Genomic DNA, 55,634 nt, shown 5'->3' on the forward strand with positions numbered 1-55,634 from the left:
TATGTAGCGTGTGTATGTAATAGCAGGCAGTAAGCAAAGCACAGTTCTCATTCAATGGGTTTCCCGTTTCCTCCACTCCCGTTCCCTTTCCCGTTTCCATCGCAAGACAAATGAATACCTTGAAAGGAGGCCAAACGCCGGGAAGCCACTGTCGTGCGTTTCTTTTGTGATTGATCGGTGGCAGAATGCCTATGACAAATATCCCTCTTCTTGCATGAAGCTCAAATAGTACACTGGTTAAGATGTCGGTCTTGCAAGACCAAATGATTGGTGATTAGAATTCGATTCTCCCTACGGGCGCTGTGGTTTATATTTTTATTTTCTTGTTTCTGGGATGAATTATCCAACAGGAACGAAATCCCATTAAATGTTTTTCTTGTTTTGCTTGAATGTAGTGGTCATGCATCATTTTAGTTGGGAGCCGAGTCCTTATGCCAGTTACGGTTTTTCAAACATATCATCTTCGGCACAGTGCACATTTCAGCGCATTATCGGCACAGAGATGTGCTAAATAGGCATTGGATTTTTGCAACCTCTTCTATGGGTGTATCTATCTGACGTCTCAATCGAATCATACACCAACATCCAACCTAGAATCTTATTAGGAATGGATAACATCCGATTAGAATATCCTTTGGATTCCAGGGAAGGACCCGAAAACCAACCAACCGCGGTACTTACACGTTTGGGTTGGGTAGTCTATGGTCCTTGTAACTTATCTAATGGAACTACGATTATGAGAGAGAAAAAAGCCTTTAACTACCACATTTGTCAGTGTGAATCATTGAATTCTGTTTTTTTTTATTTACAAATAGTTTTATTAAGGCATTTCACTCATAAAGATTTGTTTTGCCGAGTATTCACTTCACTTGTGTTGTATTAGTAAGAATGGGAGCCGTAATCGTACCGGCGACTCAACTGTTAGAGTTTGTTTGACTTGAGGAAAGGGAAAAGGATTGTGTAGGGTCGCTCTCGAGAACAGATTTCCGTCTTTGGTCGGTGGTGGCTTCCTGTAGCGTGGTCACGTATGCTACCGCAGGTATTGTCTTCCTGGCAAGCCTTCTTTCCGGTGTTATCGAACCGGTCGGACGAGAGGTTGTTCTAATGAATAGACGAAAAGAGCATTAGATAGAGTAAAGACAGAGGGGAAGAGGACTAAACGACCGAGTCAGACATTTTAAGATATTTGTATATAGGGTACAAATATTCAAGATCTAAGTTTGCCAAGATGTTTCGAATTGGAACACCAGGTAGTTTACTTCGGGCCCTAAGGGTATCCAGTAGCCAAGCCCTCGATCGATCAAACCGTTCACACGTCCACACAACATGATCAATGTCGTGGTAGCCATCCCCACAAACACAAACATTGGTTGTAACTAGTTGTATACGAAACAAATGCGCGTCAAGCCGGCAGTGATTTGACATGAGCCGAGAAACCACGCGAATGAAGTCGCGACTCATGTTAAAATGCTTAAAACATGCCTTCGTCGGAACCTTAGGGATAATCGTATGGAGCCAACGTCCCTTTGTGCCATTATCCCAGCTAGACTGCAAAGCGTTAATCGCTAAAGTGCGAGGTATTGAAAAATATTCATTGTAAGTTATTATCTTCTCAAACATTTCACCTTGTAACGCGCCCACCTTAGCCAATGAGTCCGCATTCTCATTGCCTTGAATAAGACAATGATACGGGATCCAAGCTAAGGTAATCCTGTACGAATTTTCGATCAAAGCGCCCAATATCCCTGAAATTTCCAGCAAAAAATGGGAAGAGCGCTTCATCAGTTTCATCGATCGAATCGCCTCAACGGAGCTGAGACTATCCGAATAGATGAAATAGTGGTCTACGGGCAGTGTGCGAATGTGTTCCAAGCTACAATAAATTGCGGCTAATTGCTTTCTTTAAAATTTTGTGAAATGATCGACTTGATCGACAAGGTGGGGGTGTAGCTATTGTCATCAATAGTCGTCTCACATTTAGACTTGTCTTAGAAACAATTGGAATTGAATTAGAAACTTCTATGGGGAAAATTATAATCGTTTCCGCATATTTGCCTTTCCAATAAAAACATTTTTTGAAGGGAGCTTTACAAAAACTCACCAGAATAAGTCTATTTTTTTTATTGTTGGTGACTTTAATGCAAAACACCGATCTTGGAATAATATTTCATCAAATTCTAATGGGAATATTTTATTTAATGACTGCTCTGCAGGGTATTATAGTGTTGAATATCCTGATGGCCATACTTGTTTGTCTTCAATTAGAACAATTGATTTGGTTCTAACGGATTAAGCGAGCATTGTAGTCAAATAGTTATTCATGCGGACCTCGATTCAGACCACCTTCCAGTAACTTTTTATTTATCCCAAAATTCCATTGAAAACCCTTTAAAATCAACATTTAACTTTCAAAAAGCTGACTGAGAGCGATGTAGATGTAAACGTTCCACTGAATTCAATAGAAGATATTGATTTGGATGTAGAAAATTTGACAACTTCAACAGTCAATGCTAAAGCCGCTTAAATACCTAAAGTTAAACAAAAATTTAACCAACCTCTTATCGATGATGATCTTCAGTTTTTGATACGACTGAAAAACATTCGTCGACATCAATATCAACGGACTAGGGATTGATTCGTGAAGAAAATTTTGCAAAAGCAGTAGAGGACATAAAACCTTACTCAAAGCCATTTTGGAAATTAATTAAAATACTGAAAAAGCCCCAGAAACCAATTCCTACTTTGAAAGATGGAGATAAACTTCTATTAACTGACGCAGAAAAAGCTCAAAAATTAGCTCAACAATTTGAGTCTGCTCATGATTTAAATTTAAACATTGTAAGTCCAATTGATGCTCAAATTTCCCTTGAATTTGATTATATTCTTTCTAAGCAAAATGTATTTGAAAGTTCATGTGAAACAAAATTGATGAACTTAAATTGATTTTTAAAAAATTTCAAAATATGAAAGCTCCGGAGGAGGATGGGATTTTCTATATTCATATTAAAAAGTTGCCTAAAAGCACTTTAAATTTTTTAGTTAAAATCTTCAATAAATGTTTTCACTTGGCTTATTTCCCAATAAATGGAAAAGTGCCAAAGTAACTCCAATTTTGAAACCTGGAAAAAGTGCTTCCGAGCCTTCAAGTTATCGATCAATTAGTTTGCTTCCTTCTTTAAGTAAACAATTTAAGAGAGATATTTTGAATAGAATGATGATTCACATTCATCAGATTTCTATTTTCCCTGATGAACACTTTGGTTTTCGTCATGGACATTCTACTACACATCAACTTTTGAGTGTAACTAATATGATTAACGCTAACAAATCTGAAGGTTTTTCAACTGGTGTTGCTCTTCTTGATATTGAAAAAGCTTTTGATAGTGTTTGGCACAAAGGTTTAGTAGCTAAATTAGCTCGATTTGATTTTCCTGTATATCTCACCAAATTTATTCAAAGTTACTTGACTAGCCGAACCTTACTACAAGTAAGCTTTCAAAATTCATACTATGTAAGGACACCCATTAGAGCTGGTGTCCCTCGGGGTAGTATAATTGGGCCAATTTTATACAATATTTAAACTTCTGATCTTCCTGATGTACCAGAGGGAAAGGGTAGAAGATTATTTGCTGACGACACTTTGCTTTCAGCCAAAGGTCGAAATTTACGGGTGGTACGCAGTAGATTGCAACAAAATTTAAATTCCTTTTTGAATTACTTGAAATTATGGAAAATTTCTCCTAATGCAGCTAGAACTCAATTTATTTTATTTCCCCATAAGCCAAGAGCTGAATTTTTAAGACCTGATGAAAATTCTTCCATAACTTTCAAAAGTGTTTCATTAGAATGGTCTAAAATACTTGGGACTCACATTTGATCGGAATCTTACTTCTAAATATCACATTGAAGATATTCAATCTGAATGTAATAAATAATGATTTTTAAAGGCACCCATTCCAATTATGACAAGTTTTATACCAACCTTAAATGATATGTTTTTGGAAAAACCATTCCAAAAAATTAAATATCAACTTATATAAAACTAAAAAAAAATACAATTTATAATACAATTTATGAAAATGTTTCATTCTGAATAAAATAAATTATGGCAAATGGTGCATTCTGGGGATTGATCATTATGGGATTTGATTTTGGGCATTTGTCATCCTGGGAAAATGTTTTCCGGTAAATGTGATTGAACAAATTTGTAATTTTTCGTTGACAACCAATGACAATAACAATACTTCCAGTTTGCGGTTAGACTTTAGCATGCTCTCTATCATCCAGAGTTAAAGTGGATGACCCCAATGAGATTATCTCTACTAATACTAATACAGTCAATAACCATCTAGATGCGATTGGCTCCACCAGCCAGATTCGACAACGACGACGGCGACGTCAACCCAAATGAAACCGTTGGATGGCCGATCTGATCGATAGTTGGTGACGATCGCTTCTGCCGATTGTGCGCCTGTGAATTCTGGCTGGTGAGTTTGAGTGTTCTTGTGTTTTATTTCATCTGCAACAACGAGAGAGAAGAAGATTACAAACTATTCTGGCGACAAGTTTGACCGGTTTGGTTGTTCCGGACAAGATCAACGACTGGTAGGTTTTTCTGCGTGTGATTTTGATACTACCTCTGGAGAATAATAAAAATATGCTTATCGTAAAGATGACAATAATTTAGTGTGCCAAATATGGCCGAAGGTAAACTTGTATGCCAATGAAGAACCCAATTTTCATAAGAAAAAAAAATGATTACGGTAAACTTTGCACTCATAAAATGTTGGCTAATGGGTGCATTTCGACATGATTTTTTATCGTTATTAGAAATACAAAATAGCTATGAGAATTTAGTTAAAGTATAGAAAATCCGTTTTATATTGAAAACTTTCATTGTGATTGAATTATGTACGAATAAAATATGAGTACAACTCTGGGAGTAACAGTTCATTTCTGATTATAAAAGTGAACCCTGTAGAAACTGTAAATCATGATTCTTAACTGGAAATTTAAAGCATCCCATCGTTTTCCTAAATCTAAATTCTGATTTTTAACTTGGAATTTGAACTTTGATCTTGGCTCTAAATTTGGATTCTGAATCTGCACTCTATATCTGAATCTGAATTGGAGCTAAAATTTATTTCATCAAATGTTTTTTAGACCCATTAATCAATCGTTTAGTATTTTGTCATTAATTTTTTGTGAACTAACGGATTAATAAATTGATGGAGAACAGCATATAATTAGCGATTACCGTTTATTGACACGCACAAGAATTTTGTGTGCTCGAGAATATTGTCTTTAGCGTCGTTTCTATTTTGTGTCATTTCGAGTCTGTTTTTGTATTTGATTTTGAATTTTATCAAATTTTTATTCATTTTTGTTATATTGAATATTTTATGCATTTTTTATTATTTTTGTTGTTATTAATATATTTCATCAACATAAAAATATGAAAAAAATACATGTTGTTTGTCTAAATTGGTCCTGGAAAAAAACAGAAAGCGCTAGGAAACGTTATTTCAAAACACCGTTCGACTTTGGCACATGTGCCAAAATCAAGCGAAGTGTGTATTTGCTGTCAGTTCGTCAATGAAGATTCGAGATCATAGCCCATACAGGAAACTCAATTCAATTCATTTTTTTTGCGGCTTCTCGATGAACGAACGAGTATAGTATCATCAAAATGTTGAAATTTTATGCTGCAGCTTGTTCACAGAACCTAAATTTGTGTAGGTTGAGCGACATAAATAGTTATTTGTCTGTTATTCAGATTTAATTGGAAAAAAATCCGTTGATAATACTAGTTTTCAAAATTTAAAAAAAAAATCATGAACTTTGTTGATCGATCCATAATCTTAATCCGAAAATGAAATTAAAACAATCGAAGTAAAACAGTTTTCAAGTTTTGCTCGGATTACGAAACTTTGGAAAAAAAAGTACTTGTACCTAAATTCCAATAATTCGGACAGCATATCATAAATTTTAGGGGAGAATGAGGATACTTGATCCCTGGGGATACTTGATTCCTTAGCTATATCTCGAAACTGGAATGTCTTACAAAGATCAAATGTTCTAGAAAAATGTGCCAAAATGAGCAAAATAACAATGCCTGTAGTTTAAAAAATTTTAACAAAATAATTGTTTGAGTAATTGAACTTTGTTTGAAAATTTTCACAAAATGTAACTTAAAGATCTTTTTTCATCACTTTATAATGTTCCTTACATGGGAAAATTATGAAAAAAATATTTGTTCCAATATATCAATCGTTCGAGCGTAAAATGAACTTCATAATGCCATATTTTCAAAGCAATGGAAAACTCTCAACTTTTTTCAGAAAAAGTTTTCTAAAATGTTGATTATGGGTACAATTGATCCCCCTTCCAAACGGCATATTCTTCTTCTAAATTGATCGTTATGATTGCTGATTACGAAATTACTAATATTTAACCAAAAACTAATATTTATCAAACAATTGTCTGAAGAAAAGAGCAAAAATAATTAATTTTCTCTTAATTATAAAAAAGCGCCTTTAAGTATGCAATGGTATTGGCGTTGAGACAAATTTATAGAATTTTCTTCTTATGTCTGCTATAAATTGTGAAATGAGAACAAACATGACCAACATGGTCAATTAACATTCTATCTTGGGGTTTTGTTTGATTTTTATACAAGGATTAGGGCTTCCTGAATAAAAGATCAAGTCTCCTTCAATAGGGGATCAAGTCTCCCCTAACTTCAGAAAAATCGCAATTTTTTATCTCTCTCGAAAATGCTTCTAGTTCATCAACGGGTTCAAGTATCGTTCTAGTTTTTGGAGCATAGAAACTTGAAGTTACAAGCTGTCAGAAAATGTCAAAGACGGCGAGTTGCTCTTTGTAGGGTCTAACACTTTCAAAAAATCTATTTTTTTATTTAATTTTCTTATTGTAAAACATTTCAAGAATGTTGTGTCAAATTTTCAAGCCAATTGAAGCAAAACTGTAGAAATTATAGGCCTTTATCTCCTCCTATCTAATACTGCAAGAAAGCAAGAGCAGAAACTTCAAATGCGTTTTTCTCGAAAGCACATTTTTAAAGTCCGTGGACATCGTCATTTGAAAACTACTTATCCGATTCTTTTCAAATTTGGAACAAATTTTCTACATATAGAATACCAGACCCCAACGTTTTTCCTTTTTTTTAATTTTTTACTTTGGGGAGATTTTACAGATAAAAAATGGCGGATTTTTTCGTGAAAAATCGTAATTTTAACTTCAAACAGTCACAAAAATTTCATAAAAATTTTTTTAAGTTAAATAAAAACGTTGGGGTCCAGAAAAACATCTATTAAAAATATTTTGCTCTGATTTTTTGACTTCAGATGATTCTGTGCTGAGATACAGTGTCCACCGCAAATCCTGTTTTCTAAAAGGCATCCTCGAAAGTGCTCCGTCACCGGTTCGTTTTTCAATATTTTTATACGAAAAAATTACTAAATGTTCTTTTAACAATGCTTTGTATAATGCAAAAAATTTGAATACATTTGTTTGAACGATAGCTTTAGAAAAAAATCGTGAAAATGGTGTTTTTTGTTACCCGTTAGACCCTACCCCCCCCCGCCCCCCCTAACATCAAAGTTGCTGAAATTACAGAAAAATCTGTATTATCACAGAATTTAGAACAAAATTTTGTCATAGAATCTGTGTCGCAAATTACAGTTTTTTTTTAATTTCACAAAATTCACAGATTTTCTAAATTTTTATTAAAAATTTCAAAAAATTATCAATTTATATGTAATTTTTAAATTTTAATATCTGACTCTAATTCATGAACATATAAAAATCAAGACAAATCGATTAGACTTAAATGAAAAATGGATAATTGTGATGCGGTCTTCGGGTGTATCATTTGCCTTGATTTGGGTTTCTAGAAAATATTTCATAAATATACCACCGTCATGCAACAGCAGGGTTAGATGCAACATTTATATACCGCAATACTCATTAAATTTTTTTCAATATAATGTTATGAAATCATCATATAATGTTAACAAAATGATGATGACATAGTTTCTCACATCATGAGATAGTTTTTCAAAGTTTTTGGTTCTAGCAAAAGATGTAGAAATTTTATATTTTTCGATTTCGTAAAACACTTTACCCAGTTTAGCGGATTGGCTCAATCATATCACCTACAAACTTAATACTGCTTTTATTATCCAGGTTTAAAAATATTTTTCGAAACAATCACATAATTTTTTTTAAATAAATTGATGGATCTGCGACTGGTGAATGTAGTCTAATTTAGGACGTTTCGGCTTCTCAGTCAGTTGAAATATTATTAAAAACAGCACGTCATTTAGTCAATGTGCCGACTGAGAAGCCGAAACGTAATAAATTTTTAAATAAATATTTTTATAATTCAGTTATCAATCTGGGCTAATTTGCATAAAAATTTCAAATCTCGTTTCTATCTGCTAAAATATGATTGTTTTGCATCACGCGTTTTTATATTTCAAAATTTCATCCATCCAAAAATATTTTTTTATAATTTCAGCTAGTAAAATTTTCTCTAGTATTTTTACCCCTAAATGTATGCGGCACCCTTATACTTATGCTTGGAAGTGTTCCTAAATGCCCATAATAAATAATATGCACATTAGACCGCTGCAAAAAAAAACTTTTTGCTCCCATATGTTTTTTCGATGCTTTTTGGGTTACCAAGCATCAGTGTAAAATTTGAGATGATTTGGTTGATTCCTGAATTAGCGCAACGTGTTTCAATTTTGTATGGAAATTTGTACGGAAGAAGAAATTTTCGCACATTCAATCATCCGGAAAACTCAAATGAGTTTGAAATTAAGTTGGTCTTTGATTTTTGGTTTTGGCTATTTTAAAGCTTCAATTTTTGCTAACATGACAAGCAGCTAAGCATTTCATGAAAAAAGTTATAACCATTTCAAAATAAAAAAAATCTGAATCCATTGAAAAGTATATTAAAATGGCAGACTTACCTTGCTAGAATTTTTGATAATTTGATTTTTTGCGAAGGTTATATAAATCTATAAATTTCCTGGCTATGCAAAGCAGTTTTTTGTGATTTTTTATTCTCATCCTACGGTTACTCAGCTTTCAAATAAGCAGTCAAAAACGCTAAAATCAAAAAAAAATATTTTGAAACAAATTTTTGTGTTTAACTTTGAATATCTTTTATGGATTACACGTTAGGTTTGTGATTTGTTTTCCCATACAAATTTCCATACAAAATTTAAACTCGTTGCGCTAATTCAAGGCTGGATGGATCGCTTAAAATATTTTTATTGCTATTTATAGCATCAAAACCAACCAAAAAAAAGTTATGGGAGTTGACAAAATTTAAAAATTTGAAATTTTTATACAAAGCTTTCAGCAGTCTTATGTGCATACAGCCTATTGGCGAAATGGCTGATAGATCAACATATATAATCAATGCAGTTTGAAAGTAATCCGCTTTTGACACATATCATGAACAAATTTTATTGATATACAAAGTCATTTTTTTTTAAATTCAAGCAAGATTTTGAAAGGTTTTGTTAAAATTGATTGAACTTCAATACTTGTGCGTACCTAATTTGTATTCAGAAATATTGATGGCTATTCTTTCAGATTCATCTGGAAATCAGAAATTCAACAAATTAAAGCTTTCAGCAAACTTACAAATTATAAAATGTTAGAATAAGAGACAAGTTTTAAATACCCAGATCAGGCAGGATAAATGCCTCTAACTAGAAAAAATAGATTTGACTTATAATTTTTTTAGTTTGTATCATTGAAACATCAATTTTAATTACAATCTTACAATGAAAATAGAAGGGCTTAATACTGATCTGATAAAATATGATATGAACAAAATATTGTTTGTTTATTTCCATCAACAGATCACATATTGATCCAAATGATAGGTTAAAAATTAAATACAAACTTCTACGGAATTTACCCTATACTATACTTAAAGCACTAAAAATTATTCTTCGGAATACTTTCCTCGAGACTTCAAAATCAAAATGATTGGAGAAGCGGTTAAACGTCCTTATTGCACCAATCAGTGCTGTATTAGCTCCGTAGTTATCCTGTCGAAGAGGAGCAAAGAGCTGAAGATCACGACTCCTAAAGCCTCGAGATCGTACAATGAGTTGAAGTGCTTCTAGCAGTGCGGGGTAGTCGGTTCTCGATGAAAGCAGATCGACGACAATAGAGGCCCGTGTTGCGGTCCGGCGGGCCTGCAACGTGTCGATATCAATAAGGCGGCAGCGACATTCGTAGCTGGGAAGTCAGAACGGGGAAAAACGCCTCTGGATGGTCTCGATACGCTCCGAGCCATTTTGGTAGTAGGGGCACCATACAGCCGAGGTATATTCGAGGGACAATCGAAACAAGCTGCAGTAAAGACTCTTGAGACAGTAAATATTCTTAAAGTCTTTTGTCATGCGGAATAAAAGACCCAGGCAACTGGAAGCTTTATCGACGATGTAGTTTGTGTGGATCTCGAAATCCAGCCGTTTGTCCAAGACCATACCAAGGTCTTTCACATGCTCAACTCGTGCAACTGCCTGATGTCCAAGAAAATAATCAGCCGATTGCGGGAGCCGCTTGCGTGAAAACGAAATTACCATACATTTGTTGCGATTCAAGGTAAGGCAATTGACATCACACCAGGCGGCGAAGATATTAAACTGGCTCTGCAAGACGTTGACATCTTCGGGGCTGTTGATGGGTTGAACCAATTTCAAGTCGTCGGTATACGCCAGTTTTGGTTCATCGAGAAGCAGCAGCACGTCGTTGAAGTAGATCAGTAATATTATGGGTCCTAGGTGGCTCCCCTGATGTACTCCAGAAGAGACAGGGAATTGATTGGAAAATGATTCACCTGGTCGTACAATAAGTTTCCGTCCTACCAGGTAGCTATGGGACCATTCCAGTAAAGAGCCGCATATGCCGATACGATCAAGTTTGGCATGGCTATTTTTTGGTTTACCTTGTCGAAAGCTGCGGTCAGGTCGGTGTAGATTACGTCGGTTTGAGATCCTCTGGCAAAGCTGTCTTGCACGGAAGATGTGAATGTCAAAAAGTTTGTTGTCGTAGAGCGCTTAGACATGAATCCATTTTGTTCGTTGGAGAAATAAACTAGCAATACGAGAAAAATGGATCTAATACAACCAGCTCAAACAGTTTGGCGATCGCGCATAGGGCAGAAACACCGCGATAATTGAAAACGTTCTTCCTGACACTTTTTTTTTAACCGGATACATGTAAGCCTCTTTCCAAATGGAAGGGAACGTGGATTGGAGCGATGCTTGGAAGATTCGTTTAATAGGAGTCAGCATATGTGATATACATATATATCGTTTTAGGAAAGTCGCTGGAATGCCATCCGGACCTGCAGAAACACTGGATTTCAGCTTAGCAGTCGCCTTCAAGATGGTATCGTCACCGATTACGATGTGATGGAAGGAAGTGCTCTGACGTGGGACGTTACTAGCCGCAATAGTCAACTGTTCCGTGGATATTGAACCAGAATCAAAAGTACTACGGAATTTGTCAGCGAAGAGGTAACAACTATCAAGGTCCGAAGTTGCCGACTTGTCTTCCAAAAACATGTAGGACGGTATGCCCGATTCTTTCCGTTGGTCCTTAATGTACTGCCAAAACGATTTGGGTCTAGTTTTAAAACCACGCTGAATCCGGATAAGGTAGCCCTGGTAACAACGCGTGCATACTTTTTTATAAGCTGCCTTAAGTTTGCGGTATTGGTTTTTGGCGTGGAGAGACTTGTGCCTCATGTAGTAGCGGAGGGCTTTATTCTTGAGTGCTTTCATTTTTCGCAACTCTTTCGTGACCCAGGGAGCATGTAGGTCAGTGGCTGCTGAGCGTTTTGTTACGTGACGATCGATGATGTATGTATGTAGTTGATGATACGGGAGAACTTTTTAGCAGTGGTGTTTGGATCGAAATATTCTAGTTCAGAATTCCAGTTGATGGCGTCCAGCGTTTGTGAAATAGCGAAAAAATCGGCGTTCTTGAAATCGAGAAAAAAAGATGCCGGCTTCTGGATAGGAGTCACAACTTCAGAGATTTCAAGCGAAAGCAGCAGTGCCGGGTGGTGAGGAAAAAGCTTAAACAGAGACGCAGGAGCTAGTTCAATCGTAGCCAATTGGGATCCGTCGTTAACAGCACAGAAATCGAGCAAGCGACCATTCTCATTCTCGACGCTGTTAATTTGTCGGAGAGTTGCTATGCAGAGTGAGTCGAGGATCAAACTGGAGGGCGTAGTAAATGAAAATCTCGCTGGATCAGCAAATAAAAAACCGCACTGGGAGAAACACTCCTAACTCCGGGCAAGTTGAAGTCGCCAATAATAAGGATGTCGTCCTCGGGAACAGTAAGGGAACACAACCGGGAAAGGCCGCGGGAAACGACTCTGCGAAGCTCGCGCTTTTGGCATGATCAGGAGGTAGGTATAAAACCCCGACGAAGAGCTTTCGAGCAGCCAGATTGATAATTCCTGATCGTTCCATGGTTCGTCGTCGATTGAGTGGCTGAAAACCCGGATCGGATGGCAATCAGAACTCCCCCATGACTAGTAAGGGTTCTGTCGTTCAGCCAGGTTTCGGTGAAGGCCACAATATCGTGGCTGGAGCATGAGTTGGCTAGCAGATACTCGTTGACGCAGGAGTTGATACCGACGACATTTTGGTAAAAGATATTTAGTTGATCTCGTGACCCAACAGACATACCGGATCGTCGTTCACTGGAACGGAAAAATCCATCACGAAGAGGAACGTCGACGAAAGTTGAATACTTGCCTTTCAGTGTAGGTTGGAGAACCTCATCGCCGCAATCGAATTCAGGGCCGGGACGACTGATGTCGCTGGCTGGAATCAGCGCGACTGAGTCGAAGGGCTCTGAGGTCTCCGTAAAACCTGACTTGTTGCGTCCTGGTGAAGAAGCTTGTGAAGAAGCGAGGAATTTGGGATGTTCGTTAAAGTCAACACGAAAGATGTTGTAAGGTTCGGACGACGAGAAACTCGAGAGTCTTATGCGGTTGCATGAAGTCGAGGCTATAGAAGACTCCTGGTCCATTCTCGGTAAACCATAAGTAGAGGCGTTCACTGAACTGGCGCCACACGAGGTGTAGAACAGCCGGAAGTCTCCGTGGATGACGCAACTGGTGGGAAAGTGACAGCAGGAGTCAAAGGGTTTTTTTTAACCAAAATCCTCAATCTCTCGGAATAATATTCCAGCAGGCCAAGTCTTTGGAGAAAGCGCAGTGTCTTTCAACTTAGGATCCAACCCAACTTTGAAAGAAATTGATCTGAGCGTAGAAACATCAACATCCTTTCGAACCAGGGCATGAACTTCAGCTGATTCGCATTGGAGACATCCCATGACACTATTTTGCAATCGAGCCAGATAGATCCAAAACTTTCTTTCGCGAGGAGCAACCGTCGCAATAGTTGTTACGGTAGTTTTTCGTCACAAGGGGCTTCAGTTGGGTTTTCAATCCGGCGCCTCTTGTTCGAGGGAGTGGCTAGCCTAGGCCAGGCAGCAGGGACGCGAGGAGAAGGGTTGATGTTTGGGCGAATGTTAATAATTTTATCCAGCTTCAAGTCAGCACTTCATATCAGCAACTAACGAAGCCTGGCCCTTCCACATGTCCCCAATAAGAGTTTCGTCGCTGTCCAAAGATCGGCGAAAAGCAGTTTTTTTAGAAGTCATTTGTGACATTCATCACAAACCCAGAGCAGATTTCTGTTGTCAGCCTTCGACTTGAGATGCGACGAAAGCAACTCCGCCAACTTTAAGTGAAACGCCAGGCTACAGAGGCCCTGACATTATCATGAAATATGGCCATATGGCACCCCTAACTATGTTTTATGCAAATAAAGTAGTGATATCTAAAATTTCACCAAAATTTCATTTTTAACGTATGCTGAACAACAGTTTCTACCATTTTCAATCAAATTTTACGAAAATATTGCAAGTAGAACTGAAATATAGCTAAAAACATAAATATCCACATTTTGCCCGCTCGGTTTTAGAAATCGCCTTTCTTAGCTACTTTTATTATAAAATTATATAGTCAAAAACTGTAAGAGAATTTAACGAAATAATTGCTCTAACGTATATATGTCAAATGTCCGTTCATGTGGCTATAGATTTCAGACTCCTATCTATTGAAATATATGAGAAAATGAGTATAATCCTTAGTATGCGCATTTAGCCCACCTCTTCCCTATGTGTAGATCGAATAATGCACCTAGTCAAAGATTTTAAGCAGAGGAACAACTTTTTTGTGAACATAAAATCTGTAGGATTTATTGTTTTGGGGATCAGCAGGGGCAGCTTTGTTGTTTTCAAACATTTTTCATCACATTTTTGTAGCTCTCAAGACTCACTCATATTTAGTTTACTTAACTTCTTGTGAGACATCTTTCAATATTTTGCAATTATCTCTCTTAATATATTAACATGTCCCAATAACGTCCGATTAACGAGCAACTTTTCTATTCTAGGAAGTGGATGTTGTTAATGGGATTTTACCAATTATACTGCTTTGGGACAATATCAATAAGATTGTTCATTATTTGTACTTTTTTCAAGGACAAATCATTTCCAAAAAATTATTCATAATTCACCCACAACCAACACATCAAGATCATTGAGTGCCAATGAGTGGTAAAAATATCATGATAAGAAATAACCGCTTTTCCTCTGACTAATTCGGTTATATCTTATGGATGACATAACTTGAAAAAAATTATCGGAATAGCGAAACAGTTTGAATCCATGAAATTAAATTTGAAATCTAGTGATTGGTTGAACAAGTTGAACCAATTTTTTTTTTAATTTTAGAAAGTAAATTAGTTTATGAAACAGTCAATCTCTCCAGAAAAAAAGTGAGCAATTTGTTACGCATTATCAGCAATACGAAATCAAAATAGGAAAAAAAAAAAAACCGGTAGCAAATCCTTCCAGGCGGGGATTTCCACTGGCTCTACTAACCGGTTCCGACAGTTATTGTTTACTAAACGAGCAAACTAAGACGTCATGATTATGTCTGTTTGTCTGTCGTTGGCCATGTTCATCAATCGAGTTCACAAGAAAAGACCTATCACTCGATGCAAAACTCTTAGCGATACTAGCTGGTCCGATCCTGTACAAAATAACGACCGCGGTCAATGCGAACATTTGTATTTCAGCTGTCGGAATGAAGCGAACGATGGTGGTGGCGTTATCAGGCGTTGCGTTGCTGCTCTTAGCGACGACCAGTGTTCGGGCCGCGGACGGAGATTTGGATGATCTCATCAACAGTCTGTTTACAAAATCTCCCCTGGATGTGGGTCCCACGGAAGCTCCACGTCCCCCAGCACCACCTGTCGGAGCCGAGGTAACAACTAATTTGGTCGTTTGGTGTGGTGTTAATTGTTTTTCAAACTGTGCTAAGTGATTGGGTGGGAGTGCCTTGGTAAATATTGATGTATAATTTCCACTTGTAGTCGACTTGTGCCCCCGGACAACGCTGTATTCAAAAATACCTGTGTACCAATGCAAGCACCTCTGGGGAAGGCCTGATTGATATTCGATTCGATGATGACAACCCATGCGTAGATTATTTGCTGCAGTGCTGTTACAATGAGGACATTGTAAGGCTTCAAAGATATTTGTGTTGTTGGCAAAACTTTTTATAGTTTGTTGCTTTTTAGATTGAAAATCCTCCCACGATTCCATCAACGACTCCTCCGGTGGTTCCTCCAGTGTATCAACCCAGCTGCGGTGAGCGACACAAGGACGGAGTTGGGTTCCGTATCACTGGCTCCAAGGAAGGTGAATCCGAGTATGGAGAGTTCCCTTGGATGACAGCGGTTCTCAAACTAGAGGAAGCATTGGACACACTAGTAACGGTCTATCTGTGTGGAGGATCTTTGATTCACCCTCGCGTGATCCTGACAAGTGCCCATTGTGTCCAGAATAAATCTCCAGATCAGCTGAAGGTGCGAGCCGGCGAATGGGACACCCAAACTCAAAATGAGATCTTCCCTCACCAGGTAGGTTATTTGACAGTGAAATGCAAGACTATCAACTAAAAGAAATTCTCCTCTTCAGGATCGTGCTGTCGTCGAAATCGTCGTCCATCCCGAATTCTATAAGGGTGGTTTGTACAACGATATTGCTCTGCTCTTCCTGGATACACCATTCAGCATCAATGAGGTGGTCCAAACGGTTTGTCTACCACCTCAAGGGGCGAAGTTTGACACCACCCGATGTTTGGCTTCCGGTTGGGGCAAGGATGTTTTTGGCAAAGCTGGAACCTATCAGGTCATTTTGAAGAAGATCGATCTGCCTGTCGTTTCGTCGCCCGTTTGTCAAGCTGCTCTGCGAAGCACTCGCTTGGGGCCTAAGTTCAGTCTTCACAAGAGCTTTATCTGTGCGGGAGGTGAAAAAGGAAAGGACACGTGCAAGGGCGATGGCGGTTCCCCTCTCGTGTGTCCAATTCAAGGAACCTACGAGCACTACCATCAAATAGGAATTGTGTCCTGGGGCATCGGCTGTGGTGAGAACCAAATACCCGGAGTGTACGCTGATGTTGCATATTTCCGCAACTGGATTGACCAGCAGATGCAAAACCATCAACTGGATACCAAATCTTATGTAGTGGCATAACTTTTCTAGATAAAAAAAACTAGATTTCATTTTGCCATTTTTGAAATAAAATTATTCATTTATCTACAGCAGAACTCTGACAAAACGAATAAAATATTTGAATTTTAAATATCGTTTAGACTATTATTTAATTAGAAGAAAAGAAAAAGAAACATTTCTTTGCATTTGGCCCTCGAGACATGTTTGTGTGGTGCACTATGCTTTTCTCAAATTGAATTTATTTCACGTTTTTTATCATCATAAAATACGGGTCCATGCAAATTAAAAAAAAAAAAGATATGTCAGTAAGTAATGAAATCTGCACTTCACTTTTTGCAGTTTCATTTGCGCCATAACCATTCAGATTGTTAACTTTTTCTAGAATCTAAAGAATTAATTGTGTTTTTGTAAAGGCATAGATAAAGTATTATTTATTGACAAAACTTAATATTGGAGTTTTTTTTTGGCTCAGATTAGATTTTTTTTTCTAAATTATAACTACCACTTTGAAATTCAAATCCATGAAAGAAGATCGGGAGAGCAAACAATAAATCAGAAGGCTACAGATCATCACAGGCATCCCTAATTCCGTTGGCGAGATTTTTTTTTTTCGTTCAGTCAAAAATAAAGTTGTATGAGAATATGCTCAAAAGATAATTTAATTTAATTGATGTAATAAAATAAATTCAGAAAAGCAAGTTCTGTTAGCACTCAGATATTGAAAAAAAAAACATAACAAATGATATATTTTCGTTCACGAATATTGGTGGTAATATGGAAAGTTGAATAAAAAAAATCTGGGTGGCGAATTTCAGGTTTTCTATCGACATGACAAAGCATTTAAGATTCCGGCAAAAACATGAATTCTCGACAAAAACAATATTTGTTATTTTATGATTAGACCTAAAAAGTATATAATGATTATCTGTTGTGCTATTTTCATAAATTTTATTGAAAAATCATGCCAAACATAGATAAATTGATTTTTGTTACTTTAAAATAAGCAACCCATATAAGGTACCAAAGTTTAAAGATTTCCGTGAAAGAGCTTTATATAGCCTATAACAGTGGTATCTAAATTAAATCAACACATTAAGAACCGCAAAGAAGTCATAAACACCAAAAATCATCATTGTATGTATCTGAAATCACTGGACAAAATTCCAAAAATTTATTTTCTTTCTGTTATTAAAAGTGTTGTGTTTAATTTTTTAGTAAAAAGTTTCATTTTAAAATTCATTATATTAGGGTCTAACACTTTCAAAAAATTGATTTTTTTTATTTTCTGATTGTAAAACATTTCAAGAATGTTGTGTCAAATTTTCAAGTCAAGCGAAGCAAAACTGTAGAAATTATAGGCCTTTATCTCCTCTAATCTTATACTGCAAGAGAGAGAGAGAGAGAGCAGAAACTTCAAACGCGTTTTTCTCGAAAGCACATTTTTAAAGTCAGTAGACATCGTCTTTTGAAAACTACTTATCCGATTCTTTTCAAATTTAGAACATATTTTCTACATATAAAATACCAAACTCCAACGATTTTCTTTTTTTTTTTTACTTTGGTTAGATTTTACAGATAAAAAATGGCGGATTTTTTCGTGAAAAATCGTAGTTTTGACTTCAAACAGCCACAAAAATTTCATTAAAAAATTGTTTAAGTTAAATAAAATCGTTGAGGTCCAGAAAAACATCTATTAAAAATATTTTGCTCTGATTTTTGACTTCAGATGGTTCTGTGCTGAGATACAGTGTCCACCGCAAATCCTGTTTTCTAAAACTGCTCCGTCATCGGCCCATTTTTCAATATTTTTCTACGAAAAAATTACTAAATGTTCTTTTAACAATGCTTTGTATAATGCAAAAAATTTGAATACATTTGTTTGAACGATAGATCTAAAAAAAAATCGTGAAAATGGTGTTTTTTTTACCCGTTAGACCCTACTCCCCCCTTAAGGAATCATTATTAAGTATTCAAGAAAATTATGTTAATAATGAAATTACCATAAGTCGAACGATTGATTTTTTGAGAAAGTTTACTATTTTTCTTTGCGCAGATAAAGTTAGTATTCCTTTTTTTTGTAATGTGTTCTGAATCCAAAAATTAAGGCCATATTTACTTAGTTATTCTAAGAATAAAACCCTACAGAAGAAAAAAAAATAATCCGGAACTCTATTTAAACATAATTTTTGTGTATTGAAAAAAGGAAACAAGAAAAGTGAACTGAAGGCTGAAAAGTTGCAAAACAATCAAATTGCATTTGTTTTGTTTAAAAGATATCAACATTTCTTGTTGTAAATTTTGCCCCTATGTGTATGCTACACTCTGAGTATTTTAATGAAAATAGGCATTAAAACAAAAAAGGTAGAAAATTTAGTTGGGATGAAATAAAAAAACGCTTGATACGTAAAATGGCACCATAAATTTGTCAATATCGATAAAACTTAAGGAATCGGGTTTTGAGATACATGAAATCTGTGTATTAAAAAAAGCGGAAAAAGCAACCTTTTCAAAAATATTTTCAAATGAATGAAAATAATCAAAGCTTCTCAAGTATACGATATTAGAGCAATCTATTATGTCATTTTTATCGTTCAGATTTCAGGTTTCTGATTTCAGATTCAAATTTCAGATTTCAGATATCAGATTCAGATTTCAAATTTCATATTCAGATATCAGATTCAGATTCAGATTTTAGATTCAGATTTCAGATTCAGATTTCAGATATAGATTTCAGATTCAGATTTCAGATTCAGATTTCAGATTCAGATTTCAGATTCAGATTTCAGATTCAGATTTTAGATTCAGATTTCAGATTCAGATTTCAGATTCAGATTTCAGATTCAGATTTCAGATTCAGATTTCAGATTCAGATTTCAGATTCAGATTTCAGATTCAGATTTCAGATTCAGATTTCAGATTCAGATTTCAGATTCAGATTTCAGATTCAGATTTCAGATTCAGATTTCAGATTCAGATTTCAGATTCAGATTTCAGATTCAGATTTCAGATTCAGATTTCAGATTCAGATTTCAGATTCAGATTTCAGATTCAGATTTCAGATTCAGATTTCAGATTCAGATTTCAGATTCAGATTTCAGATTCAGATTTCAGATTCAGATTTCAGATTCAGATTTCAGATTCAGATTTCAGATTCAGATTTCAGATTCAGATTTCAGATTCAGATTTCAGATTCAGATTTCAGATTTCAGATTCAGATTTCAGATTCAGATTTCAGATTCAGATTTCAGATTCAGATTTCAGATTCAGATTTCAGATTCAGATTTCAGATTCAGATTTCAGATTCAGATTTCAGATTTCAGATTCAGATTTCAGATTCAGATTTCAGATTCAGGTTTCAGATTCAGATTTCAGATTCAGATTTCAGATTCAGGTTTCAGATTCAGATTTCAGATTCAGATTTCAGATTCAGATTTCAGATTCAGATTTCAGATTCAGGTTTCAGATTCAGATTTCAGATTCAGATTTCAGATTCAGATTTCAGATTCAGATTTCAGATTCAGATTTCAGATTCAGATTTCAGATTCAGATTTCACATTCAGATTTCAGATTCAGATTTCAGATTCAGATTTCAGATTCAGATTTCAGATTCAGATTTCAGATTCAGATTTCAGATTCAGATTTCAGATTCAGATTTCAGATTCAGATTTCAGATTCAGATTTCAGATTCAGATTTCAGATTCAGATTTCAGATTCAGATTTCAGATTCAGATTTCAGATTCAGATTTCAGATTCAGATTTCAGATTCAGATTTCAGATTCAGATTTCAGATTCAGATTTCAGATTTCAGATTTCAGATTCAGATTTCAGATTCAGATTTCAGATTCAGATTTCAGATTCAGATTTCAGATTCAGATTTCAGATTCAGATTTCAGATTCAGATTTCAGATTCAGATTTCAGATTCAGATTTCAGATTCAGGTTTCAGATTCAGATTTCAGATTCAGATTTCAGATTCAGATTTCAGATTCAGATTTCAGATTCAGATTTCAGATTCAGATTTCAGATTCAGATTTCACATTCAGATTTCAGATTCAGATTTCAGATTCAGATTTCAGATTCAGATTTCAGATTCAGATTTCAGATTCAGATTTCAGATTCAGATTTCAGATTCAGATTTCAGATTCAGATTTCAGATTCAGATTTCAGATTCAGATTTCAGATTCAGATTTCAGATTCAGATTTCAGATTCAGATTTTTTTTTTTTCACATATATAAAGCGGCCCACCACACTCCCCCACACCAAAAAGCTCATATGAGCCCCCTGGTAATGGACGCTTTCTGTTCTCAGCATGTCTGGCAGCAAACAAAAAAACAAAAACGCGAGCAAAATTTATTCATGCTGAGAACTTTAACAAAAATGTTTTTTTTTACTTAATGCGAGGGAATGAAGCTAGACAAGTAAACTAAACTAAACTAAGAATGAATCTCAGTGGAAAGAGTATTCCTTTGAAGAGATCCATTTTTACAAATAATTAAAACAAAAGAAACAAATTAAAAATTAATTGATAAAGCTAATATACTAACTAGGAAAAAATATTTACAAAAAAAATGTTAACGTTACTTTAGAAAAAAAAATTAGTTAAAATATATGTGTAACAAAAAATAAAAAATTAAAAAATACTGGCATGATGATAAGGTTTACGACTGAAGTTCCTTGAGGTGACGTATCACTTTCGATTTGAAAATGTTGCGGTTGTTAGCATTTTTGACAACTTCTGGAAGGCAATTGTAAGAAGCAGGTCCAATGTAAGAAATTCTGCGTTGACCAAAAGATGTTAAGCAACGGCTTCGAAGCAAATGATGTGATTGACGAGTATGGCGAGAACGAGTGCCTGAGTTAAACAATAAATTTCTTGTGTTGTCTAATGAGTTCAAATTGTCGAAGACATACAATAATGTTTGCAGACTACACAAGTGGGTAAGAGGTAAAATATTGTAAGTTGTATTCGAGTACAGTAAAGACGTAGGATAGAGATAAGGAAGTTTGAATATGGTTTTTATGCAACGATTTTGTAATGTCTGCAATCGCCCGAGGATAGAAAGGGAAGCCCTGCCCCATACCGCGATGAGATAGTTCAACTGAGAGTGAATGAAAGCAAAATAAAATTTAATTAAAACATGACGTGGCAAAAAACTTCTAATTCGCCAAAGAATACCACTAAAGGACGATGTTTTCTTAATAAGGTTGTTGACATGGAAACTCCACGAAAGTGTTTCATCAAGCGTGAGCCCCAAATATTTAAAGTTATCCACCTTTTCGATTATAGTATTATCATAAGAAAGGTCATTGCTGCAATAAATTCTTCTTCTTGCTGAACGAAATATCATGTATTTGGTCTTAGAAAGGTTTAGGGTCAGCAGATTGCTATTAAAGTATTTGCCAAGAATCTATAAGTCTTTTTGCATTTTTCCGATTATGACATTGGGACAATTCTCTGGATAAAATAAAGCTGTGTCATCTGCAAATAATCTGGGGGTACCATGTAATGGCAGGTTGCATAAGTCATTGATGTATAGTAGAAAAAGTAGTGGCCCAATGTTACTACCTTGAGGCACACCCACTTCTATTTGTCCCAACGAGCTATTTATTTTATCAATGGAAACATACTGTTTCCGTCCTGTAAGATAGCTACGAAAGATGTTATTAGCAACTCCTCTTATTCCATAGCAATCCAGTTTTCTAAGAAGAACGTCATGATCAAGCGTGTCAAAGGCTTTTCTTAAGTCCAGAAACAATCCTCCTACAATTTTTTTTTGTGTCTATGTTTTCAATTACCGAATCTATCAATTCACACATTGCAATAAGCGTACTAGACCCAGCTTTGAAACCGAATTGCAGGTTATATAAGATGTTATTTTCTTTGATAAAGTTATTGAGTCGACTTACCAGAAGTTTTTCGAATATTTTGCTAAACACACTAAGTGTTGAAATTGGACGGTAATTATTTATATCCGTTTCATCGCCTGCCTTAAAAACGGGAACCACTCTAGCGACTTTTAGACTTTCGGGATAGACCCCCGATACCAAAATAGAATTAAAGCATGCAGTTAAAATACGTGCCATTTCTAAGCAGTTAGATTTTAATAAGCTGCAGGGAATGTTATCAGGACCACAGCTTTTTTTATTTTTCAAAGATCCTATAGTTTGAATAACTTCATTGACTGTAGCAGGTCGTAAGAAAATGGTGTTAGGAACTCTGTTTATGAAAGATAAGTTGTCGAAAGATGGGTCGACTACAATATTATTTGCCAAATTTCTACCAATACTGGTAAAATAGGAGTTGAAAAGTTCACAAATTTCTTTCTTATTACTAGTACTTCTAGAATTTTCTCTGGAGTTCCCTAAGACAGAATTTATATTCTTCCAAAGTTTCGAATGGGGAGAATTGTTAAGAAGGTTTTCGAAATAATCTTTTTTGCATTTTCGTTTACATTTTTCAACTTTCTTTGAGACATGTTTCAGAAGTTCTTTTAAATAGGTATCTCCAGGGTTGTGTTTAACTCTCTTAATGTAATTGTTTTTTAATTTAATTAGAGTTATGAGGTCGAGAGTCATCCAGGGACAATAATTACCCTTGACCGTTACTTGTTTACTTATTTTTTTCGTACATTTTCAGATTTCAGATTCAGATTTCAGATTCAGATTTCAGATTCAGATTTCAGATTCAGGTTTCAGATTCAGATTTCAGATTCAGATTTCAGATTCAGATTTCAGATTCAGATTTCAGATTCAGATTTCAGATTCAGATTTCAGATTCAGATTTCAGATTCAGATTTCAGATTCAGGTTTCAGATTCAGATTTCAGATTCAGATTTCAGATTCAGATTTCAGATTCAGATTTCAGATTCAGATTTCAGATTCAGATTTCAGATTCAGATTTCAGATTCAAATTTCAGATTCAGATTTCAGATTCAGATTTCAGATTCAGATTTCAGATTCAGATTTCAGATTCAGATTTCAGATTCAGATTTCAGATTCAGATTTCAGATTCAGATTTCAGATTCAGATTTCAGATTCAGATTTCAGATTCAGATTTCAGATTCAGATTTCAGATTCAGATTTCAGATTCAGATTTCAGATTCAGATTTCAGATTTCAGATTTCAGATTTCAGATTCAGATTTCAGATTCAGATTTCAAATTCAGATTTCAGATTCAGATTTCAGATTCAGATTTCAGATTCAGATTTTAGATTCAGATTTCAGATTCAGATTTCAGATTCAGATTTCAGATTCAGATTTCAGATTCAGATTTCAGATTCAGATTTCAGATTCAGATTTCAGATTCAGATTTCAGATTCAGATTTCAGATTCAGATTTCAGATTCAGATTTCAGATTCAGATTTCAGATTCAGATTTCAGATTCAGATTTCAGATTCAGATTTCAGATTCAGATTTCAGATTCAGATTTCAGATTCAGATTTCAGATTCAGATTTCAGATTCAGATTTCAGATTCAGATTTCAGATTCAGATTTCAGATTCAGATTTCAGATTCAGATTTCAGATTTCAGATTTCAGATTCAGATTTCAGATTCAGATTTCAGATTCAGATTTCAGATTCAGATTTCAGATTCAGATTTCAGATTCAGATTTCAGATTCAGATTTCAGATTCAGATTTCAGATTCAGATTTCAGATTCAGATTTCAGATTCAGATTTCAGATTCAGATTTCAGATTCAGATTTCAGATTCAGATTTCAGATTCAGATTTCAGATTCAGATTTCAGATTCAGATTTCAGATTCAGATTTCAGATTCAGATTTCAGATTCAGATTTCAGATTCAGATTTCAGATTCAGGATTCAGATTTCAGATTCAGATTTCAGATTCAGATTTCAGATTCAGATTTCAGATTCAGATTTCAGATTCAGATTTCAGATTCAGATTTCAGATTCAGATTTCAGATTCAGATTTCAGATTCAGATTTCAGATTCAGATTTCAGATTCAGATTTCAGATTCAGATTTCAGATTCAGATTTCAGATTCAGATTTCAGATTCAGATTTCAGATTCAGATTTCAGATTCAGATTTCAGATTCAGATTTCAGATTCAGATTTCAGATTCAGATTTCAGATTCAGATTTCAGATTCAGATTTCAGATTCAGATTTCAGATTCAGATTTCAGATTCAGATTTCAGATTCAGATTTCAGATTCAGATTTCAGATTCAGATTTCAGATTCAGATTTCAGATTCAGATTTCAGATTCAGATTTCAGATTCAGATTTCAGATTCAGATTTCAGATTCAGATTTCAGATTTCAGATTCAGATTTCAGATTCAGATTTCAGATTCAGATTTCAGATTCAGATTTCAGATTTCAGATTCAGATTTCAGATTCAGATTTCAGATTCAGATTTCAGATTCAGATTTCAGATTCAGATTTCAGATTCAGATTTCAGATTCAGATTTCAGATTCAGATTTCAGATTCAGATTTCAGATTCAGATTTCAGATTCAGATTTCAGATTCAGATTTCAGATTCAGATTTCAGATTCAGATTTCAGATTCAGATTTCAGATTCAGATTTCAGATTCAGATTTCAGATTCAGATTTCAGATTCAGATTTCAGATTCAGATTTCAGATTCAGATTTCAGATTCAGATTTCAGATTCAGATTTCAGATTCAGATTTCAGATTCAGATTTCAGATTCAGATTTCAGATTCAGATTTCAGATTCAGATTTCAGATTCAGATTTCAGATTCAGATTTCAGATTCAGATTTCAGATTTCAGATTCAGATTTCAGATTCAGATTTCAGATTCTGATTTCAGATTCAGATTTCAGATTCAGATTTCAGATTCAGATTTCAGATTCAGATTTCAGATTCAGATTTCAGATTTCAGATTCAGATTTCAGATTCAGATTTCACATTCAGATTTCAGATTCAGATTTCAGATTCAGATTTCAGATTCAGATTTCAGATTCAGATTTCAGATTCAGATTTCAGATTCAGATTTCAGATTCAGATTTCAGATTCAGATTTCAGATTCAGATTTCAGATTCAGATTTCAGATTCAGATTTCAGATTCAGATTTCAGATTCAGATTTCAGATTCAGATTTCAGATTCAGATTTCAGATTCAGATTTCAGATTCAGATTTCAGATTCAGATTTCAGATTCAGATTTCAGATTCAGATTTCAGATTCAGATTTCAGATTCAGATTTCAGATTCAGATTTCAGATTCAGATTTCAGATTCAGATTTCAGATTCAGATTTCAGATTCAGATTTCAGATTCAGATTTCAGATTCTGATTTCAGATTCAGATTTCAGATTCAGATTTCAGATTTCAGATTAGGTTAAAAATTTCAGTTTCAAATTTCCGATTCGGATTCCACATTTAGTTTTGGCTTCAAGTTTCAGTTCAGTTCTTGTTATCTCATAACTTATTGGCAAGAATAAACTACGTATAAAAGAAAAAAAATGATATTACTCCATATTTTGAAAATAATTTATTTTTAGTTATAATTCATTTGGAAATATTCAATCATTAAATTTAAGTCATGTGTGATCTACGACTCCAGCATTCAGAAATGAATCGTCGGCCGAAATTGATAAGCTAGCTTCCATTTAATCAAAGCTTTATTCTTGGTGGATTTTCTACTGGTTTTGGACATCCCAGCAATCTCATAATAATTTTGTTAGCTCTATCACCAGCTACTCTCAACTAAGGCTGATGTAGACGAGTGTTCTCTCGATTCTTGCATCCACCCATACACCGAGAGCTGCCTAAACTGGTTCTGAGTTTTGACAAGGTTCGGATGAATAATTAAAATTCAAGATCATGTTTACATACGAAGTAATACCGTTGGGTGGTAAAATTTAAACAGAATTTTCAATCTTAATTTTAACATTATTCGTCTGCGCCTTATCAAGCTACACACAATATGTTTAGTTTTTAATATTTTTTTAATTTGAAAAAAATCCAAAAAAAAATCCCAATTTTTTAAAAGCTAAACGTTCGAAAAAAATTGTTTTTTTTTTGTATTTAAATCTGAAAATATTACCACGGTATTGCAACTTGACGGTTATTTTTTCCAATAAATCCTCTCATTTCTCCCATATCAATTTCAATCTTTGTTGAGATTTCGAGCCGACGCGCATGTAGAGGTGTGCTGTATCTGCACGACGTCGTCGAATGACCTCGGGAACGCCGCCGCCGAACGATGAGATGGGTTGCGTCGCGCATTTGGCTGCTGGGAAGTACCCGAAAACCGGTAAACAAAGCTCGCGGAACGGCCGAGACTTAAATGATCTCGATCTACCGGCGAGCGGCGTTAATCGTGCGCGAACCGCGAACCAGACTGCAACATTCTTGTTCGGCTCATATCGGTTGTTTTTGATAGTTTGTGATAGATAGCTGGAGGAATCGATTCGGCAGATAACCGGAAACACACCGCTTTTCGACGCCATTGGCCTGTAAGTGTTAATCAATTCCTAGAATCTGTGACGTGTGATGGCCAATCGAGCCGAAGTTCCTGCGAATGTTTCGATTTGAAATTATACCATTCAATGATGTGGTTTAGTGGTTCCAGTTTGATCAAACAGGTTTGGGAAGGTCCATTTTGTTCTGGTGCAACCGTGGGGCTTTTGTTAAAGTGAACACAAAAGGGTTACTGAATTGTTCTGCTAATATCATTGTGTCACCAGTTATGCTATTTAAGATAGTTTGGGAAGCTTCTTCATTGTTGGCTGCTTAATAGAAGCATAGTTTTTTGATAAACAGTATTAAGCAGTTATTTTTTGAATTTGTTCGTAGAATTTTACAAATTTTGAGAAAACTTTGAAAACAGTTAAATTTTAGAACTACAAACACGTTTTCTATGCTGTTGAGTTGATTGGAAAAATAATGTTATTTCAATTGAAATTGTTCGGATTATTGATATGAAAAATACAAGATTCCGAGTAAATTTAAAAATTTTCGATATAAGTACCTACGCCATATAAAATTAAAGAAATTGTTTTTGTGACTTTGAAAACAGTTACTATAATTGTCCGCGTTATCCAAGCCACCATTTTTATTTTCACTTTTATAATGTTTTGCAACTTAAAACTCCGAGCTTACCGAAAACTTCGATTGAATAATATTACAAAATCCTTTAATTTAGTGAGCTTTGCGCCTAGATGTATGCAATAGCCCGTGACGTAGCCTTCAAGTCTACTAAGCCAGCAGCATACATAGTGCACTTTCTGTGGGTTGGAGGTTTTAGCATTTGTAAGATGCTAGCCATCATATCCTCGAAAGATGTACGCTTAGAGTAAAAAAAAGGAATCTCTTCGAGGGAACATCAAGTTTCATTGAGATCCTGTATGTGTTTGTATTCATTTAAAAAAAAAATACTTGAACAAAAGTATAGGGTTTGTTGAAATACTCGTGTAATCCGAGGTGGTTCTTACCCTGATTACTTCGGATTAGCGGTGTTTTACTGTGTATAGATTGCATAAATGTGGGCGATATACTCACACTATGCATGCTCCAAATGTTCATTAGAACACACAGCTCCTTCATTTATGCAATATACATCTAATCTACATAAAGTATTGAACAAGTTACATCTAATACAGTGTTTTGTACTGGTAGTTCATTCAATTTCATTTTATTTTAAGTCATTATAGAATGAGTTTAGAATACACTTTTTCCGTTAAATTTGTATTAATGCAGAAAACTTCGAGGCTTCGTATTGAGCTGACGTAACGTTCCAAAGTTGTATATGTGACAGTGGATTTTTTTCTCTGAAAAATTATCACAAAAGATGATGAGGAATCCACTGTTAGCTATCATTGGCTTCGGAGTGTGATTTTCTTAGACTAAAAATTATTATGTTTTGAATACTAAGTCCATTCCCAGATTTTTTTTTCATGTTTTAAATCTGCAAACAGCTACAAACAGCTGCCATTAGTGTGAATTGTAAGATTAACATGTTTTGAAACATTCCGTGCAAAAAAATTTGAAATAATGATTAACTTTTGATCATTCCGAATATTATTCGAAAAATGAAATAATTAAACGAAAAGCAGAGCTACTAAAATGTTGATTTTATGAGTTGACCAACTAACCATTTTTATTATTTAGGAACATTTTTAAAGTGGATTTTCACGGCTCCCTTTTTTTCATTCAAGATAAAATCGTACATTAAAACTTAAAACAATAAATCAATAAAAAATATTTAACTTCTACACTTTCACTATTTGCTAAGAAAACGACAAACATCAGACGAGATCGAGTGTATCGGTGGTCCTTTTTTTGCCTTGTGTGTACGCCTCGAAGTTTTCTACCTTAGTATCACCAGTAGTTTGTTCCATAACTGGAGATCGATGACGTTTACTAGTATTCTGCTTTCTGGTTTCTTCAATCTCTATTCGTTCTTGTTCCGCAAATCCCCTGAGAACCTCAGCGAAATTGCTTTTTTCTTTACCAGCGAGGAAGGCCTCTGAACAACTTCGTACCTAACTCCAATCTTCAGACTGCTCTGCATTGCTTGCACAGTTAGCTGTGAGAACCGAGTGCATTTTGTCGAGTTGGTTAGAGTTTCTTCTTGGCCTTCTTGTTTGCATAAAAAAACACCAATTTTTAAAACATGTTACATGATCCGTGATAGATTTTACATTTTTTTTTAATTATACTTAATTGAACCATTTTCGCATTTTACAATGGTGGTAATAAAACAATCCAAAATAAAATTTCAGAAAATTTGTTGAGTTTTCATTCTGCCTTTCTAATATTTCTACTACTCGCTTTCTTTTGCATTTTCTGACAGCATGTTACTTCATGTTTATATGCCCCAAAAATTAGAACGATACTTGATCCCGTTGATGAATGAAAAATATTGATAATGTATGTAAAGTTAAGTCTCAACTCTAGAGTTATTGCATGCTTTCGCTTTTTTTTTTATATTTATGAGAAAATCCATTTTAACCCCTTTTTGCCAGGCAATCATTGGATTGATGTAAGTTATTGGATAAATATTAGTTCAATATCGAACATGTAACACATAACCACAATACTCGATATGTAGACAGGTTACTGATAGAAAATGCAACAACAAGAATCGGTGAAAGAAGGTTTACCACGACAGGTCCAACAATGTATAATCGACTCAGTCGAGAAATACGGAACATCGAAAGTTTAACTTTATTTAAAACTCGCTTGAAACAAGATTTCAAAAACAATTTAGAGCGGTTAATGTAAGTAATGTTAGCCATGTAAAACTGAAATTATTCCTATAGTAACTATAATCGAAACCTTTTAGAGGAATGAAAATTCATTAAGGTTTCTTTTCTTTCTGTAATGCAATAAAGTCTAAATTACTTCAATGTAAAAAAAAAAAAAAAAAAAATATTTTAATCAGCAATGACCACGATCTATTTAGAAATAAAATATTCATTTTTGAACTTTAGGAACCAGTTGAACCCATAATGAACATTGTTGACTTTCTTTGGAAAAAAGTTGAGAGTTTTATTATTTTGAAAATATGGCATAAAGTTCATATTATACTCTAAAGCCCGGTTTACAGTGTGAACTCGGACGCGAACGTCAACGTGAACTCACAACAGTGAAAAAATATTCCGCAGTGAAAAATCGGTCAAATCATCAACAGGTTTGTTCAATGACAGAAAGAAATTGGTTTCGATCGGTAAATGACAGATCATTCAACCAATCTGTTGATTGAAACTAATCGAACCGATGTTCAAAATTAAATTCAAATTTCTTCAAAAAATATATAAATAATAAAAAATAATTATTGCTCGTACTCAGCATTGAAAACGATTCATTAAAAAAAATCCAAAAGTTCTTATCTGTACGTACAATGAATTTAAATTTAAATTTTAAGTTTTCACAGAATGTATGTATAAATCAAGGAATAACGAGCTTTAGCAATTTTTTTTATTTTGAAAAACTTATTTTAAAAACGTTATGAATAATTAACATGCGTTTCATTTCAAACTCGTAGAATTTTTAAGCCTTGTAAAAACTTAGCTTAGCTTAGCTTAGGGTCTAATGGGTATAAAAAAAACACCATTTTCTCGATTTTTTTCTAGAGCTATCGTTCAAACAAATGAATTCAAATTTTTTGCATTATACAAAGCATTGTTAAAAGAACATTTAGTAATTTTTTCGTAGAAAAATATTGAAAAACGAGCCGGTGACGGAGCACTTTCGAGGATGCCTTTTAGAAAACAGGATTTGCGGTGGACACTGTATCTCAGCACAGAATCATCTGAAGTCAAAAAATCAGAGCAATATATTTTTAATAGATGTTTTTCTGGACCCCAACGTTTTTATTTAACTTAAAAAAAATTTTATGAAATTTTTGTGGCTGTTTGAAGTAAAAACTACGATTTTTTACGAAAAAATCCGACCTTTTTCACCTGTAAAATCTCCCCAAAGTAAAAAAAACAAAAGAGAAAAACGTTGGGGTCTGGTATTTTATATGTAGAAAATATGTTCCAAATTTGAAAAGAATCGGATAAGTAGTTTTCAAATGGCGATGTCCACGGACTTTAAAAATGTGCTTTCGAGAAAAACGCGTTTGAAGTTTCTGCTTTTGCTTTCTTGCAGTATTAGATAGGAGGAGATAAAGGCCTATAACTTCTACAGTTTTGCTTCAATTGGCTTGAAAATTTGACACAACATTCTTGAGATGTTTTACAATCAGAAAATAAAAAAAATAAAAATATCGATTTTTTGAAAGTGTTAGACCCTACCCCCCCCCCCCCCTTAACACTAGCCTCACCAAAATTTGAATAACAAGTAAAACATCACTTTTTCGGATAAATTTTTAAAAAATGAAATCGAAGCAAAAACCTTTATTAGAATAACACCATCAGCAACAAAACCATTACTTAACTGAAAAAACTCAAGATAAAAACAGCCTTGCTTTCGGCTAACTTCGACAATAACTCACCTCGCTTAACATGCTTATGCAATTTGGTTAAAAAAAAAAATATATATATATATTTTTAATAATTAGTTTCCTACCCATACTTGACGAAACCATACGATTCATAATAAAGAGAATAATCCGTCGGTCCAAGTAAATGAAGTTTTTAATCGTTTAACACACAATAAATTCAAGTATCAATACTTTTCAATTTCAATCCAACACCGAACAAATCACTTCCTTACGTTTAAGGACTTGAAAACAAATAATTCTCACTGAATACCAATAATTTTAAATACTTCTTTCGGATAATGTCACAAAATTGTTCTTTTTAGCACTTTTTAAAACCATCACCTGTCACAACTCTCTCATCTGTCTTTAATATGTAAATTGCCTGTTATGCATTATGAAAAGGGTTATGCCAACCACACTATCTCTTGGCGCTTTTTCAAGACTCATCACAAGATACTAAATTCAAATTATTCAACTAACCTATGCTCAGTCCGTATGACAAAAACCGGTAATTTCTATACCGATTCCTTACGGGTCCATATTATGACAATTTCATATATAAACTAACATAAAGAGAAAGAATCGGAGACTTAACTCAGCTTTATCAAGCCAGACAGCCGTATTTATGCATAAAACTGCGAACAAAATTGTAGCACTTTGACGCGTTAGGACTCGCTACCATTATTCACAATCACAATTCAGAATTACAATTTTAAAAAGACTTTACTTGAAAAACCACCCGCTGATATGATACGATTTCAAAAATACAAAAATATATACGAAACTCGATCAAATAAAAATAAACAATTTATCTATGTTATCCGCAACCATGTCGTATAGTTGCTCAGTTTACATCAGAGTGAAGCTTTTATAGTAGCCCAATGTGGTTGGGAAGCTTTTATTCAGTTCCGATAAATGGAAACGATCCTTAATATTTTAAACATTCTACGCAATTTCGCATGCAAGTTTATGATGGATTGTATGGTTCTCACTTGGTTATTTTATTTTTTTCCTTCAATTAAACTTTCAGATAAATAAATATAGGTATCTACAAGAAAATAAAAAATGAAAAATACTTATCTTGCAGTGGATCATTATGTTGTTCTAAAACCTTCACTAGATGGTAACTGATTGTTATGTAGCTCAATTCGACGACTGAAAGCTAAAGCCATGAGCAACACTTGCGCCACTCCGTCGTATATGTGAAAAGTGAAACTAAAACAAAAAGCTTGGAGAGATTGCACACGTCATCAGAAAACCAAATTTTCACTCTTCCACCAGGATCATTTTTCGATTTGGCCACATTCTACGAAGCCTTCAACCAAAATTTCAAAATAAACTAGAGCACGAGCATTTTTCACATCGACTGAACAGAAACTTATGTATTATTAATCGCTATAACACTCGATTTTAACACTATTTCTTTAGGATAAAAAAAACGTGTTGCTAATTAAGCAGTGTTCCCTGACCTCCCAATTTTTAAGCCTTGTAAAAACTAATTTTTATGGTGACAAAATTTTTTCATCATCGGTGAAAAATTCTTTCAGATTGCATTTTGCTATTCGAACGTGAAAATGAGCGTGGAATTTATATTCACCACACTAGTTCGTTTTCCGTTTTCACGTTCGCTCAGTGCGTTTACACTTTAAGCGGAATGGCAGTGAACGCGGAAAAAATATTCCGCAGTGAAAATCGAGGGAATTGAAATAAAACCAGTTTTAAAAGGTTTTGAACAAGGAAATCAGTTGAAAAATAATCTTTCACACATTCCACATCTATTCCACCTAGTTTTGCAACCATAAACTGCAGTATCGTCGAGTTTTAGAAGAATATAAATATTTCATTTTCACATTCACAAGAGATGTAAATGCACCCTAACAATTGATGAACTAGAATAAATATTTTTGTTATATTTTTTTCATATACGAAACATTTTGAAGAGATGAAAAAAGATCTTCAAATCACATTTTGTGAAATTTTTAAACACAATTCAATAACTCAAAAAATTATTATGTTAATTTTTTTAAGCTTTTAGCTTTTCAGTATAAAATTAGTACAAAGCTGACTCGGATTGGCCAGTATAAGCAATTTTGCTTTCGGATGTACACAGATAAGCAATATATGATTCGAAAGATCTTGACGAGATAAGAGAAAGTTACTATGAGTGTATTGAAAAGGTTGTAGGGGAGAGTGGGGTATCGAGGGCCATGGGGAAACGTGGGCCACTTTTAATATCTCAGATGTGTGTTGAGATAAAAATGTCGAATCAACTGTCATAGTCGTCGCTTTGCATGAGCATATATTTCTATATGTTGTTGACTTAAATACGCATCATATGCTTCTGTTATTTATCAAGCTAAAAAAAGTTAGAAAAATTTACTTTCATAATTAAAAATACACCCGCTAATTGCATCGATGGAGAACCAAAAGTTCAAAACAAAATTATACGCTTATGATCTTAGTTTTGTCATGATCTTTCACGGGTAAAAGGAATTTTTGATGAAACATCAATTAGTCACACAAACGCAACCAATTTGTAAATCAAAGCTTGTGGGGAATCGTGGGCCACGCATCTTGAACCACCTATATTTTTATGTATTTATACACATTCAGAACTTGAAATACGTTTTCCCTATCTGTAAAGTTTTCTTATGCCAAATGAAGAGTTTTGAAAAATATTTTGTCCATTCTATGTAAGGAATTTTGCCAAAACGTTCGCGAGCCAGGTTTTTGAATCTATTCGATCAACACAGCTCTCTTTTTTATTTCACCATCTGAAATTGCTTTAAAATAAAGGAATAAATTATGCAATCACAGTTTTGGGTCAACTCATAAACTTTGCATGTTATTTGGTCAATTTGGATTTAGTGGCCCACGATTCCCCACCATTTTTCAAAATCCAAAACATATTGCTTTTTTTAAATCAGTCAGAATTTGGGAAAAATAACTTATTAAAAATTTTATAAACATTCCTTATGATACCTTGAAAATGTCGAAAACAATAACTTTTTTTATTTTCATTTTATCCTCTATAATAAAAAAGTTAAGGAACAACGAAAAAAGTGGCCCATGATTCCCCACTCTCCTATATTATTTAGAAGCTATGAGTGGCAAACATGTTCAGAAGGCGTTTTTGCTATTCATTTCTTCGAAATAATATAACTTATTTAACATGTGTGGGTCAGACTCAACATGAGGAACGCAAAGCGAATGTAGCATTGGACTGAGTCGATTTGGGGTCATTTTTGAATTTCTCAAACCCTGGGTTCTAAAGAGCTTCGTCTTGGTCCAAAACTCATCCATGATTTTTTGCAGAATTTTTAAGCAACGTTAACATGAGTAAATTTGAACTTTTAGATTTGAATGAGAATTTTTTAACTGAAAAATCAACATCAGTTTTGTTTCTTCTGTGAAACCGAGCCAGCTGATGATTTTTTGCCAATTCATAAATTCTCTAAAGGAAATTTTCCGCTGAACAACTTTGTTCAAGACCGTAACTTTGTATCTTATTATGCAAACAAGTTATAAGACAAACCCCTGTTGAACAGTTTATAACTCGTTTGCCTAATAAGATAAGAAGTTACGGTCTTCGAAAAAGTTGTTCAGCGAAAATTTCCTTAAGATAATTTATTAATTTGCACAAAAACCATAAGTTGGCTCGGTTCCCCAGAAGAAACAAAAATGTTGTAGATTTTTCAAAACAAATTATACAATTTTCCTATAAACACCTAAAAGTTCAAATTTACTCATGTAAACGTTGCTTGAAAATTCTGCAAAAAATCATGGATGAGTTTTGGACTAAAACGAAGCTTTTTAGACTCCAGGGTTTAAGAAATTCAAAAATGACCCCAAATCGACTCAGTCTAACATAGCAAATAAGATATATGTTTTTTGTAATTGAAAATATTCAAAAATTATTAAATGGTAGTTTATAAGTTTTGGACACTGCTGTAAGGCTATGTTCATTTAGAATCCGGTCAGTTATTTTAAAAACGTGTGTATATTAAAAACTATTCATTTGATCCCAAAACCTTCTATGGAAGAAATGAAAGTGTTGACACTTTTTTCAGTAATGTATTGATCTTTTATTTTTACCACAGAAGCAAAACCTTTGCAAAATCATGATACTTTACATAAATTCACCTGGAAAAATCAATTGGAATCTGGTTGGAGCCTTTTCATGAGTAGGCATCTCGAAGAATTTGACTTCTTTTCTTAGTCCTACCGAACACATCTGTCACATTGCAAAAAAAACCGGTTGCACAAATCTATGGAACTGCTAACTATTAGTTATTCACTTGGTGTCTACTAGTAAGGCAACACTGTTTACCTGCCGGAAATGGATTTACTGCATAGTTAAGGGGTCTGTATTTAGTTATCCCCAATAACCATAAACTTTTTACCAACTTTTTACCACAAGATCAAGGGTTCCACACCGATGCTTGATTTGACTTTCGTGAGCATCCTAGAGTGGCTCCCTCTTCTTCTTAACCACTTGCATCGTAAATATCTCAAACACACGTTAACTTAAAAATATGAAAAAAATAGACAAGTTTGTTCATTTCATAACGCTGCTAAAGTTTTTCATATCCAAGCTCTAGTAACGTAGCTATCACCGAAATAAAGTGCCTGGATACTTAATGATCACAGCTGTGATCATTGTTTTGAGCGTTAAGTATCCGACATTTTAACTCTTCAATTCTTCCTTAAAATTATGAACAGCTTTTAAACAACAGCACCAACTAATGTGGGACAATTTGTAAGCATTACATTCGTAATGATTCAAAATTCCCAGAATCAGTGAGCTCCCGTCTTTCAACTTATCAAATATTTTTATTTAAAGCGAGGTCAATCGTCTACTGATTAAACTAAACAAAATAGAACGTGGCCCATATTTAGTAACCTACATCTCTATTTTGACAATTTTTTTCTCCCTCTTGTTTGATAGGAGCTGCCTAGCTTTGGTGATACCCACAGAAGAATAATCCAGCAACAGGATGACGCGGGTTCTAGCGATCGCCATCGTGGCACTGGTTGCTACGGCACGGGCCCAGGACGATTTGGACGCGTTGTTTGAGTCTGTTTTCAACAATCCGGACAGCCCCAGTGGAAATAACAACAACAACCAAGATAACACCAAAAATCCTCCGCCAGCTCCAGTGCCAACTCCTCCACCACCACCAGTTGCCCCAACACCACCGCCAGTCTACGTAAGTTTCTAAATTTTATTATTTTGGTTTCTAATCATGTTCCCTGACCTCTGTCTGATTCCGTGTTTCGCCAGTGCCGTGTGTCAGACACAAACGAGTAAGATGTGAATTCATTATCGCATAAATTCTTCAAAAAAAAAACCTAAGCAAAAACACCCCTGCCCATTTTCGACTGAGAAACAAAATCATTAGTTTACAACATTTATATTTTCAAATAAAATAAGAACTTACGATCTTCGACAAAGTTTTTCAGCGGAAAATTTCCTTTGAAAAATTTATAAATTTGCGCAAAATAAAATTTGCATGCTCGGTTCCACAGAAGACAAAAAAACTATGTGGATTTTTCAGTACAAAATATTAAATTTTCCCATACAAAACTAAATGTTCAAATTTACCCATGTAAACGTCACTTAAAATTCGGAAAAAATCATGGATGAGTTTTTAACCAATACGAAGCTTTCAAGACCCCAGGGTTTGAGAAATTAAAAAATTGCCACAAATCGACTAAGTATAAAGTTACAGTGAGTTCTATTCTCACTTTTTCTTTGGGATAATTTATCCAGTAGGATAAAAATCCCATAAAATGATTTCTTTTTCGCTTGAATGTATTACATGCATCATTTTGCTTGGGAGCTCGATTCTTTATGCCAGTAGTGCTTTTCCAATCAATCATATCAGCTTTGGTACAGTAAACTTTTCAGCGTATTTTTGGCACAGAGATTTGCTAAATAAGCATTGGATTTTTGCAACCTCTTCTATGAGTGTAGTTTTAGAAACATTGAAAGTGTCCGTTCTACCCGCTGTGTTTGTCTTAACTGACTTTCCTCTAGTAGTATGATTGCTTTCCAAATATTGAGTACTGTATGATTCTTACATTTTTCGTTTTTCTTTGCTCTACAGACATGCAGTGGTGAATGTGTGCCGTACTATCTCTGCAACAACAACGAGATCATTACTGACGGAACCGGAATTATTGACATCCGTGTTGGTGAGGACACAACCCAGGAGAATGAATGTCCCAACTATTTGGACACCTGTTGTGAGAAGAAAGATGTGATTACCGATATTCCGGATAACTACACACCTGCCCCACCGCCAAACAATTTCTATAGCTGTGGAATGCGTAATGCCGACGGTCTCGGTTTCAGAATCACCGGTAACAAGAACGGAGAATCCGAGTACGGCGAGTTCCCATGGATGTTGGCCGTATTGCGCGAAGATAAGGTTATGGACTCTACGCTCAATGTGTACGAGTGCGGAGGTTCGCTGATTGCCCCGAATGTGGCTATTACTGGAGCCCACTGTGTGAACAACAAGCCCAAGGAAGCGCTGCTGGTCCGTGCTGGAGAATGGGACACTCAGACCAAGAACGAACTGTACCCGCATCAGGATCGCCGCGTCCGTGAGATCATCATCCACGAAAGGTTCCAGAAGGGATCGTTGGCCAACAACATCGCTCTGCTGATCCTGGACCAGCCGTTTGACCTCGCCGAAAACATCCAGCCGGTTTGCTTGCCACCAAAGAACTACAAATTCGATGGAAACCGATGCTTCGCGTCTGGCTGGGGCAAGAATGTATTTGGCAAGGAAGGAAAATACCAGGTTATCCTGAAGAAGGTTCAGCTTCCGGTTGTGTCCCACGAGCAATGTCAGCAATCCCTCCGCAAGACCCGTCTGGGCAATCGTTTCCGTCTAGACCCAAGCTTCCTGTGCGCTGGAGGTACCAAGAATGAGGATACCTGCCGTGGTGATGGAGGTTCTCCATTGGTTTGCCCGATCGCATCTTCGCCAACGCACTTCTATCAGGCCGGTATCGTATCGTGGGGTATTGGATGCGGTGAGGACGGAATTCCTGGAGTTTACGCTAATATCGCTGCTCTGCGCGACTGGATCGATCAGAAGCTGGCCCAGCAAAAGATTGAAGCTAAACATTACACTTTTGGCGCCTAGGGATGCCCGTGATGCATATTGACAATATTATTTTAAATTAGTCGACAAGGATATTGATACCAAGATGAAATAAAACATCCAACATCAGCGTAACGATGAATGGACGATTGTAAATCGTTTTTTGTTTCACTCTTATTCGAGAAATAACCTCTAGTTTAGCACGATGACACGTATTGACTTGAATGTTGCAAAACTAAAATTATTTATTTATTTATTTATTTGGTGTTCCATCGCACGACATAACCTGATGAATAATATTCCTCCGCTTGGCTTGTTTCATCTGACGATTTTTCCTATTGGTTAGATGTCGGAGAAGGAATCAGTAGGCTCGAGCTCGATTCCTGTTCGAGGTGATTTTTTTTCATCTACCATTCATGATCGATGCATTTTACACCAAACGGGGACTCCATCAAACAAACCAATAGGTACTTAAATAAAATATGACTGTTTGTAGAATACAAACAAATCACACACACTCATACATTACGCTTTTGGTACTTTGCTTCACCCGTCAACATGCTACTAGTCATATAGTGCAACAATCAAAATAATCGATCAAATGGTAAATGAAAAAAATCCCTTCGAACAGGAATCGAACTCGAATCTTCTGATTAATTCTCCGACATCTTACCAATAGGCCAAATCGTCAGATGTAAACTGGTGAAGCTGTAGTTCTATCATTCAGTTGACTACATCGAGTTGAATTCGCTGCTAGATGCTATGGCAGAAAACGCTCATCGTGTCCCGATTGATTGTGCTCTGTTCGCCCCGAGTCAACAAATTAAAGTGAAAACGCGTTTCAAAATTGATTTAAGTGAGAAATAAAAAAAAAATATGGTGAAAATTAAGGAATAATATGTGTTGGGAGGTGGCCTAAGATTTTTAATTCCTTCGATAGACTATTTCGCGTTCCACAATCCCAACTATGGTCTAGGCAAGTAATCGGTGGGCTTCAATGGTCCTTCTTCTTTCGCATGCACAGAACAGATAAACGCGTATGGTTTGGTTCCAAAAACACAACTTTAATTAAAACAAGTATATTGACTTTGAACTTATATTACATGGAGTTTACTTAAACTAAACATGAATATACATGACCGTGCTAATTGGTCCTTCGAACCGGATATGAGGAACCACGGGGCAGTAAATTGACGTGCCAATACCTTATACCAAGGGCCATTGTGGTTTTGTTGGAACTTGGCGCCATTACGTTTGGAGTTGGAGGGAAGGCTCGCCATTGCATGCCGGCGTCCTAATTAGCCATCTTGCACGAACCACATTTCCACATCATTGTTAGAAATTTACAAAATCGATTGGATGGACGAAGCTGATTATCGAAATACTGGATAGGCATCGTGTTACTTTTGTCAGGTAAAATATAAGACACAGATTACCAGTATATGTTCAGCCACAGTTCAGGACCCCGCTAACACATTATTCTTTTGCGTGCACGTGGTTCAAACTACTCGAGGAACGATTTTCCGGATAACCGCAGAAACCATTGTTTCTGGGTTCTGGGTTCGAACGAATACATCCTAATCACAATACGGAGGAACGTAGAGGACTAACTTGGCAGAACCAAATACTGACAGGCCGGCCGCCTGTTTTTCCAGGTAAATTTAAGCAACAGATTCACAGTATATGTTCAGCCAATAGTTAGCAACATCCTAACACCCCTTTGGATCTTCAACTCATCTCTCTTCGAGCTCGGTTAACGCATCGGACTACAAGGAAAATCACAAATCGGTTTTGGCAAAATTCCGACCACACAACACCGGTACCATACGAAAAAAGGATTATCTACCAATCACCAAGAAGTCGACCACATTAGAAGAAGAGGCAGCGCAGGAAAAGGTTTCTCAGGTAAATAACCTTAGAATAGTGTATGTTCTACCGTCGCTTGGGCACAGTTAATACACCCCTTTTAAATAAAAATTTGTATCCTCTTCGAATTACTACCTACGCATTCCCTGAGAATCAACCGTTCGCCAGAACGACTATCTCAATTTGCGACATTTCACCTCGGAGACGTTCTGTCTTTTGGGCGTTTGGACATTGAGTATCACCATAAGTGAAGCATTGCGGATAACAACAACCTGAAGTGCCCCTGATTTTTTTGTTGAGGTAAATTACTGCAGTATATGTTTGGCCGAAGCTGGACGTATTTAGTGGCTTACTACATCCCTACCCATCTCTACTACTGCATTACGGTTACGCAACGTCATGCCGGGCTCAAGAACTACGAAGAAGGAAGACCCATCACTGAGGCACCTGACGGTGAAATGTTCCAACATCCAGGCATCCCTACAGGACATTTTCCGATTTGTGGAGGATTTTACGGACGATACCATGACGGAGATGATCGAGGTGCGGCTTACAAGGTTGGACGAGCTGTGGGAAGGTTTCGAAAATGTGATGATAGATATTCAATCACACGAGGAACATGTTGAGGAAGATAATCCAAATATTGAGCGGAAAAGACGAGAGTTTAGTAATCTTTATTATCAAGCAAAGGCTTTCATGTTGAGCAAGGTTAAGGATCGTACCGTACCGAATAGTTCTGGACAGTTGCCTAGGGGATTAGATTCGACAATTCAAGAAACACATGACCATATTAGACTACCTCAAATCAAGTTACCTTCCTTCTCAGGTGATATTGATGAATGGCTCGGGTTTAGAGATCTGTTTATTTCCTTAATTCATGTTAAACCAGAACTTCCAGATATTGAAAAGTTCTATTATCTGAAAGGATGCTTGCAAGGAGAAGCCAGGGCCCTACTAGATCCTATTCAAGTATCACAAGCTAATTATCAGGTAGCATGGGACACACTCGTCAATCGGTACAGTAATAGTAAGCTATTAAAGAGAAGACAGAACAGATTAGCTCCCTGTTTGGCCTACCCACGATGCACAAGGAATCGGTGACGGAGCTCCAGTCCCTTTTAGATGGATTCGAGAGAATAGTTCACACTCTTGACCAGGTGGTTCATGTTAACGATTATAAAGATTTGTTGTTGGTTAATTTCCTCACTGCACGTCTGGATCATGTAACTCGTCGATCTTGGGAAGAGCATTCCTCAACAGAAGAACAGGATACCATAGAAGATTTAATCAGTTTTCTCCATCGACGTATTAGGATCCTGGAATCGCTTCCGCCGAAAGTGATAGAATCTAAAGGAGTTAATCAAAATTCTACAAATAGATCAAGGCCCACTTTACTTAGAACGAGTTACGCTACTGCACAGTCAATTGGAATTCAATGTGCGTTATGTAAGGAGGATCATCTTTTGCATCAATGCTCCGATTTTAGACATCTTCCAGTAAACGAACGAGATGCGTTTTTGAAAAGTCATTCGTTGTGCCGGAATTGCTTTAGAATTGGTCACCATGCTAAGGAATGCCAGTCAAGATTCTCGTGTAGAATCTGTAAAGGGCGACACCATACGCTCGTATGCTTCAAAACCAACCGGCAGGATGGAGTTCTGGAGGATTCCCAGGTTAGGATCAGCAACACGTCATCAGCTACGGAGGAGGCTGAAGAATCAAACCCGTCTTTTGAAGTGACTACCACGGCGACTACAAGCACTACCGTTTCTAATTGCAACGCTTATAACACTTCACGAATTTTATTAGCGACTGCAGTGGTGTTGATTGAGGATGACATAGGCTGTCAGGTTCCGGCTCGAGCGCTCCTGGATTCGGGTTCGGAAAGTAACTTCATTACAGAAACATTAAGTCAAAGGATTAACTTGTCACGCGAAAGGGTTCAAATTTCCGTGTCTGGAATTGGTCAAGCCTCTTTAAAGGTGAAGCAAAGAGTGCACGCTGTTATCAAGTCTAAAAACTCTAACTTCAACAAGCCAATGAGTTTTCTTGTGCTTCCAAGGGTAACAGCGAATCTACCAACTACTACAATCAACACAAGGGAATGGAAAATACCAGACGGATTTAAACTGGCAGATCCGTCATTTTTCGAATCCAAGTCGGTCGACATCGTTCTTGGAATCGAGGCATTTTTTGAATATTTTGAGACTGGCCGTAGAATTTCCTTAGGGGATGGCATGCCGGCACTTACAGAGTCAGTATTTGGATGGATCGTTAGTGGAGGGCTCGCGGATCCAAGTCAATCACTAAAACTTAATTGCCACGTTTCTATGGAAGCGAAATTGGAAGAAATTCTCACACGATTCTGGGCTGCAGAAGAAGTTGGAACCAGCCGGAAATACTCACCAGAGGAACAACGTTGTGAAGATATGTTCCGGGAATCCATAAAGCGTAATGGAGAGGGCCGTTATATAGTGTCACTTCCAAAAATTACCAACATTTGGGGCCAATTAGGAAGCTCGAAGGATATTGCCTTGAGACGTTTACATTCCACCGAGAGACGATTAGCAAGAAACGAAGAACTTCGAAAACAATATCTTTTGTTTATGGCCGAATACGAAATGTTAGGGCATATGCAAGAAATTATTCCCCAGGAGGTTAGTTCAGTTAAGCGATGTTATTTACCACACCACCCTGTTATTAAAGAGGACAGCACAACTACCCGATTAAGAGTGGTTTTTGATGCATCCTGCAAAACTTCTTCAGGATGTTCACTGAACGATCTTCTACTTACTGGCCCTGTCATTCAGGATGATTTAAGAGAAATTATACTCCGATGCCGAACGAAACAGATATTAGTAGTAGCAGACGTGGAGAAAATGTTTCGACAGGTGCTGGTCAACCCTAAGGATAGGCCGTTGCAAACCATTCTATGGCGCGCCTCTCCATTAAACGAAGTTAAAACGTATGAACTGAACACAATTACTTACGGGACGAAGGCCGCGCCCTTCCTGGCAACAAGGGTTCTGAAGCAATTGGCGTTAGATGAAAGGCATCGATTTCCGTTGGCAGCGAAAGCATATTTGGAGGATACTTACATGGATGACGTTATTACGGGGGCGGACGACGCTGAGACAGCACTCGAGCTGAGGATTCAGCTGGAAAAAGCTGCTACTTGCGGTGGATTCCGTCTCCGAAAATTCGCTTCGAACGCTAAACAAATTTTGGAGAGTGTGTCTAAGGAAAACCTGGCAATTTTGGATTCATCGATACATCTCGACGCAGATCCATCGGTGAAAACTCTTGGGTTATCTTGGCTACCCAACTCAGATGTTCTCATGTTTCGTTTCAATGTACCTGTGCTTCCTGAACACGAAACTTTAACCAAACGTCGTATTTTATCGGTTATTGCCACGCTTTTTGACCCATTGGGATTACTTGGTGCAGCAATAACCAAGGCAAAGATATTGATGCAGCAGCTCTGGACTCTTAAAGATGAATGCGGAAATAGGTTGGGCTCGGATCAACCTGTGCCTTCTACGGTGGGTGAGATTTGGAGGAACTACTACTATCAGCTACCTGTTTTCAATCAGATCCAGGTGAACCATTGCGTTATTTTGCCTAATGCAATTACAGTGGAATTTCATTGCTTTTCGGACGCGTCAGAGCGAGCGTTCGGTGGTTGTATTTATGTTCGGAGTTTCGATGCCCAAGGCGCGGTTAAAATTCAGTTGTTGTCGTCTAAATCAAAGGTAGCACCATTAAAATGCCAGAGCATTCCGCGCTTAGAGCTATGTGGAGCGCTGCTAGTTGCTGAACTCGAGGAGAAGGTGAGAAAAGCGGTAAAAATCCAAACCATCGGCACTATTTTTTGGACAGACTCGACCTGCGTGTTGAGATGGATTCAAGCTCCACCACTGACGTGGACTACCTTTGTAGCCAACAGAGTATCAAAAATTCAAACTCTAACAAACGGATGTGAATGGCGACATGTATCAGGCTTAGACAATCCGGCAGATCTAATCTCAAGAGGAATATCACCTACAAACATAGTGGATAATCATTTCTGGTGGAACGGACCAGCATGGTTGAAGGAAAACAGGGAACAGTGGCCAACTTCATCAGATGATATTCCAGCAGACGTTGGAAATGACGAGCTACGACGCACAACAGTTGCTGCAACAGGATCGAGCTACGCTGACTTCAATGAATGGTTTTTTGGGAAATTCTCTAGTTATTTTGAAATGATTAGGAAAACGGCATATTTATTACGCTTTATGAAACTGATTCAAAAAAAATTAGAAGGTGAACCTAATGCATTTCTGTCCAGCGCTGAAATAAAAGAAGCTGAAAGAGTTTTGATTCATCGAGTTCAACAGGAAACGTTTGCGGCGGAAATTACAGCACTAAGGAAAAACGAAGATGTCTCCTCAAAATCTCCGTTGAAATGGTTTCGCCCGTTTTTAGACGAGGATGGATTGGTTCGTTTAGGTGGTCGTTTGAAAAATTCTTCCGAAATTGCCGGTTTCAAAAATCCAGTGATCCTACCTGCAAGACATATCATCACCCGATTAATTTTTGAGCATTATCATCTTCGCCTTATGCATGCCGGACCTCAGCTCCTTCTTGCATCGGTTCGCCAAAAATTCTGGCCACTAGGCGGCAGAAGCGTTGCCAAGCAAATAGTGCATAAATGCATCAAGTGTTTCCGGTCAAGGCCTACGCCCATTCAACAGCTGATGGGAGACTTACCAGCGGTCCGTGTAACGGAGTCCCGACCATTCGCAAATACAGGTGTGGACTATTTTGGGCCAATGTACACTAGACCAGCTCCCCGTCGCCCAGCGGTCAAGGCCTACGTAGCTATCTTTATATGCATGTGCACAAAGGCTGTCCACATGGAGCTCGTGACGGATCTGTCTACCGATTGTTTCATTAAGGCTTTGCAACGGTTCATTTCTAGGCGCGGATTTTGTTCACAAATCTTTTCAGATAATGGAACCAATTTTGTTGGCGCAAGAAACAAATTTGTAGAGTTGCAGCGTCTGTTAAAAAATAAAACGCATCATGAAAAGGTTTCCAAGGAATGCTCAAGGCTGATGATTCAGTGGCACTTTAGTCCTCCTGCCTCTCCGCATTTTGGGGGGCTTTGGGAGGCTGCGGTTCGGTCGGCAAAGAAACATTTGTTGATTGTGATTGGCGAAACCCCTCTTCCACCAGAAGATTTATCAACACTCGTAATTCAAGCTGAAGCTTGCCTAAACTCACGCCCGATTATGCCGTTGAAGGATGATCCGACTGATTTGGAACCGCTAACTCCGGCTCACTTTATCATTGCCATTTTCAGTTGATATGTAAAAAGAAACAGTTATTTTGGAAACGATGGCATCACGAATATCTTAGCCTGCTGCAAGGAAGAAACAAACGTTGGAAGTCTCCTGTAAAGGTCGAAGTTGGACGGTTAGTTGTTGTTTGTGATGAGCGTACTGCGCCCTGCAACTGGAGGATGGGCAGGATAGAAGAGGTGTACCCTGGGTCCGATGGCACTGTACGTGTGGTGAAATTAAAAACGGCATCTGGATCAATTACACGAGAGGCCGAGAAGGTTTGCGTTTTACCAATCTACAGTGATAGTGAATCCCAATAATTTCAACAATTCAAAAATATCAAATTGTACGTCGAAGAGGATACTTTGTTTCTTTTCAGAAATTTCTGGAAATTTCAGGGTGGGTGAGAATGTTGGAGTCAAAAAGCGATCACCTCACCCTGATTGATTATCCCCCAAATGGTTTTGGAAATTGTGCTGCGTAGATACAAACCTGTCGTGGTCAGCTAGCGATGGCAGTTACAAACAATCGTTTTAGTGGGAGCAATTTTTCTCCCTCCCAAATAGTGGATCCGGTTCGAAGGACCGAACGAGTACTGACTCTACAACTAAGCCTACGCTAGAATCCCCATTTGACCACTCACTGCTCCCTCTTATGTAACCTTTGCCAGAAATTCTCCCGTAGCAAGAGCCTTGAGAGCCCGCGGCATCATTGATGGCTCCAATTGATCGTTACTGACGGTAATAATGATGATCCTCTCGAAATTTGATCCACTATTTGGGAGGGAGAAAAATTGCTCCCACTAAAACGATTGTTTGTAACTGCCATCGCTAGCTGACCACGACAGGTTTGTATCTACGCAGCACAATTTCCAAAACCATTTGGGGGATAATCAATCAGGGTGAGGTGATCGCTTTTTGACTCCAACAATATGTATATCATGTTGCAGTGCGTACATTATAGATCAAAAGGGTTCAAAGATCAAAAAAGCTTATTTCCTGGTGCTTGAAAATTATTATATTTTCGTCACTTGGGATCCTAGATGTTTTTGTTGAAATATTTCTGTAAATATGATAAGGAGATTTCTTTTTTGGTGAAAAATTAATACTATAGGAAGTACGAAACTATTCCTCATGAACATTCATTTAAGAAAATGCCTACTTTTGTATAAAAGAGAAGTGCACTTTTTTCAATATTTCTCGATTATTTTTTCTGTTAAGGGGAATGTGGCATGTTTCATATTTTTTAAAACCAGGGGTGGAATAATGAATCCTATTCGATTCGATTTACCCGTTTCGAGTTGCACTCGAATCGAATTAGCATCAGTATTACGAATCTCGTTCGAGTTCTAAATTTTCACGTACTAGATTTCGAGTAAATCGGGTAGTAGATCATCTCGAAATGTTCCATTCGAATCGAGATCGGTAATGCCAAAGTTGGTCGAATCGAACGAAACTCGATTGTTTCGAGTTCCATAATCCCGCCCCAGTTCTGGACTCCTATGAACGTTAAACATGGTTGCAGAAATTTATTACACTACTTTAAATTTGAATTAAAAATCGGTTTTATCTTTATTTAGAATTGGATACTTTGGGGTAACATTGATCAGTTTTATTTTGACGGTTTTATCGAGTTTTCTTGATCATAAAGTAAACAAAACACCTTCATAATATTTACAGTGCTAGTACAGTGGTACCTCGACATACGAATGCCCCAACATACGAGTTTTTCGAGATACGAGTCGACGAGTAAGTGAAGTTCGGTTCGGTAGTAAAACCAGTGATGTCAACCTTTCCGATTTTGTCTGGATCTTCGAGATACGAGTAATTTGTACGAGCAAGGTTGCGGAACGAATTAAACTCGTATGTCGAGGTACCACTGTAATTCATAAACTAAGGCAGTTCGTAACGAACTCAAATGATATAAAAACAATCACGAAACTCTACAGAATTGAACACAAAACTTTCAGTGGCTCAAATATACTAAATTTGTATCTTTTGATCCAGTGAATTCTGAGGTATAGAATGCTGAAATTCGACGTTTCTTGGTTAGATATTTCTACCAAAAAAATAACAACATCGCGATCCTTAATGTTTTAAGGCCGAACAACAAATAAAATCGAAAGATAAGCAATGATGCTGCTTAAATTACGGGGCTAAATTTTTTAAACTTACTTATAAAATTTTAACTACAAAAAAAAATTTGCCTTCATTCACCCTCGCACTATTCCTCTTTATTTTTTCCCTTCAAACTTTACCATTTGGTTGGGTTTCTAGCCTTGTGTCCCAGACTGGCTTACTCTTGGAAAACGTCCCTTTTTCCAATGTCAAAAATGTACCTCAAAATACAACAAAAACTACACCAAAATTATAAATTTACTAAGGAATAAAGTTGAACTGTCACATAAATCAACCTGCAGCTTCTAAACGCTAAGGGTGTTTGTTTGCGAGCCTTCGAAAAAATAGTTATTTCAAGATTTTGAAATAACGTTTTTACTTACATTTGAAATTTTCAAAAACAAACCAAGTTTTTCCGAATTTGATACTCAACATATAGGTTTTTAAATGTAGAAAAAAGTTTTGAGATATTTTAACTTAAGACTTAGTTATTGATAATTAATTACGTGGAAAAATTTCATGTTCTTATTAGCTATCCCATTGATCAAAGTTACTCCGTTTTACGGTACAAAAATCTGAAAAAAAAGAAAGACGAAACGAAATCACTTGTTTAAAAACAGAAATTCAACACTACTTTTTAAATACCCGATGTTAAAGAGTTGCCTCACTAAAACTTTGGCATTTTTTAATTCTCTTAATTTCTAATAGTACCTAACTTTAGGCTAACATTCGTTCTTACAGGTTTCTTGTTAAAATCTATGGTACTTTTCTTCATCATTTCCATTTTAAAATTTTCTGGGGTCTTTTTAGCGTTGGACGTTGAATCGCCAATAGAATTACAAAAACAAAAGAAATTCAAAAACAAAAGTCAGTCACAGAAGCTCGGTTAACGGTTTTCTTCCTTCAAAAAAGGATTTAATTATAATTTTTTAACTAAACCTTAGCATCCTAGCATATTTAGGATTTCAATTTAAAATTTCACCGTGCCTTGGCCGGCCCTTATTCTGCGCCTTTTCAAATCTCGTTAACTCCCTGAGAAAAAATGAAAATAAAACCAAGTTAACAAGAAAACATGTTTTTTAATCAATAAGAAAATTTAAAAAAAACCAAATCAAAAAGAGAAAATGGGCAATGTTTGTTTAGGAAACATATTGACAGTTAAGAAAGTGATTGCGTAGGACTTGGTAGGCTGTGATCAGAGCTAACACGTTTTTTTTCGACAGCGGAAAACTGTAGAATTTTATATATTTCAAAATGTAAATTATGTTATGAATTTTGTGTAGATAGTTCTAAAACAAAGTTTCATAGGAAGTGATTAAATTACTGCAGTTTGAACAGTTAAGGCGGCATCCATAAATTACGTAACGCAAAAAATGCACTTTTTTGACCCCCTCCCCCCCGTATGTCACAAATCGTAACGCTTCGACGTACCCCCCTATGATAATTACGTAACTCTAATTATTACCCCTCCCCCCCCCCCCATCTTCTAATGATTTAAAATACTGATTTTCGAAGGTAAGAATAGATTTTAACATTATTTTTTTTACGTTCTTCAAAACGGAATTAATATCTGTCCAAATCGCTTTTTAGTACTCATTGATGATGACTCTCTGATAAAATAAATTGATTGTCTTAATACTAGTTGTTCTGTGCTTGTGAACAGATGATCTACCTTGTTTAATTTATTTTATTCAAGGAGCATAACTTGTTAGGCAAAATATACTCCACTTAGTAATATTCGTTGGAATATCCAAACTTGCATCTTTTCAATCGGTTGAGAAAAAATAGTAAAATTTCCGTCTTAAGGTTGGATTGAGTTCTTGGGGGAAAATGTACATAATATTCGGTTTTCCAACGGTTATTTCACGAATATCCAATACACATTTTAAGAAGTGTATCTCAGAATCTTTAAAGAGGGTACAAACCAGTTCAATCATGTTGAAGCTTAAAAGTTTTAAGCTGATTTTGGTTTGCTTATCATTCTGCAAAGACTTCATGACATCAAACGAGTTGCGATTAAACTGAAATTCTTTAAAATCGTTACGTAGCGATGAGCATACCTCCCCCCTTCCCCTTTGTCACGATTCGTAACGTTCGAGCTTACTCCCTCCCCCCCCCCTAGGAGCGTTACGTAATTAATGGATGCCCCCTAACCTCCTCCTAAAATTGGAGAAGCATCGATTCCAGATTGCCTACCATAGGACAGCGATGGAGCTCCCCAAATCCCTTGTACATCGGCGGAGATCGACGTTTGATATTTCTTTGGTAAGTCCGTTTCCTTTGGGGGTTTACTAATTTTTGTAAAATAACTTTTCTCTTAACTTAGAGTTGTTATTATCGATTTTTTTATTGATCGCGTTAATTTTTACAAAACAGGCCGATAAAGTCCAGTCAATTAACATATGTGATTGGTTCAAGTACCTCATATTATTCTGACGGAATTCTTAGTTAGAAAAAGTATATTTAGTAAACATAATTCAATAATACTTAACAGAATACTTCGTATTGAAAAGACGCAATGCATTTTTTTAACTCATCATGCGTATCAAAATTCATCGATTCCTCGAAATGCATTTTGCAGAACGTTTGTTTAAATTCAGTTACAACAACAGTTTATTTATATGCAAAGTGTCATTTTTCCTTTGCAGATAATGTGACATTATTTGTTTTGTTAATGTTCTGTCGTTAGTTAATTGGTATTTAAATACCGAAAAGATCTCATTAATTTGTATGATTTGGTGTACAATTTTAATTTCAGTATTAAGCATTCGATAAAACTTTATCAAAATAATAAAAAAATATTTTTCAGCAAACATTTAGTAAAGTTGGCTATGTTTCGGTGGTTCATTTAGTCAATCAATTAATCAACCATGCAAAAGTAGAACTATGGAACTACTAAGCAATCGAAAAATGTTTTACACGAGAATTAGTACCAAATTGAAAAAGATTTTTTGAAATATTTAAAATGTTTATAATAATAATTAATCCTACACTCAAGTACTGTATTTCATTTGATTTCATTTTTAATGATGGCTATTCTGGAATAATTATAGAATTTGATTGCTGTGAGGCAAATATTAGAAACAAATTCAACAATTTATAGAACGATTCTATCCTTAACACAGGAAAAAAAATTCAGAACTTTCATTTTTTTTTAATTATATATAAAAGCTTTAAACCATGTTTATCATATAAAAGTGTTATATAATTCTTGAATAAAAAACTCATCGTGAAGGTTTAGGATATTGAAATAGTTGATGAGTTAAATAAAATCTCAAAAGCCGTTCTATAAATTAGAGAATTGCACAGGGATAACAGACAGGTAAATAAGCTAGAAATTTAGAATTTACTTTTAAATGTAGATCACTCACAAAAGATCGCACCATACCAAAATGGATGTTTAACTGCCTAAGAGCATAGGAAGTGTAGATAAAACGAAGATCGCACCATTTTCCAAAAATGGCTCCTGATCCAATCCTCTCCCTTACAAACACAACCCTTCCTGAGATACTCGAATATAGATTCGCAGACGTATGGACGGTTTCTATAGCTGGTGATACTGACTTATCATTGTTCAGAATTTTTCCAAACAACCTTTTGAAGAAAACTGGAATAACAGATTTATGGTTGATCCTAAAAAGTATCTTACTAACAATCCTTCATTCCTCTTTGACTACTAGGACGTGGCTGGCGCCGTTATTGATCATTTACAAAAGGGAGAGCATAAGTTTTGTACATTGAGAATGAGTTGCTAATCCCAAGCTGCATTCTTTTGGCCCTTGTACAAAATTGATGACCTCGATCAATCACGGAGTAGCAACCATTGGCGATGAGGAACTCGTTCTACTTAGCCACACCAGCGATCATGAAATTCGAAATGCATTGAATGATTTGACACAATATAGTTTAATATTTTAATTAAAACCATGAAAAAATGGTGGTATTGTTGAAGACTAATTGAAGCATTTCGGGCTTAATGATTTAAAGTGGATATGAGTAGTCAAACAAGCTAAACTAAGCTTTTGTTTGTTTGGGAAACATATTGTTTTCTTAAAGAACAGAGGTATTTGGAACAAAATGGAAAGATTTTGATTCATTAAAAAGTACAGTTTTTACACCACTTAATTACATTTTTTGTGGCCATCAATCTTAAAAAATTAAAAAAAAATTCCACCTGTACAACATATAGCTTCAAATTTCAGCTTTTTCAAGCACTAAGTGAATTTTTCTTCGAGCACTTAATAACTGACTTACAGTCTTTTCCCCGAAGCATGTTTTTTCGGACTTTTTTTTCTTAAACTTTCAATAACTTTAAAATCGATGTTTGTAGCTAAATATTGTCTGAGAATTATATTTGAGTCACGTTACAAGCTTTCCAAAAATATAAATTTCGTTTAATTTGGTTGAGAAACAAGAGAGTTTTAACGGAAAAGGTGTTAGGGGTCATTTGACCCCCTGCGGTATACCACATACCACATACCACATTTCGAATCCTATAAACTTTTAAAAAAAATATTCTTATTAAAAATACGTGCATTTTGAAAATAAAAATAGTCATGAAGAAAACTTTGCGAAAAAACAAATATAATAGGAGTTACAGTCATTTAAAAAATGTCATTTGACCCCCTCCGGTATAAATAGTGTTAAATCATCCAAAATGTTTGTTGGGATTGGTATGATTTGCGACTAAATCGAAAATTACGATGAGCAGAAACTTCGGCAGTGGTATATTCCTGAGCTGGTGAGTTTTTGCAAATCTAGAAAAAGCTTTCTTCAGCGTGAACTCCATCAGAACTGTGTTGGAGAATTACCTCGAAATGATAAACATGGGCCTTAATAAATCTGAAAAATCAATATTGATACCTAATTTGGTTTTGACTGCAAGGTAAAGCTACCATCTACGACTTGAAACTTGAAAAAGTGGGGTTTACTAAAAAACAATCAAAGTTTTTGAATTTATAACCTATTTTTCTTATTCAAAATTAGTCCAGAACGTTTGTTTCATCATTTCACGTCTTGTAAATGAAGAAATTTAGGCGGTTTGATTAAGTATTGTATGAGAAAATCTCTTAAAAACCCGTTTAAAACAGTGGAATACTAGAAAACGCAAAACATGCATTTATCTATTCCAATATCTAGTCAAGCTGTAGCTCTATAATTCAGTTAACTACATCGAGTTGAATTCGCTGCTAGATTATACGGCAGAAAACGCTTGTCGTTCCCCGATTAATAGTGCTCTGTTCGCCCCGAGCCAACAAATTTAAGTAAAAACGTGTTTCAAAATTGATAAAAGTGAAAAATCAAAAATTTTGTGATGGTGAAAATTGAGACACAATGTTATGTTGCAGTGCGTACATAATAGATCAAAATGATTTAAAGATCATAAGAGCTTATTTCGTGATGCTCAAAAATTATAATATTTCCGTCACTTGAGAACCTACCTGGTTTTTTTTAAATATCTCTGTAAAGAATATAAGGAGATTTCTTTTTTGTAAAAAAATGATTGACGTTTAGTGACATTTTGGCGGGATAATTTCTCCAAATCCAGATGATTAAGGGCTGAAAGCACAGTGAATTCTGCTGGCATTTCTTTCAGCTAGATTTCTTATATTTTTCAATAAAATAAATTATATTTTTCAATAAAATAAAAAGTTTTTTGAGATAATACTGCTAGCCATCCGATCCATCAAGTTCAGTCAAAAAGTACAACATTAGTCTGATCGGTTCAGGAAATTCGCTGTCTAGTGACCTCGATGCAATTCTAATTATTTTATATAGTGATTTGAAATTTTCAAAGCGTTAACGTGGTGCCTAAATAGTACTTATTTCTTGACCAAAATCTTCCAGGACAACTAAATTAATCCCGGAAAGTTGAAAATGGGTCTCAATTCCGTTTAAAAGCAAGATGGTGCTACCATCTACGACCTAAAACTAAAAAAAAGTGATTTATTGATGAAAAAAAAATCAATTTCTGCCTAAAATCTATGATTCATCATTTCACGTCATCTTTTTATCATATATTTGGTCCTTCGCGCCAATTATTTCATTAAAAAAAAAGTAAACTAATGCTTGATTTATCCGTTGAACAATTTAAAACAAATGGTAGAAATTTTTTTTGGCGATTTTCGATCATTCGTATTTTAACAAGCAACACACATAGTGGTACCTACTATTCTCGATTCGCTCACTGTTTGTGAATTGAGCAGCTGAGTCAAAAATTCCCGATTTTCCCATCTATTGCGCCGTTCAAAAGTTACAAATCAAGCAATAGATGGCACTATTTTTTCGCCATTTTTTAACGGCTTCTTTAAAAAAGAGCATTTAACACAAGTTTCTGAAGACTTTTTGTTCAAGCTTGACCATCTGTGTTAAAAATTAAAAATTGTTACATGAGTCTAGACTTCCCTGATGATCCTTAACCATGGTTGCCGATCATGTGCTTAACTTCAACGCATGATTTGAACTTCGTAGACATTTTTGACAGTGTTTGCATACTTTTCCACCACTCACGCACAGATTTTTTCTTGAATAATCGACGGTTTTGCCAGCTAGCGATTTGATAATGATATAATTTGAAGGATACTGATTAATTTTTTTTCCCATTTCTCTTGATAGTATATATCTCGAAAATGCATTAATTTTAAAATTGAAAAAATAAGGATAGTACTTTTTACAGGCAACAAAATGCTGTCGGAATGTCCGATAACCAGGAAATTGCTATCAGTAAAAGAAAGTATCTCATTTCTAAAAGAACTAAGCTTTACTATTTCAAGATAAATTAATTTCTATTTTCTTGAGTTCAGTGAATAGAAGTCTCCGACCGACATGGTCGTTGAAGTTACGTTCTCAAATTGAATCTAAATTTTTCTTAAATATTACAGCCTTTAAAACCAAAATCAGCATCAGTTCAGGGCCATCCCTTGAGAGGAATTAACTGCAATACATTAACCAGTTCATTACTGGCATCGTGATTGATAAAATCAATACCTCGTTATTACAGGAAAGACGCAAAATGTAAGCTAGAAGAGTGAGTGAATGTACCAGACTTGGGGCTTAAAATACCAGAAGACGTCAACTGAACCTATGATTTTCGTTTCTGCTTCACCATTCAATCATAACAATTAAAGTTGCAATCCGTAGCAAAGTTTGTAACTACAGAAGATCGTTCATTCACCCTTGTGGGAAAAAAATCCTATGAATTTCTCACTCCTGAACTTACTCATGCTTCGATAATGCCAAGCTTATACTCAGATTTGACATAAAGAGGAATAGCTTTTCCCTCGGTTACATTGTTAGTCATTCCTCTAGAAAATCCCCCCTTGGTAAAAACCCTTCTGTTCTAGTTTGTGACCCGAAATCTATTTCGATTGTCCCCAGTTCCATTACTCTTCCTTCGTTGGGAATCAGGTGGACAGGAGATCCCCTAACGAATGAAAGACACGCACTGCATAATAAACAGACTACTGGGGGTAATCTGGAGTTCTTCTTTTTGAGGGTGGATCTGGGAAAACAGTTTGAACTTGTACTCAAACTCTATGAGCGTTGACTTTGAAAAGATTAAATTTAAATCAAAAGTAAATTCAATATGTTGCATGGGTCTTACGATTTTATTGAGATGTCCAACGATTGCAA

The 55,634-nt window shown here is 35.8% G+C and overlaps 3 protein-coding genes across 4 annotated transcripts; all 3 read left to right on the top strand.

The window, feature by feature from the left end:
• Nucleotides 1–4,383: 4,383 nt before the first annotated feature.
• On the top strand, nucleotides 4,384–16,795 carry LOC129747239 (phenoloxidase-activating factor 2-like). Of its 2 annotated transcripts, none has more exons than XM_055741338.1 (5): nucleotides 4,384–4,487; nucleotides 15,225–15,412; nucleotides 15,522–15,668; nucleotides 15,729–16,070; nucleotides 16,129–16,795. In XM_055741338.1, exons 2-5 carry the CDS (start codon nucleotides 15,233–15,235, stop codon nucleotides 16,684–16,686), a joined length of 1,227 nt encoding a protein of 408 aa, XP_055597313.1. In that variant the 5' UTR covers nucleotides 4,384–4,487; nucleotides 15,225–15,232; the 3' UTR covers nucleotides 16,687–16,795. The 2 variants fall into 2 exon arrangements, with proteins under 2 accessions (XP_055597313.1, XP_055597312.1); XM_055741337.1 differs by having other exon boundaries at nucleotides 4,418–4,605.
• A 10,144-nt stretch (nucleotides 16,796–26,939) lies between these two features.
• Nucleotides 26,940–38,848, top strand: LOC129747494 (phenoloxidase-activating factor 2-like). The gene is made up of 3 exons (XM_055741741.1): nucleotides 26,940–27,099; nucleotides 36,523–36,784; nucleotides 37,685–38,848. Exons 2-3 carry the CDS (start codon nucleotides 36,572–36,574, stop codon nucleotides 38,732–38,734), a joined length of 1,263 nt encoding a protein of 420 aa, XP_055597716.1. The 5' UTR covers nucleotides 26,940–27,099; nucleotides 36,523–36,571; the 3' UTR covers nucleotides 38,735–38,848.
• A 2,109-nt stretch (nucleotides 38,849–40,957) lies between these two features.
• Nucleotides 40,958–45,909, top strand: LOC129742663 (uncharacterized). Its single transcript, XM_055734591.1, has 2 exons — nucleotides 40,958–41,585; nucleotides 42,056–45,909. Exons 1-2 carry the CDS (start codon nucleotides 40,958–40,960, stop codon nucleotides 45,907–45,909), a joined length of 4,482 nt encoding a protein of 1,493 aa, XP_055590566.1.
• Nucleotides 45,910–55,634: the final 9,725 nt, after the last annotated feature.

Source organism: Uranotaenia lowii, chromosome 2 (genome assembly GCF_029784155.1).
Source record: "Uranotaenia lowii strain MFRU-FL chromosome 2, ASM2978415v1, whole genome shotgun sequence".
NCBI classification, from domain to species: domain Eukaryota; kingdom Metazoa; phylum Arthropoda; class Insecta; order Diptera; family Culicidae; genus Uranotaenia; species Uranotaenia lowii.

Bases quoted from the DNA above. Each gene is read 5' to 3' on its own strand.
- LOC129747239 (XM_055741338.1), top strand. From the start codon at position 15,233: ATGAAGCGAACGATGGTGGTGGCGTTATCAGGCGTTGCGTTGCTGCTC. The intron at 15,413-15,521 runs GTAACAACTAAT...TTCCACTTGTAG, and splicing joins CACCACCTGTCGGAGCCGAG to TCGACTTGTGCCCCCGGACA. The intron at 15,669-15,728 runs GTAAGGCTTCAA...GTTGCTTTTTAG, and splicing joins GCTGTTACAATGAGGACATT to ATTGAAAATCCTCCCACGAT.
- LOC129747494 (XM_055741741.1), top strand. From the start codon at position 36,572: ATGACGCGGGTTCTAGCGATCGCCATCGTGGCACTGGTTGCTACGGCA. The intron at 36,785-37,684 runs GTAAGTTTCTAA...TTTGCTCTACAG, and splicing joins CAACACCACCGCCAGTCTAC to ACATGCAGTGGTGAATGTGT.
- LOC129742663 (XM_055734591.1), top strand. From the start codon at position 40,958: ATGCCGGGCTCAAGAACTACGAAGAAGGAAGACCCATCACTGAGGCAC. The intron at 41,586-42,055 runs GTAAGCTATTAA...GACATCTTCCAG, and splicing joins CGTCAATCGGTACAGTAATA to TAAACGAACGAGATGCGTTT.